At 37.1% G+C, this 72,089-nt stretch overlaps 6 protein-coding genes and 1 long non-coding RNA gene across 8 annotated transcripts in view; 3 read left to right on the forward strand and 4 right to left on the reverse strand.

The window, feature by feature from the left end:
- Positions 1-20,041: 20,041 nt before the first annotated feature.
- On the forward strand, positions 20,042-21,585 carry LOC141590890 (uncharacterized). Its single transcript, XR_012520539.1, has 3 exons — positions 20,042-20,219; positions 20,302-20,409; positions 20,916-21,585. It is a non-coding gene; the product is annotated as an uncharacterized LOC141590890 (long non-coding RNA).
- Positions 21,586-23,009: 1,424 nt separating this feature from the next.
- Positions 23,010-24,318, reverse strand: LOC141590891 (RING-H2 finger protein ATL60-like). The gene has a single exon (XM_074411404.1). It carries the CDS (start codon positions 24,062-24,064, stop codon positions 23,105-23,107), a length of 960 nt encoding a protein of 319 aa, XP_074267505.1. The 5' UTR covers positions 24,065-24,318; the 3' UTR covers positions 23,010-23,104.
- Positions 24,319-27,218: 2,900 nt separating this feature from the next.
- LOC141590892 (RING-H2 finger protein ATL60-like) lies at positions 27,219-28,805 on the reverse strand. The gene has a single exon (XM_074411405.1). It carries the CDS (start codon positions 28,346-28,348, stop codon positions 27,386-27,388), a length of 963 nt encoding a protein of 320 aa, XP_074267506.1. The 5' UTR covers positions 28,349-28,805; the 3' UTR covers positions 27,219-27,385.
- Positions 28,806-52,469: 23,664 nt separating this feature from the next.
- Positions 52,470-56,125, forward strand: LOC141591748 (O-fucosyltransferase 36-like). Its single transcript, XM_074412188.1, has 3 exons — positions 52,470-54,157; positions 55,119-55,368; positions 55,812-56,125. The coding sequence occupies exons 1-3, from the start codon at positions 52,878-52,880 to the stop codon at positions 55,986-55,988; spliced, it is 1,707 nt and encodes a 568-aa protein (XP_074268289.1). The 5' UTR covers positions 52,470-52,877; the 3' UTR covers positions 55,989-56,125.
- Positions 56,126-62,634: 6,509 nt separating this feature from the next.
- On the reverse strand, positions 62,635-64,924 carry LOC141591745 (receptor-like protein 2). Its single transcript, XM_074412185.1, has one exon. It carries the CDS (start codon positions 64,860-64,862, stop codon positions 62,763-62,765), a length of 2,100 nt encoding a protein of 699 aa, XP_074268286.1. The 5' UTR covers positions 64,863-64,924; the 3' UTR covers positions 62,635-62,762.
- Positions 64,925-69,693: 4,769 nt separating this feature from the next.
- Positions 69,694-70,676, forward strand: LOC141590893 (protein RDM16-like). Its single transcript, XM_074411407.1, has 2 exons — positions 69,694-70,339; positions 70,443-70,676. The coding sequence occupies exons 1-2, from the start codon at positions 69,701-69,703 to the stop codon at positions 70,476-70,478; spliced, it is 675 nt and encodes a 224-aa protein (XP_074267508.1). The 5' UTR covers positions 69,694-69,700; the 3' UTR covers positions 70,479-70,676.
- A 248-nt stretch (positions 70,677-70,924) lies between these two features.
- Positions 70,925-72,089, reverse strand: part of LOC141591747 (protein STRUBBELIG-RECEPTOR FAMILY 6-like) — a 6,915-nt gene continuing 5,750 nt past the window's right edge. For both annotated transcript variants that reach the window (XM_074412186.1, XM_074412187.1), the window contains exons 15-16: positions 71,886-72,042; positions 70,925-71,312 (exon numbers count right to left, since the gene is read on the reverse strand). In XM_074412186.1, coding sequence (XP_074268287.1) covers positions 71,178-71,312; positions 71,886-72,042 — 292 coding nt within the window. In that variant the 3' untranslated portion in view covers positions 70,925-71,177. The remainder of the gene's footprint in view (positions 71,313-71,885; positions 72,043-72,089) is intronic.

The following is a 72,089-nucleotide window of genomic DNA, read 5'->3' on the forward strand; positions in this document are numbered from 1 at the left end:
AGACTGATATCTTAAAGATATCAGGCTTTACTGAAGGTGCTCTCCCTTTTAAATACTTGGGAATGCCTATTCAAACTACAAGACTTAAGATATCTGATTGTGCTTGTCTCATTGAGAAAATCTGTGGGAGGATTCATAATTATGGAGCAAGAAAGTTCTCTTATGCTGGCAAGCTTGTGTTGATCAAATCAGTCCTGAACACCTTGCATTCATACTGGGCCTCGATGTTTGTCTTACCCAAGGGCATCATTAAGAGTATAGAAGCCATCTGTAGAAATTTTCTTTGGGAGAGTGGTACAGAATATAGGAGGGTCCCTTTAGTGGCATGGGTTAAAATCTGCAAGCCTAAGGAAGAAGGAGGACTGGGTCTGAAGGATCAGGAGGTATGGAACAAGGCAATAGTGGGTCGTCTGGTGAATTGGATTGTAGAGAAAAGAGACTCCCTCTGGGTACAGTGGGTACAGTGTAACCATATCAGAGGGAGAGACTGGTTTGAGTACAGTCCCTCAACTAACTCAAGCTGGGTTTGGAGAAGGATCTGTAAGGTTAAGCAGGAACTAGCTCATGGATTTATGGATGGGGTCTGGGTGGTTCAACCCACGGGATACACTCCTAGCGGATGTTATGAGTGGATCAGGAATGTTAGTCCTCCTGCATACTGGAGTAAGGTTGTCTGGAACAGTTGGGCTCTACCTAAACATCAATTCATGGGATGGTTAGTGGCTCATGAGGCATTAAACACTGTGGATAAGCTGTTAACTTATGGGATGGATGTTGATGCCTGCTGTCTGCTATGTGGACAGGCTAATGAATCCCTGGCTCATCTGTTCTTTGAGTGCCAGTAAAGTAGACGTGTGATGATGTCTATACAACAGGTTACTGGGTGCAACTTCCCTTTGGCTGTTGATCTATCGTGGTGGTCTAATAGAGGAGGTACAGTTGTCCAGAGAGGAGTTCAGATTGCATTGTTTTTGGGGGCACTTTACTCTATCTGGTTCCAGAGGAACAAGTGCAGGAATGATATGGTCCTCATGCATCCAAGACATGTTGCCTTGCAGATAAGTGATGGAATGAAAGCTAGAATTAGAGGAAGAGGTAGGGAGAAATTGAATGCTAATGATGTAACTTGGCTTTGCTAAAAGAACCTGATGTAATTAAGGATTTGCATTACATGTAAATCCTATTTTTGATATATATATTACTCACATTTTATCAAAAAAAAAAAATATTAATAGCGGGAGTAGTGAATTTGTCTCAAAATTTATTTCATCGTAATTTTAGGATATGTTATAAAAAATATATTAATGATAAATTTATTGGTTATGCAACTTTAAGTAATTTTATTTAATGAAAAAAAAAATTAATTGTAAGTAGAGGTAGCCCGGGCGTAGCCGGACACCAATACTAGTATAGTTAGATGGGAAAACTCGTAGAATCACCTATTCATTTAGTAAATAGGGGATGCTCCAAATTCACGTTCATTCTAATTGTTTTCATTTAAACTAATAAAATAAATAGACTTTAAGTTTGAGAATTTGTGTGGAACAAATGTATGGAAATTGGAAAACGTATCAAATGGGAGTACAATAAAACAAATAAATAATGGATTATGATAAATACAACCCAATGGGTTGTATTTAAGAAACTAAAAAAGGAAATAACCACTTAATATATGCATTAATTGCATTGATTCATGTGTAATTTATTCTGTAATTTATAAATTAATACTAAATTTGAAAGGGCATTAAATGCTTAAATACAACTCATACCATTTCCCATAAATAATTTATGTTCAATAAAAACAGTAGCAAAAGCTAAATCATTTCTTGCACTTCTATTGACTATTGATTTTTAAGAGTACAAAAACTTTTCTTAAGATAGGGCCCCCCACTTTCTTCCCACATATTTAATTACTCTCTTTCATACATTCATTAATTAACGTAGTTGCTCTTTTATGTACCAGTTTTACTCTTTCATGTACTTTTTTCCATAAAGTTTCCAAACATTACCCTTTTTCCTTAACCAATTAATCAAAATTTTCTCTCCTCTCTATCTCTTGAAACCTAATCAAATTTTCCCCGAAATTATTCAATTATAACTCTTAATTTTCATATCGAATGAGTAATTTACTTCGATTTATCAACAAACTACATATAAAAGAGCATAAGTATGCAAGACTCTCTTGTGGAGAGTATAATCATGCATTCATTCGCATGATAATACAAGAATTGCTAGTCTTATATTTGAGATATGACGTTTTTTTCCCATTTCATATTTAACAAAATATCATCATCGTAATCATTAAAACCCATTGAATTAACATGTTCCGTCAAACAATTAAGTGCTTTTGGATGATTTTTTTAACGTTTTAATGGTGGATCTTGGTAATGTCATAGCCCTTTTTACGGGTTTGAACTTTTATGTATAGTTGGACGATGCAATCATTGTCAACGAATCCCTAACCTCATTGAAACAGTTGATGATCTTCATGAAATGATGATGGTGAATTATCAATTCGAGGACAAAAGGAAGAGGAGGCAAGATAGATTAAAAAATGAAAGGGGTAAAATCGGAAAATGCGTACATGAAAGTGTAAAACCCGTACTTGAAAGAGCAATACCCTTAATTAACTAGTTTTACACCCGTGCAAAAAACTGCACGGGTCGTAACAACAGATGTTAAGTGTTCATATCGTAATAATTTAAATTGTCCATAGAGACGGTATGAATTTAATCGGGCCTTTTATTTATTATTGTAACCACATATAATGAATTGAGCTTCCTTATTCAAATGTTAAATTCAAATGACGGTATTGAAATTGTAAATATGATATTGTTGATGCCTGATTACTAAATAAATGTTTTTGTCTCATAATAATGCTTTGTAAGACTTGTGGTTTTTTTTAAATAAAAAATTAGTGCTGGTAATTTTTTATAATCATTAAAATCTTTACCATGTGTATTTTTTTTAATATTATAATTATATGAATCTTCTTCAAATTTTGCTAAATTTGGTATATTTCTTAACATTATGAATTATAATTATATGAATGTGCTTTAATTTTTATCGAGACTTGCATCTTTTTTTGTATAGGAATGTTATTTAGGTACCTATCAATAAGAAAACCAGTACAAATAATTTGTAATTTTATTTATTTTGTAATTTTTTTTAATTGTTTTTATTCACATGTATTCCAAACATTTTAGGAAAATATATATGTATAATATGTAATTATAAAAAAAAAAAAAAAACTAAAATTAAAATATCGTAAACTCAATAGTTTGAAAAGAAGAAAAAGAAAAGCAAATCAAGTGAAATATAGGAGAGAGGGTAATTAAATGTGTAGGATGAACATGGGGGTCCTACCTTAATTTTTTTTCTTTTTAATCCTTAAAAACCATGGACCAATAGGAGAGCTTTATTGGCTTTAGCTTTTATAGATAAGGGATTACTCTCCTTCCTACTTTCTTTAATATCAACAAATCAAAATACACATTATCTCTAAAATATAATTATAAGACAACTCTAAAAATGTGTCATTAACGCCACGTAGAAAAAGCCATGTAGGATTAAGAAAAAACCACGTAGGATAAAGAAAAAGCCATGACGTAATCAAACAAAATGTCAGCAACATCAATCAGTTGGCACGCATACAATATCCCTAATGACCCTGACCCTCATACGAGTTTTCAAACCGACAACGATATCACCTCAAACCGACAATGGGCAATCGTTGTTGATTGTTTATCGCTTATTCTATTTGTACAACTTTAAAGATGAATTATTTTCCTTCAAGTTCAATTGTGTTTGGTTTATTTGTTCTTTTTGCTTTGTGAAGGATCTTGACGGTTCACATTTCAAGGGGCTTGTTATTAATTTTATTAACACATTATGGGCTTTGTTACTTAAGCGACCATCATTTTTGCTTATGTTCATTATGCTTATATTGAAGGTTGGCTTGCCTTTAATTTGTGATACCTGCATTGGTTTTTATGCCACTACATATTCTGAAGTTCCTCTTGTATCATGCAGACGGTTTCCGAGAAAGGAATGAATAAGAAAGTTATGACATTCTACTAGATACCTCATTATATGGAGTGGGTGAAACCATGGGCGGAACCAGGAATACAATCTATCTAGGGCTAAATTTTAAAATTTTATAAACCGATAACAATTTTTGTTGAGATTTGAATTATAAATTACACATATATAAAATATAATTAAAATACAACTCAAACATGAGTCTTTAACGCCACGTAAACAAAGCCACGTAACATTAAGAAAAAGCCACGTAGGATTAAGAAAAAGCCACGTAAAATTAAGAAAAAGCCACGACGCAAATAAACGAAATGTCAGCAACATCAATCAATTCGCACGCATACAATATCCCCAATGACCCCGTCCCTCATACGAGCTTTCAAATTGACAACGATATTACCCCAAACCGACAACCGCTCATTCGTAAAGCGTCTATCGTCATTCCACACAACCATCGTCATACTTCACTGCACTTTCACATCATGCTTCACCCATACCATATTATCCCTTTCAGTCGTTCGTTCCTCATATGTTTGCCGGAAGGACCCGTTTCAACGCCCGACTTGATGCGTTTCATTCCCGATTGTATTCGGCTCTCAAAGGGACTGTCACTTAGGCCGTTGTGGCGGCTACCGATTATCAGCGCAGGTGATTGCTTTTACCGATTGCAACTTTTCATTTCCCATTTTAATTTGGTTACTAATTGAAACATTGATTACATATAATTCTCATCCATTGGTCATCCGTTGGTCTTTCTAAATCGGTTACGTCCGACTATATTATTTAATTTGTTGGTTTATAGCATTCCCCCTTCCTACAACGTTTATAAAATAATATTAAAATGTTAACCAAAATATCCGTTTAATGTCATGTCACATTATTGAAATGCTTACATCAGCTCTATTAAATGCCACCTCACATTTCTGTAATGTTTACATAAGCTGTATTTAACGCAACATCATAGTTTTATAGTGTTTACATGATTACATCAGCTCACATTATCTAAATGCTTACATTGCCTTCTAAATCGATTGATTATATGTTAAACAAATTTCCCTTCATCTTCCTAACAATAAAAGCTCTTCAATAATCACTCTTCCTCATAAATTGGAATTACACCTCATAAACTCCATTGAATTTAAATAGCCAAAGAGTTTTTGTTCAATTCCTCTGTTGGTTTAATTTCTCCCATTAGAGCTTTGTTATATTTATAAACTTCCACCCCATATTCTTTCAAAATCAACAATCCAGATTAAATTTTTCTTTTTGAAACTTTGTAATATTTTAGATTTGTTTTTCTTAATTGAGGTACCTATACGGTTAACTATGTTCATGCTTTTTAGTTGAGCTATCTTCTTTAATTGAATTGCTCTGTTACTTATTTTTATTCTTTTGTGACTAATTTCTAATATGGTGATAATGGTAGCTTTTGGTATATGGTTAGCTAGGAAAGAGAAAGCTTTTGGTGTGCTTGGTATGATGGATATGAAGATAATAGTCCTCTCTTACCCAGGTATGAATGCAAGATAGTTTGTGTTCTTGCTTTCTATTTTAATTCTCAGTTTATTAATTTGAGTTCATAAAGTTTGGATTAATTATTGGATACGACTTTCTTCGTCTTAATCATTTGTTTATCTTTTTATACTTTTGTGAGGGGTGTTTTAATCAAAGGTAAACAAACGGATGAGACAGAGGCATTATCATTTTTTCGTTGTGAATTCTGAACTAATGGTTATCCGATTGATTTATTAGGCTACCGACCAAATCCATATCAAGTGATATCTCTCCTGCAGCAGTAATTTTGTTTCCCTTATTGCAATTAGTATAGGTTTAATCCTTTTTATTTTGTGGTGCGTGTACGTTTTCTTGATTGCCTTCAAATTATTGAGCTAAGTCACTATCTCATGTGTGCATTAAGAAAAAATTACTCCTTTGTCCCTATTATTTTATTTACATTTTTGAATAAAAAAACTGTCACAAAGAATAAGCAAGGAAATCAGATGATTTGGACAGAGGGAGTATGTATGAATGGTGATTGTAAGGAGCAATTTCGAACATTTTCCACAAATTTAGATTTATTTTCTAAATCATGTTTGACTATTAGTCTTTATATCTAAAAATTTAATTTTGCAAGTATAAATGTGTTGTAGCACGTTCAGTCGTTTATCCCGTGAAATGTAAGTAGCTAGCTTTGATTGAAAATTAACACACACACAGAGTGAAAACCGAGAACAATCACATACGAAAGCAATATGTTTTGAAGCTAATCGGCCACATTCACCAGTGAGTTTGTTTGTTTATACTGTGTGTATCAGAGTATTAAGGGTATTTTCTTAACAAAGAATATAGCTCTTAAATCTTTTCTTGACATGTAGGTTGTAATATGGGTTTAGGTTTTACACTATTAGGTACACGTATTATTTAATTTAGAGTTGGGAGTTGTGTACTCTTTCTCACTCAACTAACCCCATTTTCCCCCTAATAGGTCTCATTTGTGACGGATATATCTGTCATAAGTTTGTGACGGGTCAAATATCACCCACATGGGTAGATAAGACAAAAAAGTAAAATGCATAGAGAATTACAAATGACTTGCCTTTATCCTCCTATGTGGGTTTTATTTGACCCGTCACAAGCTTATGACGGATATCATCAGTCCCAAATGAAAATTTGTGTTTTCCCCCTTTCATAAGTGAACAGGGGGTTGAAAGTAGTACAATTGAGTCTAATTGATGATTTATATTATTTTAGTAATAATCGGATTTTTGAGATTTACTGTATAATTTCATTTATGATAGACTGCTGAAATTCTTGATAACAAAATGACGTTTATTTGAGGTTGATTTTTTGTTGTAAGTTGAAAGTTTTATCTAGGAGAACCGATCTTTGATAGTGCTCAAAGGAAATGGTAGATTGGTAGTCACCACCCATTATCCATTTTAGCTTTTCGTTTCTATCGTTATGTAAATATCTCGCACTCTCTTAAAACACTTTGTAGAATGTGACAAATACGGTATATTTGCTTCAATTTTATTGTCTTTTTTTTTTTTCCTTTCACAAAATAATTATCTAAGACGACATTACATAAATTTATCGTAGAATGAGATTTTTTTAGCAAACGCTTTTATTAATAGGTTTGTATTTATAACTATATTAGTGTGAAACCGTCTTACAAAAGTCCAACTCTTTTTCTTTTTTAATTTCCCTTATTTAATTTTCTCCTTACTAACTCTGGGTTAAAAAAAAATGGATTTTCAATTTTCTCTCTTCAATTATATTGTATAGTATAGATTAAGCCTACATGAGATTTGATGAAAAATAATTCAAAAATAAGTAAATAATAGAAACCTGTGATTTTCACGGGTTACAAAACTAGTTAAAACCTTAAAACCATACATGAAAATGATAATTTGCTAAAATATTAAACCTGTAAAATTACAAATTGAAAATTTTTACAAACTTCAAATAATCACCCTTTTATCTTATATTATTCTACTTGAGTAGGTACCACATTTATATAAAAACAAGTTTCAAGTCTAAATTACAAAAATAATAAAAATAATATTCAAAAGATAGTTAATGTTAATAAAATAAAGATGCAGAATCCATGAAAATATGTTTTCAAAATTAGAGCTAATTATAACTTAAATATTAGTCTCACCGATCTTTCACAACATCTAATGAATTTAAATTCAACCGAAAAATATAAATAAAAAGCATTAGATTAGAATATCAAAGAAATTAAAGTATTTGCTTTAGGGAAATAAGGTCAAAAGTCATATTAGAGTTGGTCTGGACTTAGGGTCAAAATTCCAATTTATAAATTACTATTATAATAAAAATCACCCCGCACAACATTAAAAATAATACAATGCATTTATAAACCAGAAAATTTATTGACAAATAAAAATAGAAAAATGATATAAAATGGTTCTTTTTTACATGAGCATTTTTTTTAACGAAAAACATCATTTTCATCAAAAAGAAATTATTATAATTTTTTTTTTAAATTTAAAAACAACCCGTGCATTTTGTGCACGGGATAAAACTAGTTGCTCTATTATACTTTTGAGAGTTTTGGTAAGGATTTGCTCTCTTATCCATAGTTGTCGAGTTTAAGAGTTAAAAATGTAGTTGTGTTAGGCCCTGTTCTTTTGGACTTAAAGTTGCTGAACTTAACTTAATTTTTCTGAACTTAACTTAATTTTGCTGAACTTAACTTAATTTTGCTGAATTTTTCTGAACTTAATTTTGCTGAACTTAATTTTGCTGAATTTTTCTGAACTTAATTTTGCTGAACTTAATTTTGTTGAATTTAACTTATAATTGCTTAACTTTCTGAATTAAAAGAATTTTATTTAAATTAACTTAATTTAATTTCTTAACTACTACTACTACTACTACTACTACTACTACTACTAATAATAATAATAATAATAATAATAATAATAAAGAAATATAACTTAAAAACACAAGACACAAGTAAAGATAATAAAATACTTTCTTTATATAAATTAATATGTTCGTACACATTACCTAATCTTACACCTTATACTAAAAGTGTGAGCACCATATTACTATTCACTAATGAATAGTAACTTGTATAATGAATAGTGTCAAAGTCTTGGGTTGAGCTGGTTTGTGCGGGTTTGAAGCGTCAATGATTTGGGCCTAACTACAATCTACATACAACAATGCTTAAGCCCTTTTTTTTTTTAAAAAAAAAAAATTGTTTCTGCTACTTGATTTTCATCTATCCACGTCTTCCATTCTCAACCTCTCAACCCCCTCATATTCTCTTCTTTGCTCTCTCTACAGTCTACACCCCCTCCGTCTCATTCATCATCTCCCTTCATCCATCATTCATTTTCTTTCACCAATTCATCTCACCATCAACTTCGTTCTTCATCTTTGCTTCTCAAACTACCAACAACAAGACACCTTTTCATTTCCCTTGAGTAAGTCGTATTTATTTCTCATATTGTTGTTTATTTAGACGGTTGATTGGTTTTATTGTTTGTTTGTGGATTAGTTATGGTTTTTTATTAGTTTTTGGATTAATTACCAGGTAACAATAGTTTTTTAGGTGAGTAAGTTGAATAATTTCTGGAATTTTGCAACATTTTCTGGGTGATTTGGGGATTAATTGCAATATATGTATGATCTGATGCAATGTTGAAGATTTGGGTGTTTTTTATTTTATCATTTGTTTTGCTGAAATATGTAATTGAGACCGTCTGTCAATAAATGTAATCGTAGATGAAATGGTGTGTGTAGAAATTCTCAACCTCTTATGGCCGAAATTTATTGCTATAGTTTGTATGTTTGTCAGAATTTTGTTATGTGTTGAGAGTTATTTGTGATGAAATGGTTTCTCTTGTGCTATTTCTGACAGGTGGTACAAAGTAGGGTTGAGTTACTAAAGTAAAGGTTCAATCTTTTGGAAGCTTGTCTGTTCTTGTGAAGTTTGGAGGCTCTTTATTTGGAGGTATAGTTCTTTCTAAAGAGGGTTTTTTTGCGGGATATGTTCTTGATACAAAATGAAGATGCTGGTGAATATTGTAGATTTTTGTTTTAGATATAGACAGGGTGAGGCAAATGCATTAGCTCAGAAAGTATGGTGTCATGTTAGTCACGATAACGGATAAGGTAATTTATGAATGTAATCGTGGATCTTATATTACTATTATGGAAAACGGTACATCACTGATCGAGGCTATTTATTTATTGAAAGATTTGTGATTGTCAATTTTATGTTGTGAAGTTTGAGATGTTTCCCTCCTTTGTTTATGGACTAATTTACGATCTAGCTCTTTAGTTACCATACTCGCAATCACAATGCCGCTTTTTGAAAGAACATTTTCATTCATCTCTGTTTTTTTAAGAGTAATGCTTGAGCTTCAACGCATACGCATCTTGCATTCGGGTCCCTTTGTTAGAAATACTCGTAAGTTGGATTCATATGATGCTCTAAATTGGATTACGTTGAGTTAGCATTCATTTATTAGGAAATTCAAAAGAGGGGTGTTTTTGTTTCTTATATTGTCATATTACTCGTATAATTTTTGCCTTGATGGATATAATGTTCTGGAAGTTTGAGCACGCCTTACCTTTCAGAGCGTTAAATCCATGCTATTCGAACACATGCACATTTTTAACTATAGTTGCTGTTTTGGAAAAGAATAAAATCACATTTGACGTAAACCTTTGTTTCTTTGATCCTCCGTTTTGACTTACAATGCACTTTCAAGGATAATCCTTTGCCATTGTCGAAGAGACATTTGCTGCAATCCACATTTGTCCTGTGTTTTTTTAGCCATGGTTATCTTTCCTAAGGTCTAGCACTTACCACTTGTCTATACTTAATGACATTGGACACTATTTTGTTTGTCAATACTCAAAAGGGATATGCAAATAGTTTGCAAATTGTTACTTAGTTCATTCGTATCGCTGGTTGAACTCGCTCGACTTTTTTTTTTGTGTTTTAATTAACTCATTATTATTATTATCATCATTATCATCATCATCATCATCATCATCATCATCATCGCTTGCTGATATACCTCTGATCTACTTTAAGCTGCCTTGGATTTGATCTTACATTGTCTGATCTCAAGAAATCTATTTGATGTCTCGCCTACCAATTTTATTATTTTTATCTGTTATGTGTTGTCATTGTTGTTTTTTGGTTTTTTGTTGCTGGTGATGGCGGGACTGGAATCGACCGCCATTCCCACTCCTCAGTCTTTATGTTCAGAAGTTCCCAGTTTATTAAGTTGGATTCATAGATTCTTAATTGTACTTTCTCGCCTTTAAAAAAAATGTGAAATGTGCTACTTGGTGGAAAATAAAGACCGCTAAGCATGTTGATTAAGCTTCTTACTTGGTAAGTTGAATATTTTTGGTTATTGGCGTAAGACTGTAATGAGTATGGAAGATGGAGAAAATTCAAGATAAAATGGGAGAGTTTAGGGGAAAAAACATTCTTGTATGCTAATTGATACTAATTCTTTGACCCTGGCTCTATAAGCCTTAAGATATAACTCTAAAGATGTAACTATCTGCCCGCCATAATCAACAATGTCAACATTGAATTGACATCCATAAATGGGAGAGAGGCTATATTCGGTTTTTGTTCATTGTGAGGGAGGGGATGGTGGGAGAATGAGAGTGTAAAATGAGAGAGAGAGAGAGAGAGAGAGAGAGAGAGAGAGAGAGAGAGAGAGAGAGAGAGAGAGAGAGAGAGAGAGAGAGAGCGCTTTATATTTTGGTCAGGTGAGAGAGAGAGAGCTTTATATTTTGGTCAGGTTAGATTGCTTTCTCATGTATGATTCTTACTCTCTTGTAGTCCGAACCATGTCATACAGTGGATGTCGAAGCCTTTACCTATACCATGGATTTGTTTAATCAGTTTCATAATAAGGTTTGTTTCTTTTTTGTTGTTTAAGCCGATGTGTCATTTTCATACTAAGGTTGGTTGTGAAATTCGTTAATGAAACGTCTCTTATTCACAAAACATCTATCAATAACTCAAGCTTATAAGCGATGTGTTGTATATGAAGCCCTCTACTTAATAGTAGTAGCAGCATTAGCATTCGTAGTAGTAGACTTGATAGTAGAAACCAAGTTGGTTGGATTTGCTTCTGGAATTTAAAAAAGGCGATAAAGATCACAATAATAACTAAGGTAGCTCACATATTTTTGATGTATGGCCAATTCAGGAGCTATAGCAGCTCAGCTCGTGTGTATTTTTTCATGTTAACTATGTGGTGAGACGGACACTGAGAATTCACCAGTTTGTAATATACTAATTCAGGTCATTAGAAGTACACTTCAGACTTCAGTGCCATAGCTGTGTGGCAATAATGCTTTTGGATATAAGCTTGATCAGCGAGCAGAAAAGAAGATCTGATTCGCTCTTACATCGTTTGAATGTTGAATTGAACAATTGTGATGTTACAGTCTTTTAGCTTGATGCGTAAGATATTTTAGTGTGCAATTTGGTACAAGAGCTATTTGCGTGTAAGATGTAGTCCAATATGATATGATGGCTTATGAGAAAATACTTTTGGCAGTGTAGGTGCTACTCTAATCTTAGGTGATGGGCTTTACATTAGAGGTTTATTTGGGTTATTCTTTATGAGGGCGAGCCAAATATTTTTCAAGGAACTGTAATGAAACTTTGCTCTTAAAGGTTTGAGTTGGAGAACGGGATCCATCAATTTTTTTCGTGCGGTAGTTAAATATTCTGTTTCAATGCCGATTCAACAATGAACGGTCCTTGTTAACTTTATAAAAATACGTTATTGCTTATATTCTCTGATAGCTCATGACTTTGAATTACTTGTATAAGGTTACTGATGGGGCATATTCTGCACCCGCTGATCAGTCAACATATTGAGCAAGGTCAAAGATATCCACAGCAAGTCAACGGCTTAGACAACCCCCTAACCGACGCGACTGTCGGCTGTCTCTTGGGTCTCGGGCCGGGACAACTAGCCGGTAGGGGCACATATCCGCGAACTCATATCCAAGACCCCTCGGCGAGTCAACAGGCCCGCCGGCCTGCCATGGGTCCCTCGGCCGAGGGTAGATCAGTCTTTCCACCTGCTAGCCACTTGGCCACTTGGCCACTACGTGACAAAAGGTGAAAGTCTATAAATACTCCTCAACTCTCATTGAGGAGGAGATCCACAATTTAACCTAAGAATCACTATTCATCTGGTAATATCTTCCTTATCTCTCTACAATATATACTTCACCAAGTAACAACAACTTATCTCTCTAAGTTTACTGACTTGAGCGTCGGAGTGAGTTCGCTCGGTCCAAAGCCGAGCCCTCAGTTTGTTCATCGTTTCAGGAGACCGCAAGGAGGATTCAACTAAAGACGTCATTCTATAAGCACGGGTGGTAACAAATAACTGCTCTGGAATTACACCCGGAACAATTGGCGCCGTCTGTCGGGTAGACGCCACGACAATCACTATAAGGAAGCAGACGTCATGGGAACGTTAAACACAGTTGAGATACGCATTCTAACTGCCTCGGTCAGGCCGAGGTAGAAACAAAAGAAGTGCTCAATTAATAACGTAAGAAGACAACTCAGACGAAGACAAGAAAAGACCTCGGCCAAGCCAGAGGCAAAATAAGCAAACTCTTATTAAAAATGATAACAGGTTACAAGGAGAATACAGACGACGGCCGTCCCCATAAGGATAAGCCAAAACACAACCTACCAAAGTTGTACAAAATACAAGGAAAAGAAAAGCAAAAGGTTACAAACATATCATTTGAAGCGCCAAAAATGGCAGGGAGGGAAGGCTTAATAATTGGCTCCCGAACAGCTGAAGCCGTCCGAGACGCCGGTGAGCCTCGGTGACGACGCCCGTCTCCCTATGCCTGTTCGCTTGCCATCGGCGGCGTTAACGATCGTCTTTGATGGGCGACCCGAGCTGTCTTCGCAGTCTTAGCTTTCTCGCGGCCTCGGCCTCGGCTTTCTTGGCGGCCTCGGCCTCGGCGGCCTCAAATGCCTTCATCCTCTCGGCTTCCTCTTTGGCCGCCTTAGCCTCCTCAAAGCAAGGGCGCCTTCTCCGCGCCGCCTCTTCCTCCTTCTTCACCCTTACCTCCTCCTTGGCCTTCTCCTCCGCGGCTTTCTCCTTAGCTTCGAGCTTATCATCAAACGACTCGTCAAATTTGTCCCACGGAAAGGAGCCATCAAGAGGGAAGAGCTCCCTAATCACTTCCCCGGCGGCTTCTTCGGCCAGTCCGTGATTGGGCGCACATGTTAGGGAGGATAACGGTTTGGAGCGTCTCAATATCCTCCTCCCTTTGGGTGATGATAGCATCCTTGTTCCGAACCACCTTCCCCCGGACCCGGAACAAGCCCCTAAACTCGTCCCTCTCTGCGTACGGTAAAGGTCGGCGTGCTTCGAACAAGGTCACGCATCTCCAAAGCGGAATTAACGACTTCGGCCGCCGCGGCCTCGGCCTTGGCTCTCTCGGCAAGAAGGACTTCCTTTTCGTCGTCCTCCCGAGTTTTCTCTCGCACGGATCGCCTCTTCGCCCTCGCCTTGGCCCTCTTAGCCTCCTTGTTCGCCACGTCGAGTTCCACCTTAGCCGCTCGAGCTGTGGGGCGGCTTCACCATGGTCTTCTCTTGCTCCATAATGTGGGAGCCATTAGTGAGTCCATTTCGCCCGACCTCTTGCATATTCTCATCCCCTCGCCACAAGCTCGGTGGGGAAACCTTCCGAGTAGGGAATCGACGGTGACATTTCTATCACCCGCCTTCTCAGGTTGCTTCTCTAATTGCCGCACAGTGAGAACGGCGGCTGCTCGACGGTTGATCTACAAAAAAAAAAAAAAAAAAAAATCAATTAAAACATCCGTGTCGGTATACATGGACATATCGGAGAGCTTGTCATCGAAACGCCTAATGAACCGGCTAAGTCCGAGCCACAGGATATATCTGTACCATGCTTGGCCTTCTTGCTCGGAGGACGCATCTCTCGCCGCGCGATTCTGCGAGCGAGCAGACGAAGCATCGCAGCGGGGGTGGGCTCTTTCCTTTTACGGACAAGGGGAGATCCCTCCGCATCGGAGTCCCCCCATCGGTAATGTCAACGATCTCCACCGTCTCCTTCGGGACTGAAGGGATGGAAGGTGGAACGGATGTCGACGCCGTCGCCGCCGAAGACTTTGTTTTCCGCGTTCGGCGCGGCATGTTACTAGCAACCTTCGCCAGGCCGCCTCCACATTCGGGCCTTTCACCGTGGCCGATCCATCGGATCATTCGGCGACGTCTGCGATCACGGGCGAGCCTTAGGGTGAAAATCAAAACGGTCTTATCCTTGTGCGGCCCCATTCTCCCTGGAGGATATCCTCGAGTGTCCGGTCCAAAGTGGTCTCGCAAAAGAAACAAAGCGAGTTAGGTAGAAGTAAATCGAAATTCAAGAAATGCGAAACATGGAGAGCCAAGATGGGCCTCACACCGACCCCACTCACCCCGTGCTAGGGCCGGTATGAGGCCGCGATGCTGAGCAGCTCATCCTGAAGAATGATCTGCGTTGGGGGAATCCATCTCTTCGGCACCCCACTCTTGTCCGCCTCAAAAGCCTCATCGCCACCTCTCATCCCCATTAAGAGGGACCTTGTCGGCGTCCATCTTAAGCTTATTCCGGGTGACCCATTTATCATGCTCCGCCTTAGTCTCGCACCGCAAGTTAACTTCGTGCTGGAAGGACCGGGGCAGCGGATAGTCATCCGGCACCTCAACGTACACCCACCGATCTTTCCAGTCTTTGCAAGAAGTAAGCTTATCCATGGAGACGTAACCCGACTCCATTTGCACGCTGTACCATCCGACGCAACCGGGGAATGACGGTCGAAGGTGGTGAAGCCGACGGAATAAATTAACCGTTGGGACCTCCCCCTTGAAGAGACAGAGCCAGACAAAGCCGACTATGGTCTTAATAGCCAACGGGTGCAGTTGGGCAACGGCGACATTCATGGCCCTAATGATGGCCATAACATAGTCATTCAACGGAAATCGGAGCCCGTACTCCGAGTGCCGGATGTATACGCCGGTGCAACCCGGTGGAGGGCAACAAACGGCCTGACCCTCCTCAGGGATAACAATTTTGTATCCCCTGCCAAAGAAGAAATGGCCTTCGAAAAATGTCTCGCCGGAACAACTGGCGAACTTATGGGTCCAAGCACGGTCAAGGCGGACCTTACAGGCCTCGCCGTGATCCATGATGAACTGCCTCTCAACACCAGAAGGAATCCTTTCCTCACCGTCATCATCAAAGTCTTCATCAGCTTCATCATCGTCCTCCCAACCCTCCAGAACGTTTGGGTCAACTTCGGGAGAAGGCGACCTAGGACCCCCGGACCTTAGCGGGACGGCGGCCAGTGCCTCCTCTTCGTCAAGACGCGACGGGGAACCCCCCGGCGCACGGTTACTAGGACCGGCATCAGCGAAGACATGATTCACAAAAACTTAACAATGAAAAAGTTAAAAATTTGTTTGTTTACCTTGAAGAAAAATGCTACGCCGGAGTAATGATTCTCGAAAGCTAGAGAGAAGTTTCACAAAGAGGGCTAGAAAGAAGAAAATTTTTGAAAAAGTGAAATTGGTGCCCAATTTCGGGATTAACCGCCCTATTTATAGGGGAAGGCCCATGAAGAAGGACCAATCGGGGCACACCCATGAAACGTCGGCAATCAATGAACGACACGTGTCGGACATGCAACCACGGAATGTCAATCGTTGCAACAGTTGAACGTCAATCAATGCAACAGTGACCAAGCGTCTTCAACACGCCCCTTCAAATCTCTCTGCCTATTCATCTTCCTCAACAAATTCCTAAGTATCCGTTTCTCCGTCGGCCACATGATCAACCAAGCCGAAAAGCACCGCCGGGGGCAATCGAAACAACCGCACTCTCCACCCCGGTCTCAGCCAGCGTCATTGCCTTTTCCACATCGGATGTCCATTACACAACCATGTGGAGGGGGATATGGTACGGCCATAATACGATCAAGCCGAGGAAGAAGAAGCGGGCGAAAATTTTTACTTGCGCAGAATATACGCTCAACATACATCGGAGCCCATACCACGGCATAGACTACGCTGGGGCAAATTGATGGGGCATATTCGCACCCGACCACCAACATATTGAGCAAGGTCAAAGATATCCACAAGAAGTCAACGGCTTAGACAAACTTAATCGACGCACGACTGTCGGCTGTCTCTTGGGTCTCGGCTGGGACAACTAGCCAGCCGGGGCACATATCCGCGAACTCATATCCAAGACCCCTCGGCGGCGAGTCAACAGGGCCCGCCGGCCTTCCATGGGTCCCTCGGCCGAGGGTAGATCAGTCTTTCCACCTGCTAGCCACTTGGCCACTTGGCCACTACGTGACAAAAGGTGAAAGTTTATAAATACTCCTCAACTCTCATTGAGGAGGAGATCCACAATTTAACCTAAGAATCACTATTCATCTGGTAATATCTTCCTTATCTCTCTACAATATATACTTCATCAAGTAACAACAACTTATCTCTCTAAGTTTACTGACTTGAGCGTCGGAGTGAGTTCGCTCGGTCCAAAGCCGAGCCCTCAGTTTGTTCATCGTTTCAGGAGACCGCAAGGAGGATTCAACTAAAGACGTCATTCTACAAGCACGGGTGGTAACAAATAACTGCTCTGGAATTACACCCGGAACAGTTACTTATACTCTTTACGATAAATGATTTATAACTCAGTATTCCATGAATAAGTCCAGGCTATCTACTGACTTGAAATCTAAGTATGATGAGAAATGAAAATGCAGATAATGTAGCCTATATGTCTGAAGTGGAGTTAAATTCTTATTGTGGTGCACTTTGTAGTTAACATTTGAAACTTCTAAAAATCATGTAACTTATCTCTTTGTTACCTGTTTTGACTATTGGATAGGCTTATGCTGACGTACAAAATGGTTGACTAATGCAAATGATTGTCTAATGAACATGGTCATTGTAAAATAGTTGAGTTTATCAGATGCTAAACATACGGGAATACGAGATGCTAACTGCATTAAAAGAGGAATTTGGCCATAAAAAAGAGAGAATATAAAATCGAAAGGAAAAAAAATGAAAACTATTAATAGATTGGAACAAAGGTGAGTAAACAAATGACCATGAACATGGTATCGAATACCAAGATGTAAAAAAGTCTCCATAAAATGATTAGTTACATGAGTAAGAGAGCCATTATTTTCAATGAGATAGGGGACTAAAATGTTACTGTAGAGAAGTGGAACATGAGCCGGTGTATTGCCCTTTAAATTTACCATCCTTCACGAGAACACCAAGTCGCTAACACATTACACTGAGGAAAACTTGTAAAGGTATTTGACGACGGACTCATATCCGATCTTGTCTATAATATGAGGCATGGGATTACCATGAGGAGGGAGGGGTAAGGGGAGGAGGAAGAGAAATAGTAGGAGGAGAGGAAAAGGAGAATGTAGATAGGGGAAGAGGAAAAGGATAAAGGTCGGGAAAGGTATTGAGGGGACATAAGAAGAGGCAGGAAAAGGGAAATGAAAGAATGTGAACGATAAGACGAGGAACTAAACTAAAACTTAGCTGAAAACGTTTTTGCTAAGGGAAAGAGGGAGGATGACGAGGAGAAAGAGAAAGGGGAAGATAATGACCAATAACTTGAGAATAAATGGGAGGAGGAGTAATATGAGAGAAAGTTGAGAAAAAAATGTAGGATATGTAAGAAGACGAAGGCGGATAGGGAAGGGGTAGGGGATAAGGAAGAGGAAAAGAAATGAGGAGGACCATGAGGCAGAAAAGGGGAGGAGGAGGAGGTGGTTGAGTAAGTAATGACATTTAATAACGTTGAAGAGAAATTGGAGGATAAAGGAGAGGGGAAGAGGAGGAGGAGGGATTAGAGAAATAAGAGGAGGATTGGAGGAATGATAACAAGTTTATTTGGGTAGTGTATGTAGATAAACCTACGTTTTAAGTGAAACTATTTAAATTTTCTGAAAAACCGTGTTAAAGAATGTGTAGTTGGACAGAGTCAGGTATATGTGTTTACGTTACTTCGTAACCTACAACACAATACTAATGTTTTATGTATTCCATGTTGTTGTGTTATTTAACAATTAATCAGCTAAGCAAAAGACGTGGTTATATTCGGATATTCATGCTCTTAACAAAGTTGAATACTAATTATTTACGAATGGTTGCAAAACAATGTAACAACAAGAGTTTCATTGTGATCGACACTCAACAAGTACAGACAGCCCCGAACCCAATAAAAATACGCTAGCATACATATGAAATGTGAAAAGTAAAAATATCTTGGGGACCATGCCCAAAAAAACATGGTAAACTAACTAGTACATAAAAATAAAAAGTAAATCACATTTGACTTTTTTTTTCTTCTAATCATCTAGTTCCATATTATCATCTTCCTCGTCACTTTCTTCATCTTCATTTGAGCTCACCCCGTCAAATCCATTGCCTCGTCAAATGTTTTTGACTATGTTATTTCGCACCTTGTACATAGCTTTTTTCCGCTTCTTATCAAACATGCCTGAATCTGTTGTCCCTAGAACGTTCTCATATTGAATAACAGGTATCCCAACAGTGTGCATCCGTGTAAAATTATGAAGTGTGAAAGTAGAAACAATAATGGACATTTGATACTTATGTGACATTTGAGGCGTAACTTTTAACATCTTCCACCTTTTTTTCAATTGACCAAATGCCATTTCAACTTTCGTTCCCAATGACGAATGTTGGTAATTAAAAATGCTCTAACATTCCTTCGGGCGGTCTATGTTTAAATTCGGGCATATGACATATTGACATCTAAGATTTGCTTTTTTATCACTAATAGGAGACCAAATATCCTATTGTATTCGGGGTTGAAATAAATACCCTTTTTTTTGAAAAAATATAGAATAATAATTAATTTCGGATTGTTTATACAATCGATTTGAACGAAAATTGTAGCTTTTTTTTAAAACTCGTCAATATTATGAAACTTATAATTTTGCTTAACTTTTCTGAACTTAATTTTGTTGAACTTAATTTTGCTGAACTTTTCTGAACTTAATTTTGCTGAACTTAACTTAACTTATAGGAGCTGAACTTTTCTGAACTTAACTTAATTTTGCTGAACTTAACTTAAAGAAAGTGACTTTAAGTCCAAAAGAATAGGGCCTTAAAATTCAATACACTAGGTAACTCATACGGCCTTTCAGATAATCACTTAATTGATCATTGATAATTTTCGAATCAGTAAAAAAACTTATTCTAAATCTAAATACGAAAATCCTACATAGAACCATTCTCGATAATTTCCGACTCCATCATAAAAGAAACCTTTCTACTCACTCTTCAATAATTTTCACCTTCCCATTAATAATTCAACAGTCGTTTTTATTGGCAGTTGTAACCATAATACACAGTATCTGCCTTACAATCTGAACAAACAAACTACCCAAAATGTGACCAAATCTTACTGTTGTTTCCCACCAAAATCTCTGTTTTCTTCATTTCTTCAACATACTAGTTGTTGGGCAATAATTATGCAGCTCAAGTTATTATTATTTTCTCCTAACATTTTAAATTTAAAGGGTTTGGTTCAATCACTCAAAACCTTAAGAAAAGGTTCAATTCTGAATATTTATTTATTTTCATTTTGATCATGAAAATGTTGATTTGTTTATTTTTTTTTGGCATTGTTCTGCAGGCAGAGATTATGATGAAAGGATCCTTTGTTTATCCTGGATTTGACAATGAGAACAACGGGGACGATAACAACAACGATGAGTTTGATCCTCGGACCGACTTTTCACAGGTGCATTTTTCGCGAAACTTAAAATTAACTCCTAATTATCGTTTACAATACATAGTTCTTATTTGAGATCGTTTTAAGCTTATGAAACACTTATTTACAATTTCCATGTTACGTGGTTCATTTAATATTGGTTACAGTATAATATAATGACTAGGTTGTGAGCTAGACGGTTTTAAGCATAACTAGCTCATCAGATAAGCAGACAGGATCCATTTAACTTGTTATGTTTCGGTATGCCGGTCTGTCCATCACGTAAAATACCCTGTATGTATGTTTTATGCAAAATCTTGGGTACATAATAAGATGTTTTGACTTTTGACGCGTTGATAAATTTAAATTTTGTCTTAACAGGATATGTAAAATCTTAAGACGATCTTATTGAACAATCGGACTATATACATACATAAGTTTTTGAATAGTCCATATGAGAAGATACCTACCTCTTTAAATCCTAAGACGGTCTTATCCAACAATCTTACGAGTTTTTGACAAATCTCTATGACCAGTTTTTCAGTCAGGACAAGGAAAACCCAATACCACAAATCGGACAAAAACAAGTTATTATCGATCAGGAGTTCGAGCTAAAAAAGAGCAAGAAATCGTGGAAAACGGTTTTGTTTTCGTTTTGGAAATCGCCATCAGACAAGAAATGTATGAAGCCTTCTAAAGAAACATCAAGTAACGTCCATGCAACACACACTAAGCCACAAGGTTATGTTTCAAGCCCACTTTATAATCCCGGCCATGTTGCGACTACCTCAAGCGGCTGGAGCAGACACCGTCTTTCGGGGTCTGGGTCTCTCATGGGGTTGTTTCAGCCTAAGAAAAGGGAGGAGAATGAGATACCATATGTTAGTCTTAACAAACCCACACAGGATGGCAGAGTTTATGGTCCTGTTTATTTGGTCTCTTAACTAATTTTTATGGAGTAGTTAGTTTGATAGGGTTATACTTCAGATTCTGTACTAGGAATACAGTAACTGTCTTAGCTTAGTGATTAAGACCAAGTATCGTGAGTCATGACCATAGGTCATATATATGTTCAAATTCTCCTTTCTTATATGTTGTACTGGTCTTGCGCCTCATTTGACTACGAAAAAATATTCTGTACTAGGCATATATGCCAGATTGGCTTGGACAGAACCTAAATTATCGAAGATGTTTTAGTCGATTGATTGAGATGAGGTAGTGTGGTCGATGGTCCTCGTTCTCTTACTTAGACATACCATGACATAGTATTGTAATTTGTAATGAATTTATAAAATGTTATCACGACTATATAATAAAAGTAGTAGTGACATCATTTGTGACTTAATAATAGGGGTTTTTCTAATGTGTGCCCTTATGGCACATGTTAATAATCCAAAAAAAGAAAGATTGTTGAGAATATTTCACTAATTATGGTAAATGTGAGTTTGTGTATCAATCATTATTGATATATTCTCAACAATCTTTCTTTTTTTTAGATTATTAAGGACACACGTTAGAAAAACCATAATAATAATAATAATAATAATAATAATAATAATAATAATAATAATAATAATAATAATAATAATCATCGATGACTTAGTGACCCATTCAACACAAAAATGAAAATTCTGATTTAAGAATAATTAAGTGTATCTAATCTCAAGTTATTTGACTACATATAATTTGATCAATCATTTTAACCATCATTATCATGGAACTAAATTATAAAGTAATCAAAAGATTTGTGTTTCAAATAATTGGGTTTGTAAATTAGTGCGAACCCGACTATTTATTTACCTATTCCATTTTACGAGTAAATTGACATCAACGAGACTATTGTCCCACTTACCCTCCTTCAAATACAATCATATAAATGGTCTCGTCTTTTCTTGATTTTTGTAAAAAGTAAAGGTAAATAAATGAAACGAAGAGGGTAGTATCTAATCTATTTGTCTCGTTCTCAATGCTCTTTTGGTCATTTTCATAGTCTATGTGGATCATTATCCGGGAGCTTAAGAGACGTACGTGCTTCTCATACTTGCTGATGAAACAAGTCACATTTTTATATGCTCCACAAGCAACTTATTGTTGCATAACGAATACAAGGTTCGTCAATGTACAAAAATTCGTTTGGTCCATGGCCGGAAAAGAAAATTTTGTATGACCTATGATGAAAAAATACGTTCGGAGTTGAACGGATTGCAGAGTACTTATTTCTCCCTAATATACGGAGTTATATATAACCTATAACTACATACGAATATGAAATAGATTAAGTAAATAACAAATTTAAAAGTATGCAATATGGTGATATATATTCCACGAAATTTCCAATTCTTTGGTTTAAATTGAAATGCTGAAATATCGTGTTATATTAAATACGAGATATGCAACCAAAGTAAGTGTCGAAATAGCGCAGATTACAGGTGATAGTGACCAACAAGCCTTAGCTTAAAACTTCTCTACATTATCATGTACACACTTGGGGATATCTATTACAAAGTTTTTGTAAACTCTTGCATAATTTATATTTATCACACAAGAAAATAAAAGAATGAATTTGAATAAAGAACCTACAAGGGAGGGGTTATCTCCATGAAAAACCACCAATCCCTAATCAATCACAATTCAAATTAATGAACTATATATACATACACTTAATATAGATATAAAAAAATCAACAAATTGTTTTTTTAATATTCACACTTATTTCTAATATGGTTTAGACTTGCTCAACATTACTTGAGCTAGAGCTACTAGCCCAAGGAGCCAAACTCTTCCCTCTACTCAACAACCTCTTCAAAGACCTTAACCTCGACATCACCGGAGTTTTCGCTTCCTCCTCTCGAAACTCAGCACTAGAAAGCGGCGATGAGAAGCATTCATGACATAAATCACTTGGTATCTCAATCACAAGTTCATCCCTTTGACCATTAACACCATTGTTGTTACTTGAGGAAGATGTTGAGGTAGAAGTAGCAACATTATTATTTGTAGCTTCCCCTAGTGATCTAACTTGAACTTCATCACCCCAATAAAGGACATTTGTCGGATAACTTATCGCTACTGAAGCATGAGAACCACCCTCATGATCTGAGTCTGAATCTGAGTTCGAGTCTGAATCTGAGTCTGAGTCTGTGTCTGATATAACTCGAGTAACATCAACTTCTTCGGATTCTTGAACCGAATCATTTGATTGTTTTGGAGAGGAAGACACAAGATTCCTACAAAGTGGACATGTTGAATGAGACTTAAACCACATATCAATACACTCCACATGAAATCCATGATTGCATTTTGGCAAAAGCCTAACTTTTTCCCCTAGAGATATTTCACTTAAACAAACTGAACACTCCAACCCTTCCTTAAACTCTTTAGGATCATACACCACCAAGGGCAATGTCCTTAAAGTAACCCGGTCTAGTCCTCGCCTCCTCGTGACCGCTTGGGCAGCCGGTGTCACTTGACGGGCAGCACGCCGGCGCCATGACACCACAGAAGGGTCCTCAGTTCTTGACCAATACCATCTAATATAGAGGGATAGGAAGAAACAAAAGGCTAGAACAAAAAACAGGACAACTAAGGCTATGATTATGCTATCCAATGATACATGGTTTGGTTTTGAAGCCATTGATGTTGGTGATGGATAATAAACATAAGTTGCATCACTATTATCACCCATTATTCTTCTTTAATTTGATACAACTTTTTTGTCACAATTTCACAACTTTTTGAGATTTTGAGGAGAACCCAATTGAGAACTTTTATTGTTTATCAAAACCCACAAAGGAATTTTTATGATTTTGAAATTTTATGATGTAATAATATTTTTAGACCAAGTTATATGTATATATATGAAGGAATTGTTTCAAGAAGTACAAGTTGGACCAAAAGTGTCAAAATGAATATTTTTCTTGGGAAATTTCTAAGCAATAATGAGAACGACGACAACGACGGCAACAATGAGTTTGATCCTCGGACCGACTTTTCACAGGTGCATTTTCCGTCAAACTTAATTTAACTCCCAGTTATTGATAAAAAGTTGCACTAAAAATGTTGATAGTAAAAAAATTCTAAAAATAAATCATTAATTTATCGGTAAAAAGAAATTTTTTATTAAAATATTCATTTTATGACTTTTTACAATTTTAATTATAATTGCTCAAATCAAATTAAGTGATGAGAAACATAAAAAAAAAGTGAGTTGTCAATTTAAAATCCATAAATAATTCGGAGCACACTAATTTTATTTTTATTTTTATAAATACTGTGCATATGTTGCACGAGATCTAAACTAGTTGCATACTAGATAATATGAACAAACGCAAACCATAAGCTGATTCTAGTGCTGCAAGCGTAATAATAGTAACCTTTTTTTTACTATTAACATTTTTTATGCAACTTCTTATCAACAAAATTCTTTTTTGAGATCGTCTTAAGCTTATGAAACACTATTTACGATTTCCACAATATGTGGTTCATTTAATATTAGCTATAAGTTGATAATGACCACGCTGTAAGCTAGACAGTTTTAAGCAAGACTAGCTGTAACTTAGCTTCTTATGTTTTGGTATGCTGTTCATGGACTGATGAGTGATGACCCATTAGATTCCGGCCTGTCCATCTCGTAAAACACAAATTCTCATTATAGACAGGAGATATCCGTCTATCGTTATAGACGGGCTAAATATCCACCCACTTCAAGCTTATGACAAGCAACAAGTTACATGGTGGAGCCCAAAAATGTCACAACCCGTCTTTCACTTTAGACGAATATATAAGCCAAGCTAGTATCTAATTACCTCTATGTTTTAGGCAAATTCTCGGCTAGAGAGTTTTTGACGGGTTGATGAATTTCTTAAAACCACCTCATCAAATCGTAAGACGATCTTATTCAATAATAATGGTACGGAGTAGTATATATATATATATCTACATGGAGTATAAGTTTTTGACTCATCTCTATAAGCAGTTTGTGGAAGAGGCGAAAAGACAAGCTAGGCAAGACAACGAAAACCCAATACCACAAATCGGACAAAAACAAGTTATTATCGATCAGGAGATCGAGATAAAAAAAGAGCAAGAAATCGTGGAAAACTGTTCTGTTTTCATTTTGGAAATCGTCGTCATCAGCCAAGAAGTCTAAGAAGCCTTGTAAGGGAACATCAAGTGACGTCCATGCCGTACACACTAAGCCACAAGGTTATGTTTCGAGCCCACTTTACAATCCCGGGCATGTTGCGACTACCTCAAGCGGCTGGAGCAGACACCGTCTTTCGGGGTCTGGGTCTCTCATGGGGTTGTTTCAGCCTAAGAAAAGGGAGGAGAATGAGATACCATATGTTAGTCTTAACAAGCCTACAGAGGATGCCAGAGTTTATGGTCCTGTTTACTTGGTCTCTTAGACTAACTTTTAGTAGCACAAATTTAGTTTGAAGCGGTCTTAACTTAGTGATTAAGATGAAAATATTGTGATAATAGGTCACGAGTTTATATTGTACTGGTCTTGTGTCTTATTTGACAAAAAAAAAGAGATTGTGTACTAGGAATATGCCAGATTGGCTTGGACAGAACCTAAATTATCGAAGATGTCCTAGCTTAGTCGATTGATTGAGATGAAGTCGAGTGGTAGACTGGTAGATGGTCCTCGTTCGCTTAATTAGACATACCATTAATTTGTAATGAATTTATAAAATGTTATGGAGTACAAAATTATCACGACTATGTATACAATAAAAGTAGTATCGACATCATTTATGACTTAATATAATAATGATCGATGACTAGTGAGTACTGAGTAGTGACCCATTCAACACAAAAATAAAAATTTTGATTTTAAGAATAATTAAGTGTATCTATCTAATCTCAAGTTATTTGACTACATATAATTCGATCAATCATTTTATCATCATTATCATGGAACTAAATTATAAAGTAATCAAAAGATTTGTGTTTCAAATAATTGGGTTTGTAAATTAGTATTTTAGTTTATGGTATCTCAGTCATTTGTTTACTTTTTTATATTAGGAAAGTTTTTTACGAGTAATTTGACATTAACGAGACTATTGTCCACTTGCCGTCCTTCAAATACAATCATAAATGATCGCGTCTTTTCTTGATTTTTGTGTAAAAAGTAAAGGTAAATAAATGACGAAACGAAGAGAGTAGTATCTAATCTATTTGTCTCGTTCTCAATGCTCTTTTGGTCATTTTCATAGTCTATGTGGATCATTATCCGGGAGCTTAAGAGACGTACGTGCTTCTCATACTTGCTGATGAAACAAGTCACATTTTTACATACTCCACAAGCAATTTATCCGTTTATTGTTGCATAACGAATACAAGGTTCGTCAATGTACAAAAATTTGTTTGGTCCATGGCCGGAAAAGAAAATTTTGTATATATGACCTATGATGAAAAACTACGTTCGGAGTTGAACGGATTGCAGAAATGCAGAGTACTTATTTATCTCTAATATACGTAGTTATAACCTATAACTACATACGGAATACGAAATAGATTAAGTAAATAACAAATTTAAATGTATGCAATATAATTACTTACCCTTGAGTGTCAGATATGGTTATATATATTCCACGAAATTTTCAATTCTTTGGTTTAAATTGAAGTGCTGAAATGTCGTGTTATATTAAATACGAGATATGCAACTAAAGTAAAGTGTCGAAATAGCACAGATTACAGGTGATAGTGACCAACAAGCCTTAGCTTAAAACTTCTCTACATTATCATGTACACACTTGGGGATATCTATTACAAAGTTTTTGTAAACTCTTGCATAATTTATATTTATCACACAAGAAAATAAAAGAATGAAGTTTAATATAGAACCTACAAGGGAGGGGTTATGATCTCCATGAAAAACCACCATTAACCCTAATCAATCACAATTCAAATTAATGAACTATATATACATACACTTAATATAGATATAAAAAAATCAACAAATTGTTTTTTTAATATTCACACTTATTTCTAATATGGTTTAGACTTGCTCAACATTACTTGAGCTAGAGCTACTAGCCCAAGGAGCCAAGCTCTTCCCTCTACTCAACAACCTCTTCAAAGACCTCAACCTCGACATCACCGGAGTTTTCGCTTCCTCCTCTCGAAACTCAGCACTAGAAAGCGGCGATGAGAAGCATTCATCACATAAATCACTTGGTATCTCAATCACAAGTTCATCCCTTTGACTATTAACACCATTGTTGTTACTAGAGGAAGATGTTGAGGTAGAAGTAGCAACATTATTATTTGTAGCTTCCCCTAGTGACCTAACTTGAACTTCATCACCCCAATAAAGGACATTTGTAGGATAACTTATCGCGACTGAAGCATGAGAACCACCCTCATGATCTGAGTCTGAATCTGAGTTAGAGTCTGAATTATCTGAGTCTGAGTCTGTGTCTGATATAACTCGAGTAACATCAACTTCTTCAGATTCTTGAACCGAATCATTTGATTGTTTTGGAGAGGAAGCCACAAGATTCCTACAAAGTGGACATGTTGAATGAGACTTAAACCACATATCAATACACTCCACATGAAACCCATGATTGCATTTTGGCAATAACCTAACTTTTTCCCCTAGAGAAATTTCACTTAAACAAACTGAACACTCCAATCCTTCCTTAAAATCCTTAGGATCATACACCACCAAGGGCAATGTCCTTAAAGTGACCCGGTCTAGCCCTCGTCTCCTCGTGACCGCTTGGGCAGCCGGTGTCACTTGCCGGGCAGCACGCCGGCGCCATGACACCATTGAAGGGTCCTCAGTTCTTGACCAATACCATCTAATATAGAGGGATAGGAATAAACAAAATGCTAGAACAAAAAACAGGACAACTAAGGCTATGATTATGGTATACAATGATACATGGTTTGGTTTTGAAGCCATTGATGTTGGTGATGGGTAATAAACATAAGTTGCATCACTATTATCACCCATTCTTCTTCTTTAATTTGATACAACTTTTTTATCACAATTTCACAAAATTTTGAGATTTTGAGCACAACCCAATTGAGAACTTTTATTGTTTATCAAAACCCACAAAGGATTTTTTATGATTTTGAAATTTTATGATGTAATAATATTTTTAGACCAAGTTATATGTATATATATGAAGGAATTGTTTCAAGAAGTACAAGTTGGACCAAAAGTGTCAAAATGAATATTTTTCTTGGGAAATTTCTAAGCAATAATATGAAATATTCACTATTTATTTGAATTTTTGAAGTTTAAAATGGATTTTGGTAGGTAAAATAGCAAAGAAATGGGAAGGATAATGTAAGGTTTGAATAATATGGAAATAATGTTGTTGAATGAAGAAAAATGAGAAGCATTTAAACTAAGAAATTGATTGATAAATTAGGTGGAAGAGGAAAGAAAGGATGGAGAGGGACGTAAGGAAGGGTGTATGTTGATGTTGTTTAGAAGAAGTTGTACTAAGTTGATTCAATCAAACAAGAAACTCAAAGTAACTAGAATTCTGTTGACTATGACTTGGTCATATGATACATAAAGTGCATGAATGGAAGGCTAGAGTAGAATCTTATGCCTTGGTCTTGGTTCACTAGCCGCCAATTTGATTATTTTTTGGTTTTATAACTTCCTTGAGGGTTCATTTTGTCACTATAAGATCAATAGATCATATATTCTTGCCTTCCTAGTTAGTAGAGTCGTAGACGTGACCACTCTAGCTACTCGGCTTGGCATGGCATGCCAATTGGGTCATTGTCATGGCCCGTCTTAGTCGTTGGGTGACTTGACTCGTCATGTCGTTGAAAGGGTCGATTTAAGGGTGATCTTTCCCGACCCAACCCCCGAAAAGCAAAAAAAGGAGTGAAAGTTTTGGCCCGAGTCATCATTTATCCAGTTTAGCTTAACCTAACCACACGCCAGTTCAGGGTTGGGTAGGCCAACCCTACTTGTCTTTGGGTCAACACGACCTAAACTTTGCCTGTGACCACCTCTAATTCTAGGTATGTAAAAATTTGATGAACTAAAACATGAAAATCTGGTGGGTATTATTTTGATGGATTTGTCTCCATAATTTTACCATGCTATGAGTTATGCACTAAGTTTATGTATTGCCCTCTTGTATTTGCCGATGGGAATTTTAGTTTCGTTCTTTCTTTATAATGCTACCTCAAATATTTATATTCTTCGTATTGAATTTTATATTATCATGGATGTCGAAATAACCTTGCTCGTCCTGGTCATGTAAGTCCAAATACGTATTCGTATCCGTATCTTTTAACGTTATTATGGTTTTCTTGAAGTTTTTTTTGGTGTAAAGGAAGTTACAGAGGTAATTTTGATGTTGACAAGATTTAAACTTAAGTCATGAGTATTAGTGTTCATAACTTCATCAACTAGGCCGATTGAAACCTGCATGATTTTCTTGAAGATAACTGCAACAGAGTTTTTATTAAATTCTGCATGTTTCATTGTTTTCTCATCTTATTGCAATCTCAACTGAATTCTAAATCAGTAAACCTACAATTGTTTTTTATAATCAATCTAGTGCATCAATGCATATACATAGGCCGAATCTTCACCTATCGAATATAAATGTAGTCACAAGTCACATTACTTCCAACCAAATAAAACACCTAATTATTTCCACATTTAAACACGCATGCAAAACCAGTTACACCAACTAGAGTGACTAGAACAGAGCCCATCCAAGAAAATATCCACCGATATCATTATATCAAGAATTTAGCGTATTTATTTACATATCGAATGTTAACTAACGACAAAATATATCGTTATCTTAACGTTTTTAGTTGCTTATTCAAGTCTGTAAACGTTTTTACTTCTTTTTAACTTTTGATTTCCTTCTAAGTTTCATTTCTTACCCAGCTAAAATTCTAGAACTCTCAAATTTATATCTCGCCCCAACTCGAACTCCTATGTTTCAATTTCAATTCCAAACATTTAAAAATTGAAAAGCAAAATGAAATTTTACGTGAATTCCAAACAATTTTCGATAGGGAAAAAGGAGGTGGGTCATCTTCAAATATGTTACTAGTGAGCTGTGATAGAAGTAGGCAGCACGCAAATCATTGGACTGACATTCCACAATACGATCCACAATCCATTTTAGCACGATACGAAACGCCATATGCCAAAGCTTGAGAAAGAAGATCGTGCCACCTGAGCACGACACGCTAGTACAAGTTCAAAATACAAAGATATAAAGCTAAAGTGAAAGTATTACTTGTATATGCTTAAGCACGGTATTATATGCCATGGGCCATGCGCTCTGCCTGAACCGTCATTTCCATTTCAACAGCACGACAGGAAGCCCACTTTTTCATGCATGACCCGTGCCCTTTTCTTCTCGGAACTTGGTGGACCGGCACGAAACACAACCTACTTCCATCCCACAAATACTATCCTACAACCAGTTGTATAGTTGCATTGTACAACCGTCTCAAAGTTGTTGAGCTCTCACACAAAGTTGTTGAGCTATTTTGCGAAGTTATTGAGCTTTATAATTATTCTGTTAAACTCAATAACTTTGTATCATAACTCGATAATTTTGTTAGTATAGCTCGATAACTTTATAACAAAGCTCAATTACCATTGAATAAGTTATATATACAACCAGTTGTATAATACATTAACTGCTTCCATCCTCACTTGAAGCAAAGCCAAGCTTAACCACCACTTTGCTCATCTCACTCACTCTTTCAACTACTCAACTCATTTAATCATTTCTCTTCAAACAAATCCATCATTTTATTATTATCATCTCTGTATAACAATCCCACATTCCTCTTATTTTACTTCCAACATGTTATAATAACAATAAAAAAAATTATTAAAAAACGATGTGAATATCAAGCCATAACAAAAAATAGGAAAAAAAATTATGTGAACAAAAATTTATTAATGAAAAGTTAGAGAGGTCTCGTGATTGTCACGTAAAATTACACTATTTGTAGCATTAAACACAATCATCAAAATTTGGCTTTTCATTCTAAAAGTATATTACGCATCAAAATAGATGTTAATTAAATTTTGGGATTTTATTGTTAGAATAAATTTAACAGACAAAATCATCATTTATTTTTTCAACATTTATAGCTCTCACCATATTCTCTCAAAACATTGTTAACCATTCAATTTACCCTAAATTACCTTTCGCAAATAAAAATATAAAAAAATTTCTTTTGAAAAATTTCTTTTAGCTTAAATTAACTACATAGCTCAATTTTTTTAATGAAATAACAATTAAAGGTAGAAAATGACCAAGACGGAGGGAGTAAAATAAAAAAAAAAAAATAATAACAATAATCGTTGCAAAATACTAACAAATATAGTAATATTCGTGACAAAATACTAATAAATTGTGGCAAAAATTTAGTAAATTGTGGTCATATACATAACAATAAATATAGTTTGACTATATATTATGACAATATACGTATTGATTAATAATTTTTTTTTCTTACGAGTTCCTTTTGTCCTTAGCGCCTACTGGGATCACAAATTCGAGCTTGCATGACACCAAACCAAATTACCAATTCCTTGTTTTCGTAAAAAAAACATTATTAAAAACTCCTCATATACTCTTATTATTTACATAATATACCATCATGTTTATGGCTCTCTTTTAATCAAGCTATAAGTGGTCTCTTTTAATTCCAATAGTACCCTTATGTTTTCTCTATTTTCTTAAAATTTGTCCTCGTATTATATATTATTCGTATCCTAGAATATTCTCTCTTATTATTTTTATCTTGATACTCACATGATTGTTTTTATATATGTCTGTTTTGGATTTACAGTATCAAGCGGAAGAGGGTAGACGGTGAGGGGGATGATGTTACTGAGTAAGAGGAAGATGTGCTAAATATTATTGAGGAAGATTTGGTTAAGTTTCAAAATAATAAAGCTTTGACATTTCTTCAAATTGAATGGTATAACAAACCGGTTATCTGTCAATCATTGCCGAAAAGCATCTCAGCTATGAGAGCAATTCAAAGGGCAATTTTTGGGATTAGGTGGTGCTCACCGGATATACATTATATCCGAAACACACATATGCATACAACCATCTCGCGGCCTCGAAAGTTTTCAAACTTAAGCTACGAAGACATGCAACATGAAATGAGCAAAGAACAAACAATCTCCTAAATCTCAATGTCCCTAAAGCCTCAGAATACGATCCTAACAAGGTAATTTCCTAATCTGTGACGTAAACATGTTTGAAAGAGTCATATTTATATCTTTATGTTTGAAATAGGCATATTTATATCTTTTCTTTGTTACAGACAGACTATTTGGCGTCACTCCTATTTTCGGAGAAACCTGACTTCGAAATCCACGTAACACTAGAAAATACTGGGAATCGTCGTTCAACAAACATTTGAAATGGCAGGATATATGGAGCCAACAGTACGCATTTGAATTGATGTTATCCTGTCATTTCAACTTTGACATGACAAATCTCATCATCAACATGAGTACATATTTTAATTGTTATCGTTGTTTTTCTTACATTAATAAACCACATCCCTGACTTACAAACCTAAACCTGATACTTGTCATACCTCTCCCAGCAGGAAATACGGCTTGTAACTTCGCGTATCGTAATAACTATTTTATAGATCTTCTGGATGATTATCCGGACAAATTCCAAATGGAGGTCGATGATGTGGTGGTTCTTATGACTGGGGTTTTGGGGCCCCAGTTTGATCTAGTGATAGGTACCAAAAAGGATAATCGAGGTCGGCGTATGCTATATGAAATCACTTTGTTGACAAGCACATGAACCTAATATAACGCTTAGATGATCCATATAGTGGTGATAGAGATGATTTAATCCTCTTCTAGAAGATTTGCTAGATATTGACACAATAACTACTCCATAACATGAACATGGTCAATGGCTGATATTTACTATTTTGTCATGTGTTATGATGTATTAGTTAATTGGTATTTACTATTTTGGCATGTATTATCATGCATTATTTGTGATAGTTTACCCCGATAAATGAACAAGGTAGGGGCGTATATCAAAAGTTAATACAATATGTTCTCTTTTGAGTTTTAAGGGTGGTTTTGTTGGGAAATTTGTGTGAATGTTTGGTTGATGGGCTGAACTATTTATAAGGGTAGTTTGTGTACAATGTTTGTGTAATGCCCCAAAAACGCAGGAGTAACAAAATAGCATAACTTTATTTTATTAATAAAATTTGAAGCGGAAACTTATAAAATAACAATGAAAATTACAATAACGTTACTGCAATATTTCTCCTATAGGAAATATTAGACTAAATTACAAAAGAAAACTTGTTACTCGCCTAACCATTATTTTTCTTTATTTGAAACACTATTATTCGTATACAATTCTTCATATCGGACATTCTTTAATTTCCTTACTCATGCCCTTCCCCATTGACACCTGAAAAAAAAAATGAACAGTACGGGGTCAGCCAACCATTGGCTGAATATGGCTCCAGTAACCTCCATCGCCCCCCTAAGGACATTCTCATATATCTTACCTGGTATAAACAGTTTAATTCCTATCATACTTACAATAACAATGGTATACTATTACTGAAAAGAGACACATTACGGAGCCAAGACTCCCTTAGGCTAAGCCCCCCTCCATGTATACGGGATAATGTAACCCCTTTTGAAATTCCTTAGTCTTTTACCCGGTATATTTGGAACCACTATTTCCTTAGGCTATGCCCTCTTCCGTGTACACATGATAAATAATAATGTCACCTTCCTTCAGTAATCGTATCCAAATGAACAAATGGCCAAATGCACATTATAATAAGACCAACATAAACAAAAACACATGGGACAATTTATATAACATGTAAGTCGTATAACGACATTAAAACGAGAATATAGCTACTACTATTATAACATGATAACTTATATTATTCTTAGCAATATAACGGTATGACGATAATTAAATAATTACTACGACGAAGGGTCCCGAAACCATACCTTAGTTTTTCCTTATACGTTAGCTAGTTGCGGAGATAACCTAGTATTTTTTTGATGGGGTGGTGTAGTACTTTTTTTTTTGTGGGATACTTCTTACAAACAGAATCACCCTTCCTTTATATAGATTCCTAAGTGGTATTTGTTTGACCATAATTAACCCATGCTGAGATTTCTTACTAGACTAATTTACGTGTCTTGTCTTTGTTTTCCTAGACCAGTAGTTACACACTAAAGATACCTTAACCATCATATTACACTTGCATTTTATTTACATGCATGTTTGTACGTAGGTAAGTTTGTAAGTCAATTTCTAAAATATTGTCAACCTAATCTTAAACACTTAAACATAGGTAAGTTGCTAATTTAATCATATTTCTAGAATATCTCTATGGGACATACATGCATTACTACTATTATCATTATCATTATCATTATCATTATCATTATCATTATCATTATCATTATCATCATTATTATTATTATTATTATTATTATTATTATTATTCGGATTATTACAGTTTGCTCTGTTTGTACAAGAGTGGTGAAAAGATGCATTGCTTTTGTTAGATGCTGGTGAAGCGACTTTCCAAGAGAATGGAATTAGGGTTGTAGTAGTGTTAAGTATGTTGTATGTAATCCTCTTCAAATCAACAGCTTGGTTGGCAGACACAGTTGCTATGCATTATCAAAAATGAGTACTCTCTCTAAGTTGAACATACTGAAATCATTGTGTATTAACAAGAAAGTCGTTTCATTAGTCTAATTTATGCAAAATGAATGCTTTTGCAAGTACGATTATGACTACAACTATATACTAATTGTCTATTAATAGAAAACTAAGAAACAAATTACTTAAAAGTTGGTATGTGGTGTGTGTTTTCATTCGGTAAAAAAGCATGGTTTGAATTCACAGGAGGAAGTTTATTAGGATTAGCTCTCGGTTGGAGTTTGATTTGTGCAGTGATCACCAACTTGGCCTGATTCTTTTTATATGTCAAGCTTGCAAGATTCTGTACTTTTATACTACTACAGCCAACCTTTATATCCCTTTGCTGGATGTGGAGTTAAGGGTAAAATAAGGACTCGAACAATCGATTTTATTCTATTTAAGGACTCATACTATCAAACTTTTCCGTTAAGCAACTCAACCTCTTATTCCGTTAAACCTCCGTTAAATATTCAATTTAGAGAAAAAAAAGGCTGAAAAATTTAATGTACAAATGATTGAAGGATTGCATAAAAGTGGCGGACAAACTAGAAAATGAAATTAATAAGGGTTATGATAAATACAACCCTTAGGGTTGTAAATAAGAATTTAATGAATTTCCTTAAATGGAATTAAAGTAGAAATGTATGACAAATTTACACGTATATTAATGTCATTAGTGCTTGATTTGAAATTTTATTTCCTCTTTTGGGGTGTATATATCATTTCCCAATTAATAATCATCAAGTTTCCTCTTTCCTTCTCTCCCTCTATGCTTTGCAATTTTTTTACTCTTGTTCCTCATCAACTATAGCTTTCCATCTTTATCCTTTCAACTAGCTCTTCATCGCCCATTTTTTACCCGTGTTCCTCTTTGCATCTCTAATTAAAATTTACAGATCAATGTGTACGACATGCAACCCAAAATCGATGTGTACAATATTCAAAATCATCAATTTAGACAAATATCGAAAATGAGAAAATTCCAATTTGGGTAACTCATTTTGGCTGAAACTTAAAATGTATACAAAAACCGTTTTGACATTGATTTTTGTAAGCTGCAAATATCTTCATACCTTGAGTACGTCGAATCCAATTTTCTCATCCTCCTCATACAACTTCTCCAATTTTGCTCTTATTTGATTTTTAATCCCCTATAGTCAACCCACCCAAATAATGGTAGTGGCATCTTTGGTAGGGAGACGTTTTTTGAAGGAATACGAAAAAACGAGGATTCCAGAATAGAGGTGGTCGAGATAGAATTAGGGATGTTCCATTTTAGGATTTACAAATGTGATAGTTTGATTTTTCAGTCAAAGTGATGACACATAACAGACATAACGAAAAACGTAACAGATTTTATTTTGAGGTCCTTAACTGTAAACTCTCGTAGTTGAGGTCCTTAACGGAAAAAATGTGATAGTATTTTTTAAGGTCCCCTTAGCTTGCATTTACGGAGATGGAAGAACTGGAGTAAGATTTCCTTTGCCTCGGGAAGCGTGAAGTGGTCTCGGGAGCTAAATTAACGAAGCAAGGAGTTGGTTCAGTAGCGATTGATTCGATCGAAGCCTTTTGTGGGCCAAACTGTTCGATCGAGTGTCTAGGGTGAAGACAAGATCTCGATCGAGAGGTGCTAATTTGGTGTTCCTCGATCGAGAAGGAGAAGTCCTCGATCGAGAGGTTTTGCTGGGAAGTTGCTTGATCGAAAAGATTGAAAGTACTCGATCGAGCACTTTGCTATCTGATGTGAGATTTTCTTGTGTAAACTTATTTACTTAATATCCTAGTTTCGTTTTTAGGTAAAATAAATATTTTTCCTATATAAAGGAAAGACGTCAATAGTTTTAGATCATCTTTTATCATCTCAGACTTTACGCTTAAATCATTGAGAATTCATTTTTTCTTGTGAGAATTGTAAAGCAATGATGTTATAATCAGATTAGGAGGTTTGCATGTGAGAATTGTTTCATGGAAATTTAATTGTAATCGTTTAGTTGAGTGCACGCTTCTAAACTAATTAATCCGTTAAATTGGACCTAGATCGGAAGATTGGAATAAATGCACTGTTATGAATAATAGACTACTCTAATGAGGGCGGAAGCTAAGTTAGTAGTATTTTAGGGCGGATAGCGGACCGGAAGGACCTTTCCTTTACCCTTCTCACATCAGACCGGCTGACCTTACCTTTAGCAGAATTGTGTAATATCATGGTGAACCGACATCCTAGCATCTTTCTCTCTATTTGATCACATCTTTATTTCTTTTCATTATTTTAACTGTTGTTTCTCTTATTGCTTTACATTCGGTTCATTAGTTTAGAAAACAAATCAAAACACCGTACTTTGTTACCGTGATGGACTGGAATAACAAGTAGATACAATATCCTCCTTTTGGATACGATACCCGACTTACCTCTGTTATTGATACCGTCGTTTTAATAACAAAAGTAATTACCTATAACTACTAACAGAAGTTAGCGGAAGTAGGGTCGATATCCACATGGAGGCTATTATATCTATCTCATAATCTAAGTCCTGTCTGGTAACAAATGGGGGGTTTTGAATTGATTTCTAACTACTAAAAGAGGTTAAGGCAAGAGAATAAGAGAAAAGAGCGAAAAAAAGCAGACAAGCGAGGTATGTGATCAAATAGAGAGAAGTATGTTAGGAATTGATTTGCCATGGCAGGCGCTTACTAACTCGATCATAAATAGTTCAGACGATCTAATGTGAGAAGGGCAAGGGAAAGGTCCTTCCGGTCCGCTATCCACCCTAGAATACAACTAACTTAACTCCGTCTTTATTAGGGTAGTCTCACCTGTTCATAACAGTCTGTTCATTCCAATATTCCGATCTAGGATTGAATTTAACCAATTTAATGGGTTTAGAAGCATGCACTCAACTAAACGATTACAGTTATATTGTTATAAAACAGTTCTCACAATTAATCATCTAACTTATTCACAACATCGTCAACTCACTACTATGACTCCCCTAATCCTAACATAAGGGAAATTAGTTACTCAGGCTATTAATGGCATAAACAATAACAACATTATTGAATAAACTAGAGAAAGACATAATAGAGAGATTAAAGGAATGAAATTGCATAAATTAATGACAATGATTAAACAGAAATTAGAGAACAAATAATCAAGAGCAAAAGAAATTAGATTGAGTAAAAGGAGTAGAGAAAGATTACAAAGAAGCGAATCCGGCAATAAGAACGAGTTTTACGTAGCAAAAGGAAGAGGAGTAGCGATAAATAAGAGTAGTAAATGTAGGAAATGAGATGTTTCTTAACCTAATGACGTCTTCCTTATATAGGGAAGAGATTATTAACTAAAACATAAACTAATCGCGGAACAAAATCCCGTGTAATTAAGCATACTACTCGATCGAGGCATTTGAAACCTCTCGATCGAGTAACTTCTCAATGAGATCCTCCCGATCGAACAGATATGGCCTTCGATCGAGAGCTTCTAATTCAGCCCATTTCGATCAAGTACAATAGGGATGTAATACTACGGTTTTATGAGTCTCTGGGTACTCTATCGAGTAGGCCTTACTCTATCGAGTAAGGGTGTGTTGCGTTTTAAAAATAGTTTCTGACCTGTTGGGTACTCGATCGAGTAACCTTGATACTCGATTGAGTAAGGGGGCACTCGATCGAGTACCTCAGCTACTCGATCGAGTAGCCGGTTTACGGGGTGATGAATTGTCGGGTTTTGTTAATAATACGATTTAGTATATAATTACTTCCGTCACTTTCTGTAAACACTTTTATAAACCTAATTGCTTTCAAAAGAGAAAACAAACTACGTTCTTCGCATCAATCGCATTGTTGGCAAATCCCGGAGCTTGGAAGGTCGGATTTTACTTTTCTTTATACCTTTGTGATCCTTGCGTCGAGGGTAAGATCTACGTACCATTTTTATAGTATTCGTTAAAGATAGTTAAACCCTAATTTGGGGATGTGGGGGTTTTGTTGTATATATTGATTGGTAGTATTTGTATGATTGCATGTTAGGAGGAGGATTCGTAGAAGAAGCCTTTTGATATCAGCTGTTGAGACCGTCTGATTGTATTGCTTTCCAGGTAGGGTTTCCCTACTCAATATTAGTCCCATAATGCATGGTTGGTGTTTTGTGATTGTTGAATATTATCGTATTCGTATTGTGACGGTTGTTGGTTTTGATTGCTGTTCAATTGTTGTGATTGTTTGTCTCTGGTTCTCGAGATGCGTTCTCGGCTGAGTAGAGTCACTTGCGGGAGTGGTTCCACGCCCTAGTTTTGCCCTCCGTGGAACCCGCCACGGAAGGGGATGTGCACTTTAATGGGACAGGGTTATCGCTCGGTATGATGAGCGGGGCTTAGGTGGGAACGGCTGCGGTCCCCCACTGGCAGGGCTGGTCCAGTGGACAGTCGGTGACGGAGATTGATTGGAGTGGGTGTGATTGTGTGTGTGACCGTTTGAGCTGTTTGTTTACTGTGTTGCTGCATTTTATAAATTGTGTGATTAGTACTGACCCCGTTTAATGTTTTAAAAACTGTGGTGATCCATTCGGAGGTGGTGAGCAGTTATTGAGCAGGTATGATATGACGCGTATGTGATAGCTGGGATGAGTCATCACGTGGCAGTTAGAAGTCTTCCGCTGTGTCAGACGATGTCTAGTAGCTTGATAGTTTTATCAGTAGACAGTTTGAGTACTTTGTATTTCCTTTTGACAATTTTGGTTTGAGACATGTAATCACTTAAATTATATTTACTTTTAAAGTACGTTTCTTCATTGTCTTATGATTATCATTCGTCGGGTAACCGAGAGATGGTAGCACTTCCATGCCTTAAGTGGTCCCGGTAAGGTACTTGGAGTATGGGGTGTTACAAAATGGTATCGTAGCGACGATCCTGAAACCCGTAACCAATGAATCCAATGAATTTAGGAGTCAATTAAAATGAACCCGGGGTAGAAGTTGTAGAAGCTAATGCAAAGACTTGGGAGACGTCCTAAAGTCGCGAACTCGCCCTACAATTTTGAACCGGTCGCTATGGGATATGAGTCGGGATCGCTATGTGTTTACCTTGTGCATTGTGTACCTATGTAGTGATGTGTGGCATGAATCAGTGGATGTATGTATGTGGAGAATGGAGAATGTGTAGAAAAGATGGTGATGATGTGATTTCGTAAGTTATTGATTGAAAGCATGATAGTTGTTTTACGATATGGCATTATAGAAATACGGAAAGAAAATTTGTTTGATTTGAGTTATACATAGAGTTATGTATACATATATGTTGTTGGTAGTGTTGTACGAGTTTATATAGCTGAAAGTTTGAGTAAGAGCATGAATAATTGGTGGAAAAAGATGATAATTGTTGCATGATAATATGATATTTTTTTTTAAAGCATGTTGTATGATGGAAGAGATTCTATAAGGTTGTTATTCTAGTAACCTGTGAATATGATACTTGATGTCATATAATTGTGATTTTGTTTACGTAAAGTTATATAATAAAAACATGTGGGTAATATGTGATTGGTAAGTTGAATGATATATGTGCATCGAGTTATTTGTTGCTTGACTTTTGAAGTTAGTAACATGTGGTTAGGGATACTGGTTTTATGAGCATCGAGTTCTTTTTGTTTACCATGTTGTTGTTTATGTTGTTTGGAAGTAAAATCAAGTAGATGTGTTTTTCGATTATAAAGAGGTTGTCTTAAACTATTATAACTTGAGATGCATAAATGATTTTAATGTGATTCTAATTGGAGGTGATAGTTTGTCCTTTTATGATTCTAACGATAGGTCACACGCCCAAAACGACCAAGAAATGAGTGAGTTACGACTGTTTTACGAAAACTGGACAATGTTGAGAATTGCGTAGGGTACTCGATCGAGTAGCCTTGGTACTCGATCGAGTAGGCAGCACTCGATCGAGTACGCTAGTTACTCGATCGAGTAGCCCTGGTGATTTGTTTTACGTGCTTCTACTCGATCGAGTAAGTCCCTTACTCGATCGAGTGGCTTGTACTCGATCTAGTGACCCCTGTTTTGGGTCATATGCTTATCTTTTGACTTCGTTGCATGTTATGTTTAATTCAAAGGAGTTATTTTGCTTCTTTATGCATTGTTTTATATGTATGTTAATCCTGATGCGTAAGTTACCCAATCATATGATGTAAGGAGTGGCACCTGTGGTGAGTATGAGTTCGGTGGGAGGACATGAATTTTATGCGGTTGTAATAGATAGTGGAAAAAGAAAAGGAAGATCGTTATATATGGCTTAACTGAGACATAGAGCATGTTTTTTGAGATGAGATGAGTGATATGGTTGTGTGTTGAGTAACGTAAAAGCAAGTGAATATGGGCAAGGGATGATGTGAGTCTAAGAAACGTGAGAATAAAAGATTGAAAGTAAAGATGTGGATAGTGGCATCTTGAGATGTGTAAAGAAGTATGGAGGGAGATGGTTAGGAGTCGTGTGGGTTATGGATATATGTAGTGAAAGTTCGTTTTAAAGGGGTTGATAAGAGTGGTATACAGTGAACTTTATGGAGACATGTCGCGAGGTAGATTTGTACATAGTGAGTGAGTTTGGGGGATTTGGTTTATTAAGTGATGAAATTACTGTGGGATTTCCTTGGGTAATTAACGGTATGAAATAAATTCTGATTTCTAGAGAGGTACAAAGGAGATACAATTGTTTAAACAGTGAACGTTGATTTTATGGATAGATTAGTGGCAAGTGTGAGTGATAGCATAATAAGAGAAGATCCATGGTAAGAAAGAGTGAGATGATATCGGTATAAAATAATGGGATGTGAGTTTTGGAGCAATGAGAAAGTAACCGGAACACTAAAGAATTAGGTAGAAGTGATAAGGAGTTGAATGGTTAATTGATTTTGTCGAGGGTAAAAGGAAAGAATGAGGGGAGTAAAACTAGGAAAATGTTGACCGGAGTTATGTAACATAAAAGTAAGGAATCGTCGAGATGTATGATACTATCAAGAGTAAGTAAGTTAATGGCTATACAGAAGTTTCAGGACAACATGATTAATCATGAGTTTCGAGGAATTAAGGGAGTAAGAAGTTGGTAGAATATCTGCATGATATGAGATTTTGGTGGAGAGTTAGATGATGACACAATTAAGAATAGTATTGGGAAGAATGTTGAGGTAATTTTGTTGATGGATTCGATGTTCGTTATTTGGGATGTTAACCAAAGATAGGAAAGAAATCGTGATGTTTAGAGATGAGTGTAAGAGGTTTGATGTCCGGACAGTGGTAGTGTTATGGTTTGTGATTAGTGATTAAGGGTGATGGTATATTAGAAAGGTAGCAATTCTAAAGAGGTTGATTTTGTAGAGACCAGATTGATATGTATGGTTGTGAGAGAGTATAAGATGTGGTTATATGAGGCGGTTGTTAGTAGTTGAGTATTAATGGTATGGTTATATTTGGCATGAGGTGATGGTTATGCGAATGGGAGAACGTGTTATGAGGGGAATACGAGTTAAGCTTGGGTGAAAGGTAACTTTTATCAGGTGGTAACTTACGTGATCAGGATTGACTGGTTGGATGTGATTACGGGTCTGTGATATATATATAAATGTTTGTGTGAGGTTTTGACCTCACAAGACGTGATATGGTGTGATTATCATAAAGTTGTTATTTGAATGTTCTGTAATGCATGTTGGGTACGCTAATCTAATTGAATGATGATTTAAAAGGTAATAATTTGAGTGATCTGGCATGACTGGTTATACCTGTATGTATTCATGATACATGTCAATCTGTGATATGGTAAGGGGGTGATATTCATGAGGTTATTATTTGTTTAATTCATAAAATATGTTGCGTTGTGATTTAGTAAAGTGGATTTGAGTAAGTTTTCCTTGTCTGAGAAGTTATTCTGAGTCAGTGTTTATGGGAATTATATGCAGTTGTGATGTCTATCAATGTGGTTGTTGTGCCTCGGGTGGTGATCCGGACACGGTACATAGTGTTGTGATGCGGGTATTTTCGCACTGCGGTGTGGCTGTTGGTGGCGGTGTTGCGATGTCGTCACCGGTTGCGGTGGAGTAGGCGGGATGATTATGATACGAGTTCTCAAAAGTACATATCAGTTATACATAGTTGTTGTTTTGTTTGTTGTTGTTTCCTGTGAGTTTCAGTTTGGACAGATAGACTGTTGTTTGGTTTGTTGATGTTTTCTTTACCAGGTTAAGTTTGGGAATGAGGGTAGAGTATGATATGAAATAGAGTTGTATATGTTTTCGTTGTTGTCTTGGCATAGTGATATTCTGTTGATGAGACACGGTTGTGAGAGGGTTATTACATAATTTTAATCTTGTTCTAGATAAGGCTTTAGTGGACATGGTAATGGCAAGTGAATCGTAAAGCATGTGTGGTAATGACCGAAAGATGCGGGTGGTTCATAATCCGTTGTTGAGACAAAGAGTGTAGGGTGTTGGGGGAATTAGTGTCATGTTAAGTTATGTATGAGTTTTGCGGTAATCAAGGAAAGAACTTGAGGATCTAGTGTGAGTGTACATAACGAGTGTGGATCGTGAGTTATGCTTTTGGGAGATAGGTGCTTTACATAGAGAGGTATGTTGTTTTGCAGTAATAATGGAGAGTTAGTATGGTGATTTTGCTACGAGTTTTATGGTATAGGTTAGGTGATGGGCCGAATGAGTTGAGATATGAGAAATGTTTAAGTAAGAGAGCTTTGGATATATATACATGGCGAGTGTTTAGATTATAGGTGGCTATCTTTGACATGCGGTGGTGATGAGGATAATGAGACGATATAGCTAGGATTTAGTATTAGTGAGTTACGAGGACGTAACATTTATCTTAACAGGAGTAGGATGCGATAAAAGAGATTTTGATGGTTGTACATATGGTAGTATATTTGGAAGTAGAGTGTTGGTGTAGCATAAAGGACGGATATTTGTTTTGATTTTATTAAAGGTCATGACAGTTGGATGATGATGTTATGAGTGTGAGTAAACTTCGAGGACGAAGTTCCTTTTAAGGGTGGTAGAATGTAACATTCCGTTTGATGTTTATGAGTATCTTGATATTGGATTTTCTAGTGGATGATATGTTACGGAGCTAGCGGCGCTTGTGGGACTGTAGTTGGTTATGTATGGAGTTGGTGTCGTGAGAGATATATATGTGGTGGATACGATATCGTGAGTCATGTTGTGGAAGTAAACATAGTTGGTGGAGTGGGTGTTAAGAGTTCATGTTTTATGTTTGGTCGAGTTCTTGAGTTCTTAGCTATGTTGTTGTGTCTTGGTCGAGTTAGTATGGTTGTTTTTATATATGAGTTGAACTTCAGGGACGAAGTTTTTTTTAAGGATGGAAGACTGTAATACTACGGTTTTATGAGTCTCTGGGTACTCTATCGAGTAGGCCTTACTCTGTCGAGTAAGGGTGTGTTGCGTTTTAAAAATAGTTTCTGACCTGTTGGGTACTCGATCGAGTAAGGGGGCACTCGATCGAGTACCTCAGCTACTCGATCGAGTAGCCGGTTTACGGGGTGATGAATTGTCGGGTTTTGTTAATAATGCGATTTGGTATATAATTACTTCCGTCACTTTCTTTAAGCACTTTTATAAACCTAATTGCTTTCAAAAGAGAAAACAAACTACGTTCTTCGCATCAATCGCATTGTTGGCAAATCCCGGAGCTTGGAAAGTTGGATTTTACCTTTCTTTATACCTTTGTGATCCTTGCGTCGAGGGTAAGATCTACGTTCCATTTTTATAGTATTTCGTTAAAGATAGTTAAATCCTAATTTGGGGATGTGGGGGTTTTGTTGTATATATTGATTGATAGTATTTGTATGATTGCATGTTAGGAGGAGGATTCGTAGAAGAAGCCTTTTGATATCAGCTGTTGAGACCGTCTGATTGTATTGCTTTCCAGGTAGGGTTTCCCTACTCAGTATTAGTCCCATAATGCATGGTTGGTGTTTTGTGATTGTTGAATATTATCGTATTCGTATTGTGACGGTTGTTGGTTTTGATTGCTGTTCAATTGTTGTGATTGTTTGTCTCTGGTTCTCGAGATGCGTTCTCGACTGAGTGAAGTCACTTGCGGGAGTGGCTTCACGCCCTAGTTTTGCCCTCCGTGGAACCCGCCACGGGAGGGGATGTGCACATTAATGGGACAGGGTTATCGCTCGGTATGATGAGCGGGGCTTAGGTGGGAACGGCTGCGGTCCCCCACTGGCAGGGCTGGTCCAGTGGACAGTCGGTGACGGAGATTGATTGGAGTGGGTGTGATTGTGTGTGTGACCGTTTGAGCTGTTTGTTTACTGTGTTGCTGGATTTTATAAATTGTGTGATTATTACTGACCCCGTTTAATGTTTTAAAAACTGTGGTGATCCATTCGGGGTGGTGAGCGATTATTGAGCGGTATGATATGACGCGTATGGGATAGCCGGATGAGTCATCACGTGGCGCTAGAAGTCTTCCGCTGTGTCAGACGATGTCTAGTAGCTTGATAGTTTTATCAGTAGACAGTTTGAGTACTTTGTATTTCCTTTTGACAGTTTTGGTTTGAGACATGTAATCACTTAAATTATATTTACTTTTAAAGTACGTTTCTTCATTGTCTTATGATTATCATTGCCTCGGGTAACCGAGATGGTAGCACTTCCATGCCTTAAGTGGTTCTGGTAAGGTACTTGGAGTATGGGGGTGTTAAAAGGGACTCGATCAAATACCTTGAACCGTCAAAACCACTCGATCGAGCAGTTGGCCACTGAAAACAGCTTGGACTTCGTTTGATTATCTTCCAAGGACCTCCTTCACGCTTCCCGAGGTACGACATTCCGCTCTAAGTCTTCCATCTCCTTAAATGCATGCTAGGAGGAACGAATAAGGCACGATTTCACATAGTCTGAGGTCCGTTCCTGCAAATGAGACGAAAGAAACCAAAGTAGCCTATTTGGGGCATTTTGCAATACAAAACTATAGAAATAGCATAGAAATGCGTGCAATAAGAGGCTAAAAAGACTATATAAATTGTACGTATCAACTATATTAGTTAGAGCCGATTGATTTATTTTTGACAGGGTTGCGACAACCATGTCATTAAATATGTGCTCTTAATTTGCAGTACCAAAATTTGACGGTAAAAGTAGTTTCACCCTTTGGCAAAGAAGGATAAAGGATCTCTTGGTCTATTTTGGCTTGGCCGAGCCTTGAAAGGAGATGATGGTAAGTTTTGGAAAGATGAGTGATGACAATTGGGAAGAAGTTTGTACAAAGTGTGCAAGTACCATAAGGTTGTACATCTCAAATTTCGTCATCAATTGTGTTCTTGATGACGACTCTTCATCGGTGATATGGGAAAAGTTGGAGACTCTCTACATGACGAAGAGTTTGACCAACAAGTTCCTTTTAAGCGACTATATATCGGTTAAGGATGGACGATGATGAAAATTTAATTGAACATATTAATTTTTTCAATGGACTATTAGACGAGTTAAAGAAGATCGAAGTAAAGCTTGAGGAGGAAGATAAGGCGTTATTAGTTATTACTCCTCAATTCTCTCCCGGACACATATGAGACTTATGTGGATACTACTTTGTGCGGGAAGGACACCTTCGTGATGGAGCAAGCACATAGATATATATTGTCCTTTGACGCGAGGAAGAAGAACAAGGATGGGGTACAGAGTGACAGTACGGCTGTAAGGGTACACTTGTTATTGCTTGGGATGAGAGAGGTCGATCGGTTAACAGGGAGAGTAGATCGAACCATGGCAGGTTTCGATCCAAACACGCTTCTAATATTGATGTGAAGTGTTTCAAGTGTGGTGGCCTTGGGGATATTAGGCGAATCTGTCCTAAGAAATGCGGGAATGAAGAAAACAAGGGGGACACTAACTTGGTTTGTCGTGAAGGAAGTAGTGGTTGTTTCCTTACCGATGGTAGTTGTGACACCCTCAATTTTACCAAAAGATAAAGGCGTAAATTCTACGGAAAAACTGGTAGGATATGTTTGTAATTGGTTCAACTAGCCAAAAACCTGTAATTTCAAAATTTTTTTCTAAACCAATCACAACATTTCCAACATTCCCAAGAGGCGGGTGCCAAAACCTGCAATGCTAACGAACTACTTTACATGCCATAGCTAAATAAGAAAATAGAATGATACAAACCAAAAATAGAAAAGGGAGACATATGTCCCTTCAAATTATATACAAAACCAAAAGTTAAAAGGTTTACTATAAGAATAGCCAAAACTAGGTCCAAGGTTCCTTATGCTCACTAGCTCGTCTGTGACCCCAACAAAGCATCAACAACCTGTCAATCGCATTTTATACAAACACGAAAGCCACAATTCAGTGGGGAGTAACTTCGAGTCCTCCCAGCCACGAATCGTCAAAATTAATGTAACATGTAGTAAAACATGTAAACAATATGATAATTAATTCAATTATCAATTATTCTAACATATGAGTCCTAAATGACCAAATTAAACTATCATGTGCAACATATAACAAATTGTAATCCAAACTTTATCAATTGTAACCGGCTTACATCTCACCTATTACAATTCATAAAAATCACCATACAAGAAAGGGCAATATATCAAAGACAGGCATAAGTTCTTAGCACCGTCAATAGTCACTCTGTAACTCGAGTCTATACCACGAGGTAGGGAAGGTAATCGAACCGGTATCTTGGCTCAGCGGTTAATATTAATAAAACATGGCCAAGACACAACACAACCCTAGCCTAAAATCACAAGAGACCTAGACATGCGGATACACACCACCGCACCCAAGACCCACAATTTTTCTAAAACAAAGTGAGTACCCTAAGGAGTCCATCAAAGGGTTGGCTAGTACTTAAGCTGACCACTTACTATCAAAATAAGTAACGAGGTCATGCCCCAACTTGGATATAAATCCACTAGTCAGGAACACAAAGGCTATCAAGCAGTGAACATATACTCGTCGAGAGACTATAAAGACCTATCTATGATGAAGGCCGAAATACTCACCTAGGACCTAGTCCCACTAGTCCCAAATTGAATACTTTAGCCCACACCACACAAGACAAGTAAGACACCCACTTAACCATAAGAGGACAAAAAGTCCAACTTACCAACCTAAATGCTAACATCCTATCATGTGAAAGGCTATATAAATGTCTATTCAGCAGATAATCCAACAGTATCCTCAATAAGTATTCAATACTAATTACCAATTCTAACAATATTAACCATATTAAAGGCTTCAGGGAATCTAGGGCCGTTTCTACAATATAAGAAGCTACTTAAATCAACTAATTACACATGTGAGATAAAAATATAATGAATGGCCTAAAACAAGAAAAGGGCCGATTATCTAATTCATTCAAAATTTCATCCAACCGAATTTTTACCCGCAACCCCACCTGCGATGTGCGGGTTAAATTGCGGTGACCAATCACTCAATTGATCGACATCGAATCGGGCAAAGGGATTAAGGCTCGATTTTTCGGACAATCATCAAAACATTGCGACTATTGCTATAAAATTTACCTTGAGCCTAATCATTACAATTTCATCTTATAAACTATCCTAACATGTGATAACTGTCAATATAAGCTTAATTTTACCAACCTCATTATCTTTACTACTAACATTATTCATTTTAAGCCTTTTTATTACCATTTCATTTTATAACCTATACTAACATATGTTAACTACCAATATAAGAATAATTTCTACTACTAGTATGATTCAACTTAAAAGTGTACTCATATGTGACTTATACAACTTTAACATTAATTAACCCGAAATGACCAATATTGTACGAAAAACCGCGAAACAAGCAACGGGCCGACCCGAGCCACCGTGGGGCCAGTAGTGGGCCTCGCGGCTGCTTTAGTCGCCGCCCCTACACCTCTCTTTTTTCCATTTTTGTTCATTATAACATCGTCTGAACACTAATTAATCGTTCCCAATTCAACTTTGTTAACTTAAACTATCAAAAGGCATAAATTAAGCATGCATGCATCAAATTTTAACATGTGAAAATTTCTACTCAAATCAAAAATCACAAAACATCCAAAAACAACAAAGCATGTGACGATCTTTCGTCGAGTAACTCGAAATATGTTACCTTAAGCTAGAAAAAGAGCAATTAACACCTTAAAACCCAAACCCTAACAAGCACTAGCCGCTATCCTCGACAATATACGAGTCCTCAAACTCGTCCTCCAATTCTTCACCTAAATAAACAATAAAAACACAATAAATAAGCATGAACACCGAAATTTCCGAAAATTCATCTTAAAACAACTTCAAGAAAACTGAAATTAAAACATACTAGGTTGTAGATCTCGACGAGGATTCCTGGAAATATAAATTATGCGAAAAACCGATAAGAAATGCAAAAATTATGAGGATTTCTAGCTTGAATGTATAAAAATGGTGATTTGGAATGTTAAGGAAGGTGATAGAAGGGAAGAAAATCAGAAAAAAAGAAAGGAAGGGGGTGTGGTCCGCGGGAAAGGAAGAAAGGAAAGGAAAGAAATGCGGGTTTGAGTCGGGATTTTTCTAGTCGGTTTTGACTGTTTGATAATAATTAAAATCGTAGGTCAAATGCAAATTCCGACAAGACCAAAGTTTTTAAACACGAGATTACAAGAAAATTGAATACTCATACGACCCATTTCCAAATTCGTTTACCCAATGTTCAAAAGAATTGTCATTTTCCCCCCGATACGCCCTTATTTCGAAATAAAAAGTTTTACACGGTTTAAACTATTTTTAAACATCTCGAAACTATCAAAATAATTATTTTTCTTCAAAATATAATAAAATTATATTTCTTTGAATTATTTTTACTTTAAATACTTAAATATCAAATTTTATTTGATTAATAAATTATTTTCGAAATATATTAACGGTCCGAAATTACGGGGCGTTACAGTAGTGACGTATTTGCGGTCACGGATGTGAACGATGTGTCTTCCAAGGAAGAATGGATATTAGATTCTAGTTGTGTCCACCATGTTTGCACTCAGAATGAAGGATAGTTTTGATGAGCTTCATGAAGGCATGGCTAGGAAGTTGAGTTTGACTGATAACTCAACAGTTGATGTCATGGGTGTTGGAGTGGTGAAAATCAAAATGTCAAATGAGGTGTTTCACACTTTGGACAAAGTTGCCTATGTTCCAAAGTTGCGGCAGAATCTAATTTCACTTAGTCGGTGGACTCAAGATTATGGGTGTAAAATTCATGGGGGAGTAATGATAGTGACTAAGAGTTTTATGGTCCTCATAAAGAGGGAGCTACGTTGTGATTTATACCGTCTGGGTGGATATGCATTGAAAACCTCACAGGATAGCTGAAAACAGAAAAGTCGTGCACGTATTTCGTTCGCGGAAGAGGCAGCGAAAGTAGATTGTTTTCAGGTTACAAACGGACGCAAAGGGAAAATTCCTGCTGGTGAGAAGGTGGAGAGAAAGAGGTTTCTCTCTGGGGTCAAGTAACACTATTGATCGGATTTAGGCTATACATAGTGCATTGGTCGTGATAGTGAGTTAAGATGAGGACCGGATACTAACTCGTGTCTTTGCTTCGTGATTTAAAAAGGCTAATGGTTGATTCCTTGGTGGTTCTCACTTATGCTGGAGGGGGAGATTTGCTGGGTAACACACAATTAATTAATCCAACACAAGATGTTTTGTTTCCCTAAGTGTTACATACATTGATGGGGTACATGTAACTTTAGGAGATGTTAATGAATGAAGCATTCATTTGTTAACATTAGGTGCAAAAACATATAAATTATGTTAATTCATGTGTTGAAACTTGAATTGATTTATGACATTAAATTATAACGTCACTTTCACAGTTATATACAGGATGACAAATCCTTCGGAAAAATTATCTCACAACAAATATCAAATAAGGTGACTTAGCTTGGTAGAGAAAATAGCAAGTCGGGGTTTGAGAGTGCTGAGAGGCAGTATAACGGTGTTATAATACAATAATTAGGAGGTTACTCTAGAGGTGATGTTAGTGACACTTGCTAATATTACTGGAGGTCCAGAGATTGTTGTCTTATATTATTGTGGATTTCAAATTGGTATTTATTCGGAACGCTTACGTGTAGTGGTACTATTTATTATAGTGGATTCTAGTTTATTTGGCTAGTGGATTTTACTTCCGATTTGGAAGGTTTTTTACTTTTACAGTTTACTTGTCGATTGGTTGTTTCCATTACATGTGGGAGATTGACGCTAATTTCCTAACAAAACCTAAGTCGTGACCATCACCGCTCATAACTTTATCAACTAAGCCGATTGACATCTGCATGATTTTCTTGAAGTTAATTGTAACAAAGTTTTTGTTAAATTCTGCATGTTTTATCGTTTTCCTCATCTTATTGCAATCTAAACTGAATTATAAATCAGTAAACAACTATTGTTTTTTTACAATCAATCAACTGCATCAATGCATATACACAGGTCGAATTTTCACCCATATAATATAATGTAGTCACCCTACTTCCAACCAAATAACACCTAATTATTTTCATTCCATACTACACTACACCACACGCATGCAAAACTAGTTACACGACTTACACCAACTAAAGTGACTAGAACAGAGCCAATCCAAGAAATATCCACCTACATCAAGAATTTAGCGTCTTTATTTACACGATGAATGTTAATTAACGAGAAAGTATTATCGTTATCTTAACGTTTTTAGTTGCTTATTCATGCTTTGTAAATGTTCTCACTCCTTTTTAACTTTTGATTTCCTTTTAAGTTCCGTTCCCTACCTAGTTAAAATTCTAGAACTCTCAAATTTATATCCCGCCTTAACTCGAACTCCTATCTTTCAATTTCAATTCCAAACATTAAGCAATTGAAAAGTAAAATGAAATTTTACCTGAATTCCAAACAATTTTCGATAAGGAGAAAGAAGGTAGGTCAGCTTAAATATGTTACTTGTGAGTAGTGATGGAAGTAGGCACGCAAGCCATTAGACTGACATTCCACAACACAGTCCACGGCCCATTCTAGAATACAAAGAAGATCGTGTCACTTGGGCACGACACGCTAGGACAAGTTCAAAATACAAAGATATAAAGCTAAAGTGAATTAATTGCTTGTGTACGTTTAAGCACAATATGATATGCCATAGATCGTGGGCTGTGCCTAGGTCGCCAATTCCGTTTCACCAGCATGAAAAAAAGCCCACCTTTTCGTGCATGGCCCGATCGATTATCTTCTCGAAACATGGTAGACCAGCTTGAAACACAACCTACTTCTATCTCTACTCATGAGTTATGACCGTCATGAGCAAGACTCGTGGTTTAATAGAGGAAACAAAAAACCAAAATCGAAATTTGGGTAACTGTCAACCAACTGCCTCCACCGACAAACCAATTGTTGGATGTGTGTTAATGTCCTCACTTGAAGCAAAGCCAAGCTTAACCACCACTTTGCTCACTCACTCTTTCAACAACAACTCATCTCATTAATCATTTCTCTTCAAACAAATCCATCATTTTATTATCATCTCTGTTTAACAATCCCACATTCCTCTTATTTTTCTTCCAACAATTGCTTAAATTGCACAAGAATTTTGAGTAAACCACTATTTTCCCACATTTTCTTTGATCAAAATCTCAAATACCCAGAAACAAATCTCGCAACTTTCTTCAATTTTATCAACTGGGTATGTGTTAATTTTCCGAAATTCGATGATATTTACCAGAATTTCGTGAATTTAATTAAGAAAGTGCGACGATGAAGGAGTTGGAAAGAGAGAGTATTTCTTCAGATGATGAAGAAGGGGATTGCAGGAATTTGATTAATCAAAACGACATTGTAAAACCCACTTCAAATTCTCAATCTTTTTCCCCTTTTGACATTGATCATAAGGGTTTTGGTACGTCTTTTGGACGTTGTTTCAAGCTTGATAAGTTCAAGAATAAGAGGTATTTGTGTTTTGTAATCTTAATTACATTGTTAGTTTTGCTTTATTTTTCATTAGGGTTGCATAATTCTAGTGTTTGGGATGTTAGATTGATTAAGTCTCCTTCTGATGAAATGAGGGAAGCTGAATTGAGAGCTTTGTATCTTTTGAAAGAACAGCAATTAGGGTTAATTTCCTTGTTGAATAGTACATTGAATAGTAGTAGGAGTGATGAGAATAATGGGACTTCTGGGTACTTGAATTTGAGTGGAATGTCGGTCCAAAGAACGGTTTTTGAGGAGTTAAAAGCTAGGGTTTATGATGGGGTGGTGTTGAATAAGGAAATTCAGAAGGTTTTGTTGTCAACTCATAAGAATGGGAATGTTTCGGAATTGGGTGTTGGAAATGGTGAGTTGATGGATGGAGGGTTTAATATGTGTGGGAGAGTGGATCAGAAGTTGGCGGAGAGGAGAACTATTGAGTGGAACCCGAGGTTGGATAAGTACTTGTTTGCAATTTGTGTGTCGGGGCAAATGTCGAACCATTTGATTTGTCTTGAGAAACATATGTTCTTTGCAGCGGTTTTGGGTAGGGTTTTGGTGATCCCGAGCCATAAGGTTGATTATGAGTTTAATAAGGTATTGGATATTGAGCATATAAACAAGTGTTTGGGAAAGAATGTGGTTGTAACGTTTGAAGAATTTGCTGAGGCTAAGAAGAAGGAGATGCGCATTGATAAATTCATTTGCTACTTCAGGGATTGTTATGTTGATGATGAACATGTTAAGAAGTTGAAGTCTCTAGGTTTGTCTTTGCCTAAGCTTCAATCGCCTTGGGGGGAAGATGTGAAGGAACCTAAGAAAAGGACAATGAAGGATGTCAAGGCTGCATTTTCTTCTGAAGACGCAGTTATTGCTATTGGAGACGTCTTTTTTGCTGATGTTGAAAGGGATTGGGTGATGCAGCCCGGAGGTCCAATTGCTCACAAGTGTAGAACTTTGGTTGAACCTAGTCGTCTAATAATGCTCACTGCCCAGCGTTTTGTTCAAACCTTTTTGGGCAAGAACTATGTTGCCCTTCATTTTCGAAGACATGGCTGGTTGAAGTTTTGGTATGTTAAATACCCTGCACTTAGTTTAATATCTAATCTGTGCAAGGTCCTTTGTCATATCGTTGTATTTGGTACCTTACAGTATAAAAAAAAGTACGGAGTACTTTGAGTCGAGTATCTTATCCATTATGTTTTTTCTTTGCATTTTATGTATTTCATGTTGAAGTTCTCTCGACTCCATGGATTACCTTACATCTTTGATAATTGGCTTACTGACACCTGAATATACCGTCTCTCAGGGCAGTGCCTAGATATACATGCATTCCTATACTTCTATATAGATATTAGCTGTGTAACTGTCGTCTGTTGAACACTGTTTTATTTATAGTACTAAGAAGTTGTGTAAGTGTTTCCTCAAAATATTTACTTCCTGGCAATCTACGTTATATATGAAAGATATATAGGCAGAAGGTGTACTGATTTTGATTTGTTTGTTTTTTCTTACACGTGACGAATGTTCTACACTTGTTGTCATTATTGAATCAGAGTGACTGGAATACTGTAGTTATAAGGGTATTTGATTGAATTCCTTCAACTAAAGGAACATTAATATGCATTGATTATTATGTTCTAGGTGTCTGGATTTTTCTTGGTATACACTATGTCCTGTCGTGTATTACTTCTATTTGTAAAGCTTGTCAGACTTTGGACTTGCTTCGGCTGGTAATTTATGCCATATTACTCCCTCTGTAGTCCATCTGAGGCAGTAGTTTACGACTTTATGTTTTGTTTGTCGTCATGTTTTGTATGGTGGAGGACAAAATTGGGACTTGCTAGCCCCCTTGCATGTGCTCACTGCTTACAAAAGAACCCAATCAAAAAGCAGTCGTAAACTGTCCGCAGGGATAGAGGGAGTAGTAGCTAACTAACTACCCTGGTCATTAGCATTGTGAATTTATAGGCAATTTATGTTTTAATTTCATTAGAAAACCTCTAACATTGTCTTCCCTTGGATTCTCAGCAATGCTAAAAATCCAAGCTGCTTTTATTCGGTGCCTCAAGCTGCAAGCTGCATTGCAAGGGTAGTTGAAAGGTCTAATACACCAGTGATATATCTTTCCACGGATGCTGCAGGTAGTGAAACAGGATTACTTCAGTCACTCCTTGTTGTTGACGGGAAGACTGTACCACTTGTTCAGAGACCAGCCCGAAATTCAGCTGAGAAATGGGATGCTCTGTTGTATAGACATGGCCTCGATGGGAATTCCCAGGTGAGATAGTGTCATTTGCTTGGTACTTCACTAGTTCACTATACCATCGCTAAAATTATTCCTGTAATGATGATGTCATTGACGCAATTACACAAGGCGCTAGTAACTAAAAATATCTAATGAAGGCAATAAAAAAACACAGAAATGCAAGAAGGTTTTTTATGTTATTATGCTTAATATATTTGCAGACTTGTTCTGTATGAGCTCCCTTAATTTAAGTAAACCAGATTTTAAGATATCCATTGATTCCATTCTAGCATTCCTTGGATTTTGTATTAAACTTGTACACGACATGTAATAATTCAGCTAAAATGTTTTTCTGTTGTGATCCATGCATTCATCAATGAAGGTCCCTCTCACTTTTCAGAATTTTGCTTATGCTAATGAGTGTTCAAATTCCCAGTCTAGTGGTTCTCATTCTTCTAATGTTGTGAATTGTGAAGGTGGAAGCCATGCTGGATAAAACAATTTGTGCAATGTCTAGTGTATTCATTGGGTCTTCTGGGTCTACCTTCACAGAAGATATAATTCGGCTAAGACGGGGCTGGGCATCGTCATCAGTTTGTGATGAATACATCTGCCAGGGTGAGCTACCAAACTTCATAGCGGAGGATGAATGAATTTGGAAGGTCTCTTCATTTATGTTTAAATGTTTGGTTTTTACTTCCTTACAAGCTATTGAAATATGTGAAGATATATGTATGATAAGTGTGCGTTATTTCTATATTCTAATTCAATTTGTTCAGCTTTCAATCCATAATGTTGTTGAAAGATTTGAGTGTCATTGTTTGGACAATGTCCAGCTATACACATTTGAAAAAAAAAAAAGTAAAGTTGACCATTTATTGATGAATCTTATTTCAGTTGTTCTATTAGACGATTACACTCTATGCTACCTGGACTCTTCATATTTCCTTTTGTACCCAATACCCTTTGTTGGACACTCGATACTCAGACATGGGTATGACGCTTGGACGTGTACTCATGCCCATGGTATTAAAATACTCGCTGTTAAGTTAGATAACCCCTATTACGTAATGGAATCTAGGGCCACTTGTTATGGTTATTTCGTTATATAATGTCCCATAGAAAAACACTGGTATTTGACGGTGTCAACTGTTCTTTCAAAATAGAGTAGTTGTGATGGTATTTCCGCTTTTTAATTTACACTGTCAGCTACTCCATTATTTTTTGAAAAAAATTTATGGCTAGACATGTGTATTTGCAATGGTCTATGTATTTGTGACAAAAGAGGTAATAGGAGGGAGAGTATTGACACAAAATGAAAAATCAACTTAAATTTCATTCTTCATGAAGGAAAGATGTCACGTGTTGGGTAAACATTTTTTTGCATTCCGTTCACATTAGCCAGGTCCATTACGTGACACCTGCGACATCTCCACAACATGCCTGTGTCAGATATATCTAACCGAATCCTATAACATAGATTACAATACATGTGGATTTTGTTAATTGCTTGTGTTCACTTTGTGAAATAAAATATATGTAATCTCCTCAAGTCCCCAGTCCTCGCCAATCAAATTCCTCCCGCGTTCCTGACTTCCGGTGATTGGTTAGCCTTGGTTATACTGACCTCTCTTTGAACCTAAAAGGAAAACATGATTTACTTGGAGTCAAAAGTGGTCGGACAGTGAAATCCTAGTTTTCAGCATGAACGATCTCCAGGAAGGGAAGGCTGGAAGAGTAAGATGCCTGTACAGTAAAGAGAAAAAGATCTGCTTTCTATTTTTTTTTTTTTTTTGACTCTTTGACTACTAGAGATTGGTTGAGTTCTTACTAATGATCTGTGTCAATCAATAATGTGTTGAGATCAGAAGTGCTCCGAGGAGACCTGCAATAGTTTTGCAAGACCTGTTATTCGAAAATGCTTCAGTTTCCAGGGTCTGTTCATCAACATTGGTTGATAAGATATCATGCCAAATGCAATAAAGTAATCCAGGTGATCAGATTTTTCTGAGGCTTTATGTTGCATCGTTGTTTAGGGTATTAGTTTTACTTACATATGTGATTATGTGAATGTGCTGTAAATTTGTAAGTATCTTTAATATTAAATATTATAATCATTCAGCTGCTTGGATCGGATGAGTGTTGGTATGTTTAAGGAACATGTCATAAAAAGGGGTAAATGGATTGTTCAGCCTTTTATGTTTACATATTTTATTTTATTTTTTTTCCATGAATTAATTGCTTGCAGGTTGATTTAAGAGGGACAATATAAGGGTTTAGGCTATGAGCCATTACTGAAAGAAATTTGTTTTATGGGAAGACTTGTAACCTTTCCTATATATAATTTCAAATTCTAATTCCTGTACACTTATTGGCTCATTCTAGTCATAGAGTATACTATTTTGACTGCCTGAACTACCTGAAATGTTGAAATTTGTGGTCTCCTGAATGTCTCACCTCGATACCATTCCATGTGAACTCATTATCGGTAGAAGATCCTCTTAAGTCGGAATGCTTGGATGGCGTGAACAGCGACAAAAGTTGTTGTCACCCCGATTGTGAATGCTTCAAGAAAAGGTTTCGTGTACTGGCTTCCACCGATGGCAGTTTCAGGTTCTGTATTGTGCGCTCTTACACCTGATTGGCGAAAACAAGATCGCTGCAATATGCTACCACATAACTGTGGATTCTCAACATAGCTAGATTCTCCAAAAGTATGGTGCCATTGAGTTTGTTTGTGTGAAGTCGCAGGTGCTCCAAATTTGAGAGCTTTCCAATATCAAGGGGAATTGTTCCAGAAAGACGGTTGGAGTATAACTCGATTATCTTGAGGTTTGTTAGGCCAATGATTTCCTTGTTAATGGCACCGTTTATGTAATTTACTGGAACTGATACCTCAGCCAGTGACTTCAAGCTGTAGATGTCATCATTGAAACCTGCCCGAAACACTTCAAGGTTTGAGCATCCGCCTAGACCAACAGGAATGTGTCCATTGAAGGCGGAGTTGCAAAAATCAAGGGTCTTAAGCTGAGGACAACTGGTGCAAATGAATGAAGGAATCTGACCGTTCAAGTTTGTGTTGCTGACGTTTAAACTCGACAATTTTGACCCCAGAGCGAACCAACCAGGCTCGATCATGCCATGAAATTGATTGTTTGAGATGTCTATAACCTGGATGGTATCAGGGAAACTTTCACTCGAAGTAAATGATGCCGAGAGTATGCCATACAGGGAGTTGGAGCTCAAGTCAATGATCTCAAGGCTAGTTAATGAGGTAAAAACTAAAAAGACCTTGTGGGAGTACTCCAGAAAACGAGTTTTGAGAAAGGTTTAACTGAGAAAGACTCGTAAGGTCCCTAAGGGAAGAGGATATGTTACCTCTTAATCCTCTTGCTGGTAGCCATAAACGAGTAACCCGGCCCTTAACGTCGCAACTAATCCCCTCCCAAGAGGAACAACAATCAGAAGCAGTACTCCAGTTCAGTGAACCTACTGAAGAAGTGAAAGACCCGGCAAGGACGAGAAGAGACCATTGATCATGCAGATGACAAGCTTGCTGGTAAGTGAAAGATGAAATCAACAGTAAGATGAAGATATGACAGTAGCTGTTATTGGAGAGTGAGGTTTGTAACTCTACTGCCATGGCTTTTAAAATTAATTCTATTTGCTTTGTTTTTTTTTTCTTTTCTTAGAAGGAATCAATCTAAGCTTTAGTGACAATTTTCTTCTTACTCGACTAGGAAAGAGTGATTTTCTAAGGGACCTGAGTAGACGGAGAAATAAAATATTAACACTTACCATGATTGATATTATACTCACACTCTCACAGTAATGTAGACTAGTACAGTAGGGAGACCGAATTTCTATAGGTGTCTGATATTATATACTAATAGTAATGGGGAGACCAGTACAGTAGAGGAGACTTCAGTTTAAGTTTACCAGAAACTCTAGCTTTCTTTGATAAAGAAGCTTCATTTAAAGTACTAATCAATTGTGACCAGAAGCTGTATCAACCTATATAGCTACAGGAGACGGCTTCATGCAATTAACAAAAATTGCAGGTTATATTAAGCAATGGATCAACTGCCTAAATAGAATAGGTAAGCTATTCGAGGGACAGGGGGGGGTGCTATGGTTCTATAAGCATTACTTGTTATTAAGATACTGAACTACTCTGTAATAAACTATTGAGTATGAAATAAAAATTCCCTTAAAAGATAAGGAAATTAAAGTCCTTCAAACCCGGATCCTTTCCTTCCATATTTTCCTCTCTAATGCCATATACTCTTCGATTCCTAGTTGTTAATATGAAGTATCATTTTCAATCACCTTATCCATGTTATTTTTGCCGTCCGCTACCCATCACAATCTTATCTTTTCCCCATTATTCAGGCTTCCTTACCCAGGCTACACTTCGTTTCCATCTTAGATCCCCAAACCACCTTAGCCAAACAACCTTAACCAATCTCCTCTTATCTATCCTCAATAGATGCAAGTACTACTTTCTCCCTAATGATCCACAAAATCACCGTACCATACGCATCTCTGTCACATTCATCTTGTGAGCACCACATTATTTTACAACCAACCTGCAGTGCAATATAACAGGGCATGCCTGATTGGAGTATGGTACAATTTACCCTTAGTGAGGCATGGCTGAATAGGAACGTCATTACTCTCGTTCACTTTAAAAACGGACCTAAATCATGTGAGTCATATCTCCATCCAGTTCTCTTTCCTTGTCAATAATTTCTAACCGAGTCCAAGTAACGTAGATTATAGTACGTGTTGATTTTGTTACTTTCTTATCTAAACTATGTGAACTTAATATAAAATGAACATCCTTATGGAAGAACTTAATATAAAGTTCTTCCTATGCCAACTCATTTTTTACCAATTTCTAAGTATAAGAACTTTTTGTTCCAGTGGGAAAACTTTTTAATTTGTTCTTAATGGGACACATTATTAATTTTTTCTCTTCATCTAGCTATTTTATTTCCTTGAAATTATCAAATAACTTGGTTCTTAAATAAGAACCTAGTTCTTATTGTGACAAACCCAATACCTCCCACAATGGAAAGAACTTTATTTTTAAAGTTCTTATTGACAAACCCAACACTCAAAACTCCCATTGCACTTGCTCTTAGTCCTTCCTATCAAAAATCCTCCTCTGTTCTGGTCTGTGGTTACCCTTGGCGGTTACATGCTGATCTCTCTTTGAATACAAACAGATTGTTTCATTGGACTTAAACTTGCTTGTACAGTGAGATCTCAGTTTTCAGCATGCAAGAGTCTCCAGGAAGGGGAAGGCTGGAAGAGTAAGACGATTTTACGCTAAAGAAACTTAAGAATTGTTTTATGATTTTTAACTGCTTGACTACTGGAGATAGTCTGAGTTATTTTTAGTGACTTGTATAAATCTAGTAAATTCTGTGTTCTGATAGTCGAAGTGGTCCTGGGTACTTGTAGAATTAGTTTTACTAGACTTGCTGTTCATAGGTGTAGTAGCTTTGCACTCCACGGTCTGTTCAGAAAAGATGTTGGAGAAGTTTGTGTCTAGTGCAGTAAAACAATCCAAGTGACCAGCTATTTCTGTGCCTCTGTGGCTTTATATTGCAGGCTTGCAGCATTGTCTAAGCCTTTAAGGGCATTATTTTTAATCCTTCATCTGTGGCTGTGTTGTAATTTTGTGGTGTCATTAATCTTACGATCTTTAACTTTCAACTGTTTGGATTTGCTGGACTGTCATAAAATTAAATGGTTGAAGTTGATTCAAAACTGGATTTATACCTGTGATTAGGTTTTAGTCTATTGCAGATTTGCAGCTAATTCAAATGTGAACTGTAAAGATGCAACTTACTGCCATTTCCTGGATAATTCACCCTTTTATGTTTTGCCATTTTATATTTTCCATATTTTGTCTTTTTCCCTTCCATGAAATCAAATGCATGTAGCCATGCAGGTGGAACTAGGGGGGCAGTACATGCTGTAAGAAATTTGTTTTCATGGTAAGTTCTTACTTAGTCACAAAAAATAGTATTTTGACTGCCTGAACGACATGAAATGTTGCATTCTTTGGTCTCTTACTGTGACAATGTTCTTTGGTCACATCTACCGTGTCTTTTTGTGGATGGGTGTCACCTCTATGATATCTTTGTGCATTCTTTGGTCTCTTACTGCGACTATAACAACAAATGGTCCGCTCCTTTTCCTCGATCTTTGTGTCAAAAAGTAAACAAATGACCGGGACGGTGGGAGTATATAATTTCAAGTTATTATTTCTGTTACACTTATCTGATCGCTGACTTCGACATAAAAGAATGCTCTTTTGACTGCTTGACTAAACGCTTATCTCCAATTCTTTGGAAATGCTCCCTTTGTTTTTTGGACAAGAATTAAAGTCAGCATGTAACCAAAGGGGCTAAGGGGCTGAGGCGACGAGGCGCAAAGCGCAAGGCGAAGGCGCGCGCCTTTTAAACGTGAGGCGCCCTATTTTTTATACTCCCTCCTATTCATTTTAACTCTCCCCTTTCAAAAGGGCACGCAAATTAAGAGGATGATTATTTTATTGTAAAGTATTGTGGTGGTGTAAGGTAATTGGAGAGAGGGAAGGTATTATTGTGGGGTAAGATGATTAAAATAAGTATTGTTATGGGGTAAGGTGATTAAAATAAGATAAAGTATGAGTATTGTGGGGTATTGTTGTGGGGTAAGGTGATTAAAATAAGTATAAAACTTTACTAAATAAGGAAAGGGGGAGAGTTCAAATGAATAGGAGGGAGTAACAAATTTGTAGTTTCCAAATAACATTTTGGGTAACAATAGCCTTTTTAGGAGTTTTCAAGTTGGCTAACATGTCAAAAGGAGTAACAATAGCCTTTTTAGGAGTTATATGAATAGATGAAAAAGTAAAGAGGGAGAGTTAAAATGAATAGGAGGGAGTAACAAATTTGTAGTTTCCAAATAACATTTTGGGTAACAATAGCCTTTTTAGGAGTTTTCAAGTTGGCTAACATGTCAAGGAGTATAGTTAAGAATAATGGGGAAAAGAAATGATGAGTCTTGTGTAAAAGATATGGAAAGTGCGTACTAGTTAGCCTTGTTAGGTGAGCCTTGTCTAAAAGGCGCACCTAAAATGCACCGAGGCGTTTTGGCTAGTGCCTCATCCAAGGCGCGCCTTAGGCGCACTCAAGGCGTGCATTTTTAAACTAAGGTGAGTGAGGTGGTCGGTCTGACCAATAAAGTAGGGTAATTGTACTAACAAAAACATACGCAAAATAGAAATGGGGCAATTATAGTGAATAGACGAAAAAGGAAATATGGGTCATTTCTCGAGAATGGCAGTGAGTATGTCGATATCTTGATATTTGTGGGTCTCCTACTACAATGATATCCCACCTTAAGTGTACCATTATATCTATGCTCTCTCAGTAGAATATCTTCTGAAGGCGGAAGGCTTGAATTCCAAGAACAGCTACAAATACTGTTGCTGCACCAATTGTGAATCCATCCAGAAAAGTCCTTTTGTACTGGCTTCCAGCCATGTCATGTGGTATCGAGGAAACTGGTAGAATTGAACAAGGTTGATTCAGAAGAACTTGACCACATAACCTTGGATTCCCAATATAACTAGATTCTCCGAAAGTACCGAACTGACCCCCTGTCGGAATCTGTCCTTCGAGATTGTTGTAGGAGACATTGAACACTGATAAGAAATTGAGACTTTGCAGTGAAGTTGGTATTTGTCCACCCAAATTATTTTGAGAGAGGTCTAGCATTTCGAGGCTTGTGAGATTGGAAAACTTTGGTGGGATGCTACCTGAGAAGTAGTTTTCACTAAGATCCAACACGTGAAGGTTCTGTAACTGGCTTATCTCAACTGGAATTGCACCTGTAAGCTGGTTTCCCTTGAGGTATATAGCTGGAGGCAGTATTGCGAGTTGATTGTATTGCTGGTTACTAGCATTATTAGGAGCGACAAAGACCGGAAGGTCAAGATAAATTCGTTTCAACTTACTAGCAGCCTCCACTGATATCATCACGGACAGCCTATGCAATGGCACTGTAAGTCCCCCAGTAAGAGAATTCATGGACAAGTCCAAGTAGAATAAGCTTGTCAGAGTTCCGAACCAATCTGGAATTGTTCCCTTCAGTTCGTTGTATGACAAGTCTAGAGCCTCCAAATTCTTTATATTAGCCAGCCAGTCGGGTATGTGACCCCTGAAGGAACATCCTCCGAGAGCAAGAATCTGAAGGTTTCTGAATCCTTTTGGCCCTATGAAGTTCTTCCCACTGGGTAAAAATTCTTGGTAAAAGTTTTTTGCCATTGACAGTAAGGTAAGGTTTTCGCAATTTGCCAATATAGTTAGTGTTCCTGATATGTTGGTGAAGCTATTGTTGGAAAGTGCGAGGAAAGTTAAAGATGGCAAGGTCTTTATGCTTGGAGAAATTTGTCCTGATAACTTGTTCACGGCCACTCTAATTGCAGTTAATGACTTGCATGAGAAAATACTTTCAGGTAGGTTTCCAGTGAAGTAATTATTACCAAGGTCCAGCGTCTGAAGTCGGACAAGCCTCGAGAAATCAAGTGTAGAGATGTTACCTTCCAGAGCATTGACCCTCAATACGAGTTTCACTAGATTTGTGCAATTCATCAAGGATGGCGGTATGGTACCAGTAAACTTATTTATGTGGAGTTGCAATTGCTCCAGTTTAGTGAGCTTCCCTATATTCTGATGGATTGTGCCGGAAAAACTGTTGGAGTATAATTCAAGGATCTTGATCCCGGTTAAGCCCAGCATTTTCTTTCCAATGGTTCCATTAATGTTATTTGCCGGAACTGATAACTCGATCAGCGACTTCAAACTGTAAATGTCATCCGGAAGTAATCCCGACAGATTATTGAAACCTGCCCGAAATACTTTGAGTTTTGAGCATCTCCCAAGGCCAACAGGAATGGGCCCATTAAAAGCCGCGTTGGATAAATCAAGGGTCTTAAGGCGAGGACAAGTGGCGCAAATGGATGAGGGAATCTGACCATTGAAGTAAGTGTTACTGGCATTGAAACTCGATAATCTCGACCCCAAAGCAAAGAAGGCAGGCTCAATCTTGCCATTGAATTGATTGTTTGAAATGTCTATCGTCTCAAGGCTCTTCAATGAGGTGAAAAGTCCGTCTGGGAGTACCCCATAGAGTAAATTCTGAGAAAGATCGAGCTGAACAAGACTTATGAGGCTGCCAAGGGAAGAGGATATCTTCCCTTTTAATCTTCTCGATGGTAGTAACAAACGTGTGACTCGACCTGTGTAGTCGCAACCAATCCCTTCCCAAGATGAGCAGCAATCAGAATCAGAAGACCAATTCAGAGGCCTCAGAGAAGAGGATAATAACCCGGAAAAGTTAACAAGTGACTGTCGATCGCCCGTATGACAAGCTTGCTGGTAAGTAAATGTGGATGCATATAAGAGTAAAATGAAGACAAGATGGTAGCTGCCATTGGAAAGTGAGGTTTGAAACTCTACTGCCATGGCTTTTGGAATTTAAGATTTAGTTTCAGTTTATTAGTGAGTCAACGAGGAAAGACCGACTGTTTAAGGGATTAAGGAGACGGAGAAATAAATATATTACCACCAGCCATGACTGATTGACTCTGTTATAATTTTTTTTTTTTTGACAGTTGACTCTGTTATATTATATACTGTATTTGTCTTCGTTTAGAAAACTTCATGGGAAATGAATACTTTCTGTGATTTATTTCAGACTGTACCCAGTTGTTGGTTTTATTGTGCAATGCAATGAATTTTTTTTCATTACATTAATTGAGTTCTGCAGTTGATAGTACACAACTCTGACGCTTGCTTTGTGTCGGACCTTAGATAGTTTAGTTGGTAAAGGCATTGTAGGATGGTATACATGACTCGAGTATACATCTCTTATGACTCATATATGCATAGTATAATAATGAAGGGAGAATCGCGGATTTCAGCCTAAGAATACTTTTAGGTGGTGTTTGGTTAGGGGTATTTAGGAAATGGAAAGGGAATTAAAGTCAATGATTCCCTTTGTTGGTGTTTGTTTGCCTATTTCAATCATTCCCTTTACCCCTCTCTTACCCTCAAGTAACTCCAACTCCTTACCCCTGGCCCACCCCCCTAATGAATGGGATTTCATTATCCCTCATTCCCTCAACCACCACCATTACTTGCAACCACCACCACACTTGCGACCACCACAACACCACCGCCATCACGACACCACCGCCAGTAACATAGCCACCTCGTCGCCACTGTCTCTAAATCCAACACCACCACTGCAAGCCTTACAAGTTACAGCCCCCTCCCCCGTCACTACCTTTTAACTGTCGTTACCGCCACCGTGCGAAAGGCAACACACCGGAGACATCTACATCCCACCTACAGCGACGCAATTCATGCCCCCACAACCCCTCACTATCGGTCGAAACCCCCGTCATAAACTCCACTCAAAACCTCGAAAAACTCTCCCCCACCCCTAAAAATACCAGATTGGTGGTGGGAGAGAGTTTTTCGAGGCTTTTGGTGGTGTTTATGATGGTCGGGTGATGGTTTGAAATGGGGGCAGGTTGAGTACGGTGGTGGGGCAGAGGAAATCTCCGACAACGGTAGCTGTGCGCTGGCGCTCGACGGTTGTTGAAGGTGATAGGCGGAGGTGGTCCTGGTCATTGGTAGGGGTGAGCAAAACCGTATACCCGATAAGGTTTTGAAAACCGTATTGGGTATACGGTTTTAAAAATCGCAAAAAGAACTATACGGATCCGACACGGTTTAACCGTATAAACGGTTTTCGGGTACCCGGAAAAACCGTGTATACGGAATCCGTATATACGTATACGGTTTGGTGACAAATACGCAATTAAACATTGTAGTTATTCAAGAGTTAATAATTACCTCTAACATGACTACCTTTGATGAAGGGCTAATTTTTATTTATTGAGATAAGTTAGTAAAATACTCCGTAAGTCATAAAAAAACATTAGGAGTGAAAGTTGAAAGAGGAACTTTGCGTTTTTTTTTGTTTTTTTATACAAAAACTTCAAACCGTGTCGAAAACCGTATATACGGTTTTGTTTTTGCCCGACCCGGATACGATACGGTTTTATGAAATATGAAAACCGTATCGTATATACGGATTTTTGTATCGTATATACGGAAACCCGTATAACTCAAACCGTATACCGTATCATATTCGTATTATAAAACCGTATCGTATATTTTTGCTCACCCCTAGTCATTGGTGGTGGTGGTGGTGGTGGTTGGTAGTTGAGTTTATAAGGGGATGGTTGGTGTTAATTCATTCTATTCCTTTGATAACAAACCAAACAATAAGGTAGATTAGAGGTGATCCCTTTCCATCCCCCTATTTCCCTTTCTTGATTTCACTCTCTTTCCCTTCCCCTGCACGGAATACTTCAAATTGTTGGAGTGTAAGTCGATTATCTTCAGGTTTGTTAGGCCAAGCATTTCCTCGTTAATGGTTCCGTTTATGTAGTTTACCTGAACTGATAACTCCGTCAGTGACTTCAAGCTGTAGATGTCATGGCTGGTTAGAGTTTTGGTACCATGTCCGTCAATGACTTCAAGTGCAGAACTTTGGTCGAACCCAGACGTCTAATAACGCTCATTGCCCAGAGTTTTGTTCAAACCTTTTTGGGGAAGAACTGTGTTGCTCTTTATTTCGAAGACATGGCTGGTTAGAGTTTTGGTATGTTAAGTACCCTGCACTCAGTTTAATTTCTAATCAATGCAAGGTCCATTGTCATATCGTTTTATTTGGTACCCCAGAGTATAAAAAGAGTACTTCTTTGAGTCGAGTATCTTGATCCATTATTCTCTTTTCATTTATGTATTTCATGTTGAAGTTCTCTCGATTCTCCTGTGTTGAGATTACCATACGTCTTTGATAAGAGGCTGTAATTGTCGAACACTGTATCTTTTAGAACTAAAATGTGGTGCAAGTGTTTTTTGAAAAGATTTATTTCCTGGTAATCTGGCATCTTGTATGGGAAAGATAAAGAGGGCACAGGGTAGGCTGATTTTGACCTGTTTAGTTTTTTTTTTTTTTACAAGTGGCGAATGTTCTGAACATTTTGGTCACTATTGAATCCGAATGACATGGAATTCTGTAGTTATAGGTATCTGATTGACATAAATGTGCATAAATTCATTCATTGATAATTATGTTTTAGGTGTTTGTGAATTTCTTTTATAATACACCATGTCCCGTCGTGAGATAATCCTGCTTGTACAGTGAGATCCTAGTTTTCAGAGTGTCCGGGAAGGGGGACTCTGGAAGAGTAAGAGGATTTTACGCCAAAGAGAGTAACTGTTTATTGAATTTTTAACTGCTTTGACTACTGGAGATGGTCTTGAGTTATTGCTAGTTACCTGCATGAATCTGTTGAAATCTGAGTTCTGATAGATGAAGTGCTCCTGTAGACTTATAGAATTAGTTTTACTAGACCTGCTGTTCGTAAATTTCAGCTTTGCACTGCACGGTTTGTTCATAAAATGTCTGAGAAGTTATTGTGTCTAATGCAGTAAAATAATCCAGGTGACGGGGGTATTTCTGTGGCTTTATATTCAACCTTGATGTCCTTGAGTATATCAATCATTTATCTTCTCTGTCCGTAGAAGATCTTCTTAAGACGGAATGCTTGGATGGCAAGAACAGCTATGAAGATTGTTGTCACACCAATTGTGAATCCATCAAGAAAAGGATTCTTGTATTGGTTTTCACCAATGGCAGTTTCATGCTCTGATCGGCGAATACAAAATCGTTGATTTATGGTACTAGTAACTGGCTTATCTCAACTGGGATTGCACCTGTAAGCTGGTTTCCCTTGAGGTATATAGATGGAGGCAGTATTGCGAGCTGATTGTATTGCTGGTTACTAGCATTATTAGGGGCGACAAAGACCGGAAGTTCAAGATAACTTCGGTTCAACTTATTAGCAGCCTCTGCTGATATCATGGCGGGTAACCTATTCAATGGCACTGTAAGTCCCCCGGTAAGATTATTCATGGACAAGTCCAAGTAGAATAAGCTCGTCAGAGTTCCGACCCAATTTGGAATAGTTCCGCTCAATTCGTTGTATGACAAGTCTAAAACTTGCAGTCTCTTTATGTTACTGGCATTGAAACTCGATAGTTTCGACCCCACACCGAACAAGGCAGGCTCAATCTTGCCAGTGAATTGATTGTTTGAAACATCTATCGTCTCAAGGCTCTTCAATGAGGTGAAAAGACCGTCTGGGAGTACCCCATAGAGTAAATTCTGAGAAAGATCGAGCTGAACAAGACTTGTGAGCCTGCCAAGGGAAGAGGATATCTTCCCTTTTAATCGTCTGGACGGTAGTAACAAACGGGTGACTCGACCTGTATTGTCGCAACCAATCCCTTCCCAAGATGAGCAGCAATCAGAATCAGAAGACCAATTCAGAGGGCTCAGAGAAGAGGATAATAACCCGGAAAAGTTAACAAGCGACTGTCGATCGCCCGTATGGCAAACTTGCTGGCAAGTAAATGTGGATGCATATAAGAGTAAAATGAATACAAGATTGTAGCTGCCATTGTAAAGTGAGTTATGGAACTTCACTGCCATGGGTTTTGGAATTTATATGTTTATGTTTATATTGTATTGCTGTCTGTTGTTTTACTCTTTTATAATAATATAATATTTAAAAAAATGAAGACAAGATTGTAGCTGCCACTGGAAAGTTGACTTTCAAGTTGACTTGGAGAAATAAAAACATGTGGTTTGTTAATAAAAACATGTCCTAAAAGATTTGTTATAAAAAAAACTGAGCTAAAATAAAGAGTAATTTTGAGTCACGATTATAATGAGAGGGTTAGAAAAATTACATAAAGGAGTACGAAAAAGTGATCTCTTAATAAGTTAGTCAGATACCGTTTCTCGCAAGTTTTTATCTGTTTTAACCAACATGATTTCGATATGCAATCACGTTTTACATGACACCAACTGTTCAACTGGCAGAAAAGTTCAAAATCTCATTTTGAATTTTCAAAAGAAAGTGTTTAGAATATTAGCCTTTCAAACGTGGCTAATTGTCCGATAACTCTAATCAAGTCTGAGTAATGGATTTTTATTTTATTTTTTTTGGTCTGAATTTTGTGAAATAAATATGGAAAGTTTTTTAATGGCACAAAAAAAATTATGGAAAGTTGAGTTTTAGTTTATTTAGGAAAGAAGCCATTCCTAGTTTATTTAGGAAAGTTTTCGTCTCTTTTCTCATACTCCGTATATAAATACTCCTAAGGATTTAAGCTGATGATAGATATACACTGTTACTTTGAATGTTAATACAAGCATGACTAGTTTCTTGGCTAATTCACATCCAAAACAATCGCCAAAGAGGAGGATCACCTCCCGGTTGGTGGGCAAATGTAAGACGACTCGATTTCAACCTAATGAGTTTAAGGCTGATTCCCCTGACAGAGCGCCTATTCCGAATGTTGAATGGTGGGATATGCCTCTTTTACGATCCGACAACTATTCTGATGTTGGCAGCATTGAAGATAATTTGAGGATGGAAAAGATCACCATCTATGTACAACATCCTGAACCGTTAGCTGAGTCTCTTCCGCCGATACCAGCTCAGCCAATTAGACTTACGAGCAAGGAACGAAAGAAACTCCGCACACAGCATCGCTTGCTTAGAGAAAAGGACAGGCAGGAGGCGATTAGACAAGGTCTAATGGAGGCGCCAAAGGATAAAGTTAAAATGAGTAACGTCTTTTATGCAGCGGGTTCTGAGGTCGTCCAGGAGCCAACAAAATCAGAGAGGAGGATTCGTGCAGCGACAGCTGAACGCTTGCAGGCTCATGTAGACAGGAATATCGCTCGCAAACTCACACCTGCTGAGTGCTCAGAAAAGAAGAAGAGAAAGCTGTTTCATGATTCTAATTGCTCGGACACCGTTGTATCAGTCTACAGGATAAATAACCAGGTATGCTCGCAAAATCGTTTCAAAGTCGACATTAATGCACAACAAAATCACTTGACCGGCTGCCTTGTTCGTTTTAACGATTTCAGTGTCGTGGTCGTTGAAGGTGGAAGCAAATCTATCAAAAGGTATCGGAAATTGATGCTTGGACGTGTTAACTGGTCTGCCGATTCTGAAACCGAGGAAAATGAAGAGAAGCCGGCTAACAAATGTGTTTTAGTTTGGCAGGGAAGTGTGGCTGAACCAAGCTTTACCAAGTTTTCCGTCCACCACTGTCGAACACAAGCCGAAGCCAGGAAAGTCTTCATTACTGGTGGTGTTGCACAGTACTGGGACCTTGCTGCAGGTTTCTCTAATGACCAATTATGAGATACTTTTATTCTGTTATATAGATTAAATGTTTTTTATGCACCATTAGCGTAATTAATGCCGTATAATTTTCAATTTTGTCGAGTTTATTTTTTATTTTATTTTTTTCATGAATCAGGCTCATCGACAATTACAATTTCAAGTCGTAAATCAACAGATTGGACACATAATTAGTTGTTGCAGGCGATAAAGGCCGAATGTCTTGCAAAAGAGGTGCAGTATGTAAATGATGGTACATTCAACTCTTTCACCTTTCAATATATTAATATTATTACAGATATATGATTTTACAAGTAAAAGAATAAATTAAGGAAAAAGAATTATATTGGAACTTTGTGAAGAAAAAGAAAATCAGGTGGGCGAGGCGGTGAAATAATGGGATAAAAAGAAGAAATAAATAAATTGGGCTCGCTCAAGCAGACATCTGTAAAACGAAAATATAATACAGCCGGGTAGTACAAACTCGTTTCCTTTAATTGACACTGTCAGTTGTATCGGAACTCTCTCGAGGAGTACCAACAGTTCTCTTGCTCATGTTTGCTCGTTGAACCAAGCGAACCAGGGACTGCACCACCTCTGACATTGGTGGTCGGAATTCTGGCTCCGGCTGTTCATATCAAGACAGATAACTTGGTACATTAGAGTATGAAACTTGAATGACCAAAAGAAGCAACATTAAAAAGAGTGCCGACTCCTGGAGGACCGGTTTTGTACTTTCACCCTGTGTTGTCGGCGTGTCGGACACAGCTATTTGGGGTGAATTTTCCTGTTCTGTGGTCTAAATTGAAGTGTCGAAGTGTCGTGTCGTGTCGGACACCGACACGTGTCTGACACGCGACACAGCAGTTAAGTGAAGTGTCGGAGTAACATAGCTTTCACCATTAGGAAGTACATTCCCAAGTTCAGATGTGTACAAAGACTCATACATGCATCTAACAAAGCCGAGATTTTGGCTTTGTCTGGGATTGGATATACACAGGTTTAGACCTACTGCTTAGACTTTTCCAACAGAAAGAAGCGCAATCAGTTTAGTAGGTCATTTCGCTATATTCCAAAATCCCGAAGCAACAAATAGTGAGTATTTGCCACCATTGCAAAGAGTATGAACGAATGTGTTTCCTTTACTTTAGGAAGGTTTGGGAGCGAAGACGACCCAAAAAGAATAAGCAGAAAGAAATACCTGAACGCAGAGAGCAATGACATCAGCAAAACGAGACAAAGACTTGACGGGGAAGAGGCCTTCCAAAGCAGGATCCACCATTTTACTCAGAGCATCAATGTCATGAAGCTGAGGCGTTGCCCACCGTACTAGAGATTGTTCTGCCCTCGTTCTTGAGCTGATAAATACATTACAGCATTATCTTAGGAATATGATTTCGTGAAT

Source organism: Silene latifolia, chromosome 7, assembly GCF_048544455.1.
Source record: "Silene latifolia isolate original U9 population chromosome 7, ASM4854445v1, whole genome shotgun sequence".
NCBI classification, from domain to species: domain Eukaryota; kingdom Viridiplantae; phylum Streptophyta; class Magnoliopsida; order Caryophyllales; family Caryophyllaceae; genus Silene; species Silene latifolia.

What these genes read in the sequence shown, in the direction of transcription:
- LOC141590891 (XM_074411404.1), bottom strand. Translation starts at nt 24,064, where the DNA reads ATGGGTGATAATAGTGATGCAACTTATGTTTATTATCCATCACCAACA.
- LOC141591748 (XM_074412188.1), top strand. Translation starts at nt 52,878, where the DNA reads ATGAAGGAGTTGGAAAGAGAGAGTATTTCTTCAGATGATGAAGAAGGG. An exon ending in CATGGCTGGTTGAAGTTTTG is followed by an intron (nt 54,158 to 55,118) that starts GTATGTTAAATA and finishes TTGGATTCTCAG; the next exon opens with CAATGCTAAAAATCCAAGCT. An exon ending in GCCTCGATGGGAATTCCCAG is followed by an intron (nt 55,369 to 55,811) that starts GTGAGATAGTGT and finishes TGAATTGTGAAG; the next exon opens with GTGGAAGCCATGCTGGATAA.
- LOC141591745 (XM_074412185.1), bottom strand. Translation starts at nt 64,862, where the DNA reads ATGGCAGTAGAGTTTCAAACCTCACTTTCCAATGGCAGCTACCATCTT.
- LOC141590893 (XM_074411407.1), top strand. Translation starts at nt 69,701, where the DNA reads ATGACTAGTTTCTTGGCTAATTCACATCCAAAACAATCGCCAAAGAGG. An exon ending in TCTACAGGATAAATAACCAG is followed by an intron (nt 70,340 to 70,442) that starts GTATGCTCGCAA and finishes TGGTCGTTGAAG; the next exon opens with GTGGAAGCAAATCTATCAAA.
- LOC141590892 (XM_074411405.1), bottom strand. Translation starts at nt 28,348, where the DNA reads ATGGGTGATAATAGTGATGCAACTTATGTTTATTACCCATCACCAACA.